Consider the following 72089-nt stretch of genomic DNA (forward strand, 5'->3'; position numbering starts at 1 on the left):
AGGGCTCTAACGATTTGTTGCCATAACTTTGGCTGGACATCAGCAGAATTCGATCCATTGTCTAGTCTAGTCTGGATTTGTGTAAAAATTCTATCCACTTGTCTGGTCTGGTGTTGAGTTGGAAAACTCCATCCACTTGTCTGGTCTGGAGTTGAGTGAAATCTCCATCTACTTGTCTAGTCTGGAGTTGATTTGGAAAACTCCATTCACTTGTTGAGTGAAATCTCCATCCATTTCTCTAGTCTGGTGTTGAGTTGAAAAACTCCATCCATTTGCCTAGCCTAGAGTTTTGTTGGAAAATCAAGTGCCCATTTCAGATCTTTTCTATTTATCTCTTTCCCCCATTGTTATCCATGGAAATAATAATCAGAAGAAATGTAAAATGGGTGACATTTACCTTCTTGTCCAAAATTCAATATTATTACATCCCCCCTCCACTCATGTTCGAAAGAGGAAATAGACTCTGACAAAAGTTTTAAGTATTTTTATTCAATGATCTTTACTGTAGGTTGAAAGATGCTTAAAATAGCTGCTCTGTTATGCAGTATAAAGGTATTCGGCACAGCGAGGATTAATGTGGAACTGGAAAACAGTACTGCCTACAGTGTGATGTAAAGGGTCACTTGACAAGGGACCTGGGTGAGTCTAAGAGTATGTCTTAAGAGACCTGTGCAGAAGTAAGCATGGAGTTTGCAGATTGTCTTGGCTATACCTTATAGATCTAAATTGTTATGTGTTCATAGAATCCCTACAGTGCAGAAGGAGGCCATTTTGCCCATCAAGTCTGCACTGACCACAATCCCACCCAGGTCCTATTCCCATAACCCCACATATTTACCCTATTAATCCCCTGACAATAGGGTCAATTTAGCATGGCCAATCAACCTAACCTGCACATCTTTAGACTGTGGGAGGAAACCAGAGCACCTGGAGGAAACCCACACAGACACGGGGAGAATGTGCAAACTCCACACAGAAAGTGACCCAAGGCCGGAATTGAACCCGGATCCCTGGCGCTGTGAGACAGCAGTGTTAACCACTGTGCCACTGTGTTACCAATAAACACTACTGTTCATCTTTACAGGCCTCTGAGCCTCTTAGTGAGGCGCACTGAAAAAAAACCCTTACAATATCTTAGCGTGTAAAATTCAAATCCTTGAGTTCAAACCACCCCCGTGCCCTCTGTAATCTTCTCCAGCCCTACACTCTCTGCACACCGCATTTCAGCAATTCTGACCACTTACACATTCCCAACTTTCAGCACTCGTCTATTGGCAGCCTTGTTGCCTGGATGTGAGCACTGGAACTCCTCTCTCCACTTCTCCTCCCGCTCCTCTTCTAAAAAGCCGGTTCAAAACAGTCTTGCCCTGTTCACTGTTCCTAATGTGTGTCTCGGTTTGTTTGACAATGTTCCTGTGAGGGTGCCTTTGAATGGTTTACTATGTTCATATAAATGCAAGCTGTTGATGCACCATAGACTATTACAACGCAGAAGCAAGCTAAGCATTCCTCCGTGAAGATCTGGCGATGGAAAGGGATAAAACTTGGCGGGAGAAAATGTGGTCAATTCTTTAATCGATGCATTTTATAATGTCAGAAATACGATACAGTAAGGGATACCTTAACACTTTAAAGCGGTAACTTCAGGCAAATATACAGCAATATAAAATATGAACCAATAAAGTCCTCATTGACATCTGGGCAGCTGTTGAATTTCAATCACCTTTTATGGCACCGGAATGTCACAAGCCACTTGTTTCCAGTCTCCCCTTCCTCTGAGCGAAGACGCGTTCATTTGGTTTTGTTTTGCGGTGGGAGGGGCTGAGTGAGACTCTCTGTAATTCCAAGGAAACAATCCCATAGTTTCCCCCCCCCCCAAAAAAAAATGATGGGCAAGAAAAGGGAAAAAAAAAATTGAATCTGTTTCAAGAGGGTTAAACCTTTGCAGCAACTCCACAGTATATCTACATAATTCTGTACAGGCAATGCATTCCATCTGCATGTAGTGACCAGTGAAATAGGAGTTTCATCATCGCAGTATTGTAACCTAATGGCAAAGATTAGAAAAAATTTAGCATCAAACAGCAAGGCACGTTGAACAGTTAGTTGATGGTGCCTGTGTTAAGTTTTTGTTTGATAATGGTTGTAAAATACCTTGGTATGTCTTATTATGTTAGAGACAATATAGAAATGCAAATTGTTGTTATTTCTACAAGTCAAGAATCTTTGTGCCAAAGGCAATATGCATGTATGCGTGTGGGTGTGTGTGCGTGTATTTTACATACATATGTGTGTGTTCTCTGATTTTAAAATAATTGATGTTATTTTTTCTTATTCTGAGCGATCAATTTAAGTTTTTTTTTCTGTTCGTAAATTGAAAGCTGACAGGATCACGGTGTGACCTCATGACCTAAATACCCCCGGAAAAGTGAGGTAAGTCAGTCCTTTTATCTTTGTAATTACAATCATAAAGAGCTTCTTTGAAGTCATTGGGTTTTACTTTAAAACTCAGTCGTGATTTGGGTTACTTCAGTATTCAGGTCCTGTCCTCTCCTATAGTGCGATCCCTTGCCAGGCCTGTCCACGCCTAGTCATACCGACTTGTTGACCATCTCAGAGGGGGTGCAGGCACAGACTGATTCCCTGGTGGACTTCCTGGCTTGGGTGAAGCTGTTCTGCTCCAGCCGGGAGCGCAGGGGTAGGCAGAACTCCCGGAAACAGCGCTTGAAGTTCTCATCCAGGAAGGCATAGAGCACTGGATTGAGACAGCTATTGGTGTAGCCCAGGGCAATGCAGAAATGCCAGCTGGCCGTCACCAAGGGGCTGGGGTGGATCTCCACCAGGGTCTTGACGATGACGAAGATGTGGATGGGTGTCCAGCAGATGATGAAGATGGCCACCACCACCAGGACCATTCGAGTGATCCTCCGCAGATTCCTATCCTTCTCTTTAGAGCCTGAAAGGAGCCGGACGCTTTTCAGGCGCAGAATCATCAGCCCGTAGCAGATGGTAATGACCAGGACTGGTATGACAAAGGCAAATATAAAGACGCAGATTTTTGTTACGTTATCCCAGTACCAGGCAGGGGCTGGAAACTGTATGGTGCACATCACATTACCTGGAAGGAAAGAAGGAGAAATGCATGTAAATAAAGGCTTCTTGTTTTTTAAAAAAATATTCATTTTCAGAATGTGGGCATTGCTGGTAAAATCAGTATTTTTTGCCTCTTCCTCTGCCCATGAGAAGATGGTGGTGGGAGTTCTGCCTGACAGCTGCTGTCCAGGTGACACAAGGTGCTCCCGCAGCATGGTTAGGGAGGGAATTTAACTCAACACTTACTTTCTTTAGAAATCATAGAATCATAGAAACCCTATAGTGCAGAAGGAGGCCATTCAGCCCATCAAGTCTGTACCGACAACAATCCCGCCCAGATCCTATCCCCGTAACCCCACATATTTACCCCGCTAATCCCTCTGACCTACGTATCCTGGGACACTAAGGATCAATTTGGCATGGCCAATGCACCTAACCCGTACATCTTTGTCAGAGTCCATTCCGGCATCCAAGTGGGGAAACGTTCACACAAATGAAGAGGCTAAACACGCATTTGTATAGCATCTTTCACATCCCCTGGGTGTCACATAGCATTTAACTGCAAATGAACAATAGGTTAGGCTGCTGAACAAATGGGCAGAGCAGTGGGTGTCACAGGATCCCAAATTGTGTATACAGGCAAACACCCCAACCACCCGATCAAAGGCCCCTACCAACATGGCAGTGGTTGAACTGCAAGTGTAAGAGTGTAAATAAATCACACATACTGTCCGGGGAAGTCACAGTTAAAATCCTCCAAATTGAGTTCAAACCAGCTCAAAACCCCTAGGTATGGAGACCATTGATACTAAGATACTATACGAGAATTGAGAAGGCGCTGTTTCAGGGGAAGAGGATGACCTTGGTAAGGAGTAATTTCATTTTCTGTCCCTCTGTAATTCTGAATCGTGCGTATGATCCAGCAGGGAGCCATTCAGCCCAAAATACCGCTGCTGGCTCTTTGAAAAAGTTACCCAGTGAGTCACACTCCTCTTGGCCTTTTCCCCCTAACCTTGTAAAATAATTCCCTTTCGAGCGCTCGTTCGATTCTCTTATGAAAGTTATTATTGAATTTGCTTTCAGCATCCTTTTCAGGCAATGCACTCCAGATCAGAACAAATTGCCGGGTGAAAAATACTGCTCCTCTACCCTGCTCCTGGTTCTGCTGCTGATTATCTTGGATCAATGTGGCTTCTGCCTGTGGAAACAACTTCTTCTTATTCATTTGCTTCAAATCCCCCATGATTCTGAATGTCTCAGTTAAATCTCCCCATGTCTCTGAGCTGAGGAGATCAGCCACTAACCGGGAATAATTGTTCTGCTTCAGTTCTCACTAATGTTCCTGCTGAGCTGTGTGCATGCGCAACCACATCGCAGTCTGGAAGACACCATTCAGACCTCCTGCTCCATGTTAAATACTGCCACACAATTTCAAAGCACCATGCACGGAATGCACCATGCAATGAATGTATTCAAGAGGTGGCTGGATATAGCACTTGGGGCAAATGGGATTCAAGGTTATGGGGAGAAAGCAGGATTAGGCTATTGAGTTGGATGATCAGCTATGATCGTGATGAATGGCGGAGCAGGCTCGAAGGACCAAATGGCCTCCTCCTGCTCCTATCTTCTATGTTTCTATTTAAAAGAAAACTGGCTCCGTACAATTATAAGATTTTACAGGCAGCATTTATCATTGCTTACCTTTTTTGTTGAGCTTGGTGACAGCCATGACCATGACGGGGACCCCGATGGCGGACGATAGCAGCCACACGCAGACATTGACGATCTTTGCATTGGTGGGCGTGCGGAAATCGAGCGCCTTAACAGGGTGGCAGACGGCAATGTAACGATCGACGCTCATCATGGTGAGGGTGAAGATGCTGGTGAACATATTGTAGTAGTCAATCGATAGGACAGTTTTGCACAGCAGCTCGCCAAAGGGCCATGTATCCATCAAATATTTGGCGCTCTGGAATGGCAATGTACTCGTGGCTAGTGCATCTGCCAGGGCAAGGTTGAAGATATAAATGTTTGTGGCTGTCTTCATTTTCGTGTACCTGGGTAAGGAAAAAGGAACAAGTAGAAGCATAGTGTTACTGCTGGGGTAATCAGTGAATGAAATAGTTGCTTCATCCCCCACAGTTGCTGACATTTATAGTGATGGATTTCCATGGGTGCAGGCAGAGTCTGGTACTGTGCCCAGGGAAACCATTCCTCATGAGCCAGGCTATTCAGCACTGGAAGGCATCACTGCCCAGTCTCTACCTTCCCCATCTAGACACCCATGAACAAACACTTGGCTGGTGCAGTCACTCGATGACAATCAAGAGATTAAACTGTGGCTGCTTATTGTCCTGCCTACTGACCCTTGCAATACCCCCAAGTTCTCATTTCTTGTCAGCAGTGCTGAGATCAGTCAACTCTTTATAGAACAGGGATTACAGTTGGTCTGCCCTACTCAGTGCAGTTATCACAAATTCAGGACGTCTCAAAGCACTTTGCAACTGTGTAATCGTCGTTGTAATGTAGAAAAAGTGGCAGCCAATTTGCTCACAGTAAGTCCCACAACAGCAATGCGATAATGATCAGGTAATGTTTCAGTGAAGTTGGTTGAGGGATAAGTTTAGCCCCAGCACACAAGGGGAACTCTCCTTCTCTTCTGTGAGCAGCGCCATGGGATCTTCCTCTGCCACCGGAGAGAGCAGAAAGGGTCTCACTTTAACATCTCATCCGGAAGATGAAATACTGGGAGTGTCAGCCAAGATCTTGTGCTCAGGTCTCTGAACAGGGACGCGAACCCACAATCTTCTGACTCAGCTGGTTATCAGTAGGGGAACTTTTGCTACTAGCAGGAAAGCTCTGAACCTGATCTCTAGTGTTTAAGTTAGATGTAATTGCATTTACTGGGAAATGTGTACTTGGTGACTGCATTGCTGCTGGATCACAGACAGATCTGCTTGACTGATTGGTCTATCCCATGTTAATTGCAGCTCAACACAGCCAGAGATTTTTCTGGTACTTTGAGTCACAGTTTCATAGCAGTTCAGAGACCAGGAAATGGGAACATTATTGAGCTGAATCTGCTCTTTGGTCTGAAGAGGTAATTGTGCTTTGCTGTTCTTGTACCCCTACTTAACGCACGTCAATGCCTTGACTGCGCCAGTGGAGGATCGATTGGAATTGAGTTACCACCAGTTGGCTATACATTTGCATGGTCTCTGTCTGAAAAGTTTCCAAAATCTTATCCTGTATGTATGCGTTTTTTAGTGTATTGGCTATATGTTTTGCTCCCATTCTGGTTTGTGATATTTTAATGCAACCATTCAGTCACTTTAGAATCATAGAATCCCTACAGTGCAGAAGGAGGCCATTTGGCCCATCGGGTCTGCACCGACCTCAACCCCACCCAGGCCCTATCCCATAACTCCATGGATTTACCCTAGCTAGTCCCCCTGACACTAAGGGACAATTTACCATGACTAATTCACCTAACCTGCACACCTTTGGACTGTGGGAGGAAACTGGAGCACCCGGAGGAAACCCACACAGACACAGGGAGAACATGCAAACTCCACACAGACGGTCACCCAAAGCCAGAGTCGAACCTGGGTCCCTGGAGCTGTGAAGCAGCAGGGCTAACCACTGTGCCACCAGGCTGCCTTTAGAATAGAACAGACAGCAACTGATAGGAGCACATTAAGCAGAGCATTTAAACAATTTCAGGAGAGTGTGTTCTGCCACCACTGGGTGGATCGGTAATTAGAGGCTATAATTAGAGAGATAATTAACACACGAACCAGAGAAAAGTGCATTTTATTTTCAATGCAACAAATCCCACAGGATCATTTACAATCACCCAGAAAGATTTACGTTTAACATGGTTTAATATTTGCATCTGAAAGCTGGCACCAATGACAGTGCAGCACTCCCTCAGTGCCACACTGTAGGGTCAGCCTAGATTAAGTCTCTGGTATGGGACTCTAACTCCCCCAACCTTCTGACTGAAAAGGCGAGAATGGTACCCACTGTTTGCTCTGTGCCATTGAGCAGGGTTTGTAAGTTTCATGCTGTGGAATCGGAACTTGTGATATGCCCTTGTAAAATCACTGATGCTTATTGAAACGATTAATCTCAGGATAAAACATAAGAAGAAGTATCACTTTGGCATGTATTAAAACAATCTGCAAAGCAGCTTTAAAAATCCCCCTTGCTTTGCTAGATTGCAGTAATAAAAATGTGTAGCCGACTGCAAAATCAAATAAAACAGTGAACTGATTATAAACTGCTTTGAATGGCTGGATGCCAGTGTTTATAGTGTAATAAGATGAGCTGCCACTGTGTCATAAATTGCCCTCTGCATTTTACAGTTACCATGGGGTGACTTGACAATCTGTTGTGAGATGGAAGCTGTATCTAATGTGAGCATTATTATAACAGACCATGGAATCATCATGTCCCTTGCTCCAACCCGAATACTCAAGGTATACTCTTCTGCCTACCTACCCTGATCTTGTTCCTATCAACACAATGGCTTTTAGATTTCCAGTTGCTTAGGGTGGGAGGTGGGGAGGCAGGGGGAAGGACCGATGCTATTGATTTTTTTGGGGTTTGAAGCCCCAACTCATAGTGAGAGGTCGAGAAGACTGATAAAGGCTTTAGGTGTTTTCGTTTGTCAACAATTGCACACTGAAGAATTTTGGAAGTAGTGGAAGGTTTCATTGGATGTTTACAAGTTGGACAGGCATGATACTGAGACTTTTTTCTCTGGAGCGTAGAAGGCTGAGGGGTGATCTTATAGAGGTCTATAAAATAATGAGGGGCATAGATCAGCTAGATAGTCAATATCGTTTCCCAAAGATAGGGGAGTCTAAAACGAGAGGGCAGAGGTTTAAGGCGAGAGGGAAGAGATACAAAAGGGTCCAGAGGGGCAATTTTTTCACATAGAAGGTGGTGAGTGTCTGGAACAAGCTGCCAGAGGTAGTAGTAAAGGCAGGTATAATTTAAAAAAACGTTTAGACAGTTACATGGGTAAGATAGGTATAGAGCGATATGGGCCAAATGCGGGCAATTGGGAGTAGCTTAGTGGTTAAAAATAAAGGGGCAGCATGGACAAGTTGGGCCGAAGGGCCTGTTTCCATGCTGTAAACCTCTATGACTCTATGATATGAATGCTCCTCCTAAGACCATAATGAGCTTTATGCTGGCTCTCCTTGATGGTGGGACAATTTTATGGGCTCCCGGAACCTACACGTCGAGGTGGGAGAGTCTTCCCCCGTCCCAACAGATCTGAGCATTCCCCTGGAGGTCAACCCAAAATTCAGGGTTGAGGCTCCAGTATCCACTGGCTGGGGTTATCTGGAGTGGGATTCAAACCCTGCACTTCCTGACTTTGAGGTGAAAATGGCTGCCACTGAGCATAAAGATATAAAAATAATGACAATGCTATCATGCCAGTCCGTTAATTAACTTGCGAATTCCTCTACCGCTTCTCGAGTGAAATCAACAACAAACAAACTGGAGGAGATGAAAGGGTTGCAAAGGAAAGGACGAGTTAAAATAGGAGATGGTGCAATGAAGTTTGATGTCAGCGCAGTTCTTTGGTGCATTATTCAATGCTGAGATGATGCAGAGGAAAGCATGGTGTACTCTCCTGTGGGTTGCATAAATCAATGACTCAATCCTTCTCCACTCCTGTGCACAAAAAGCGCTGGGAGCCAAGAACAAAGAGAACCTTCAATTATTTTTGTGAAAAGGTTGCAATAAATTCACCCACACATTGAAAATTTGACAAGTATTGGAATCTTACTTCCTTCCCCAGATTTCTTATTAGATCATTGCATTTTATTTCACTGGTTGGTCACTACCATTCTGTGCATAATTCAAATGATGTTAGTTTTCACCACGTCATTAACCACCGGCTAGCCATTATCCAGCATTTTCTTTATATTCTCTAGTGATGAAACAATGCTGGGTTATTTCCCCCAGCTCGCATCACTTGGATCCCCAAGCAGCTGTTTGTCTTAATTCTACTTGGACATATATTCGCAAGACATCTGGACCAGAGTTTCTGCTGAAATTCTTCTTCCTTGCCGTTGGCAGAGATTCACTGCCCACCTGTAGCATCTGAAGCTCTGCTTCTTATTAAATGCACTCTGGGTTTGATGCCTCCCCGTTGTGTTGATTGAATATATATTAACAGCAAACAGCTTGGAAACAGACAAAACTTTTGTGCTCGAGGGTTGTGGTGCAGACTTAATGGCAGAAATTTATCTGCAGGTTTCATTACTATCTAACTGAATAATATTAACAGCGCTTAATGTCTATGAGGCAGAACACAGTTGTCATTCCCATTACATATTATGGTAATTTCAACAGTGCAAACAGCACTGCCTGAAGGCACATTGTCACTCTTGAAAGACTTCCATTTTTATAACATCTTTCATCCTTTCCGGATGTATCACAGCTTGGTATGACTCCTGCTCTGACCAAGACCACAAGAAACTACAAAGGGTTGTGAACGTAGCCCAATCTATCATGCAAACCAACCTTCCATCCATTGATCCATCTGTACTTCCTGCTGCCTCGGAAAAGCAGCCAGCATAATCAAGCACTCCGTGCACTCCCGGCTTACTCTCTTCTACCTTCTTCCATCGGGAAAAAGATTCAGAAGTCTGAGATCACTTACCAACCGACCCAAGAATAGCTTCTTCCCTGCTGCCATCAGACGTTTGAATAGACCTACCATATATTAAGTTGATCTTTCTCTACACCCTAACTGTAACTGCAATACTATATTCTGCACCCTCTCCTTTCCTTCTCCCCTATGCACTCTACGAGTGGTATCTTTTGTCTGTATAGCATGCAAGAAACAATACTTTTCACTGTATCCCAATACGTGACAATAATAAAGCAAATCAAAATAAAGTGGAATTGGATAGGTCATACTTTGAGGCAGACACAGAACAACATTACATGGCAAACTTTCACGGAACCCACAAGGAAAGAGAAAGCAAGGTAGACCAAGAAACACATGGAGGTGGGATACAGAAAAGGAGATGAGAGCCCAGGATTATACATGGCAATGACTGGAGAGGTTAGCCCAAAACAGGATTGGATGGAGAGAATTTGTCCATGGCCTATATTCCGTCAAGGAGTGAAAAGGCTAAGAAGAAGAAGACAACCTCACATCCAAACCACTTTACAAGCAGTGAAGGACTTTTGCAACATGGTCACTGTTGTAATGCAAGAAACGCCACAAAGAATTTGTGCACAGCCAGCACCATCAAAAAGCAACAGATTAAATCACCAGATGATCTGCTTTCTTTGGTAATGTTGTTTAAGGGATAAATATTAGTCAAGACATTAAGAACTCCCCTGCTCTTCTTCGAAATAGTGCTGTGGAATTTCTTTTTAATATCCACCTGAGAGGGCAGAAGAGGACCTCACTCTGACATCTGAAAAACGGCACCTCCATCATGATAGCACTCCCTCGGTACTGCACTGAAGAGTGCCAGCCTGGATTCCTGTGCTCACGTCTTTGGACTGCCATTTGAATTGTCTTGGAACGCACAACCTTTTGATGCAGTGAAGTGAATGCTACTCACTGAGTCACAGTTGGTGTGAGTTGGTAGATGTGGCTTTTTCCCCAACTGCTTGGAGATGTAAACCATTACAGTACAAGTGACATTACACCTGGCATGAAGCCTGCTAGGAAATAGTGACCAATGCCTATTTGGGATTTTGCAAGATAGGATTCCATAGCTCAGTACCAGTGCATGATTGACATAAAACACTGAACGACATGACTAGGTCAACACTGACCTTTTATTCCCGGACCCAGAAATTAAAACCAGATTGGCAAGTTGAAAATCTTTTCTATCTGTGAGGGTCCTCCGTTAATAAAGGTGTAAGTCATGATGTGGAGATGCCGGTGTCGGACTGGGGTAAACACAGTAAGAAGTCTCACAACACCAGGTTAAAGTCCAACAGGTTTATTTGGTAGCAAAATCCACTAGCTTTCGGAGCTCTGCCCCTTCGTCAGGTGAGTGGGCCCACTCACCTGACGAAGGAGCAGCGTTCCGAAAGCTAGTGGATTTTGCTACCAAATAAACCTGTTGGACTTTAACCTGGTGTTGTGAGACTTCTTAGTGAATAATGGTGTAATCCAGTTCCTAGTAAACATCAGGCCACAGCACAAGTAGTGTTTCCAGTTGGCATTCTTACTCAAAAGCCCACAAAAGGGGTTAGTGAAGGAAATGTATAAATATCTAATTTGTGCTTTGAAGTCTTTATTGGGGAACAATGTAGAAAATTTTACATTACATTTGACAATGCTATTCTTGGCCTGAAGACTCTTGACTCCAGAAACAGGTGCCATAAAATGAAATATTCAAATTCCACCAGGTGTACGTCTACCGTTTTGATGAAAATAAAATACTTAAGGAACGGAAGAATATAGGGACAGGGGTAGACCATTCAACCCCTCAAACCTGTTTTGCATTTCAATCAGATCATTGTTTTTCTGTACCGGAATTCAATTTACTCACCTTTGATCCAAACATATAGATACTCTTACCCAAAAATAGTTATTTAGATTTCTACCTGAATACAATGTTACTGTAGAGGGCGAACAAAACTATTTTTGAGATCAGGTTACAGACTTCTCTATAACTCAATAAATATCACAGGCAGGTGGCAAACTATGTAGTCATCAGAGAGAAAATGCTGCTTGAATTTGTGAGCTGCCACAGCCAGGAGTGGGAGGGAGGTGAAACTCTAGTTGAAGGGATGCATCCTGCAGCCAAGTAAGGATTTCAGGCGATACATTCTAGCATGACCAGGGGGACGAAAAATAATCAGAACAGGCTTCATTGCTGGTGGTGGATTTAAGGAGTTCTCGGAAAGCCCCAGGAAGTAACTTAAATTTACTACCCAGTATTGGAAGCTGCGAGTAACTTGAATTGTTTGCTAAAAGTGCTGCAATTCTATGAAGGGGGCTATGGGTGATAAGTATATAAGTGGAATGTAACTTTCTGTAGATTAAAATATAAGTTGCCTACAAAAATAAAATTGCATTTCATCAAAAGTGCTTTTAGTCTTTTGTTACAATAAAAATTTTAAAATGTGATGTCTTGACACGTCATTCTTTCAGCTGTCAATTGAAAATTCAAATTTCTTTTGAAAGGTTGTCAATCACGACAAAGATTGTAACAATATTGATAGCCCACTGACACTGAGGAAGTTCTAAAGGGAGTAAGGTAGCAGCAACACCATGCTGATGTGACTGCACCCAGCAAGGGTTGGGAGGTGATTGGGAGTGGGGAGGGGAAGCGGAGAAACTTGTGGATGTAAATTGCTCATCTCTTAAAAAATCATCTGGCCAGCCGTTCTGATTTCCCTGTAGCAAAAGCAAAAGACTGCGATTGCTGAAAACCTGGAGTAAATATGCTGGAAATGCTCAGCAGGTCTGGCAGCATCTGTGAATAAAGGAGCCAGGCCATTGACCTGAAAGTAACACTTGATGACAGGTCATCAGCTTGAAGCGTTAACTCTGATTCTTCCTCCACAGGTGCTGCCTGACCTGCTGAGCCTTTCCAGTGTTTTCTGTTAATATTCCTTGTTCTGTCTTTAAACGTCTGTTGTGATTTTACCACAGATTGTTTCAAACCTTCCAAAACATTAGAATGATAAAGATATATCATATCCAAAACTTCAATTCTAATATGCTTTTGTGTCTTCATTCCTAGCTTTTCAATAAATGGCTTTTTGAAATGAATAGCTTTTGTTGAAAATTGCCTTTGATTTAAATATGAAAGATGAAATTTAGAAACGTTTAGTCACAAATGCACTCAAACACCTGGATTAAAGTGAAACAATTTGTTTCTGACAGTGTTGGATCCCCTGAGAGTTTCTAAGTGCGTACGGTTACAGCCTTATGGACTGCAGACATGAGATAATGTCTAATTGAAATTCAAAACACCAATATAAAGATCACTGGGTTATATCAATATTTTGTGAAATGAATGGTTTGTAAAGGGCTCTTTAATTTGGTTTGTCAAATGTCATGACAGCAGATAAAATACAGGCAGATCAGTGGGAACATCCTCTGAGAATGCAGTATTGGACAATTGCCACCCAGCACTCACTGCTGACTACATACAATCCCATTCAACTCATTAATATCCTCAATGTCAGTGCTAAAATCATGATTGAGGATGTAAAGTCATTTAGAATATCAATTTGTTCAACGGTAGACTAGTTATTCCTCTCCTTTGTCCTGAATCAATTATTAATTTGATTTGAGAGCCGATACGATGCAGTAGATGACTGTGAGTGCATTGAGATTTTCACTCATCCTGGTGCTCAATCAAACATATATATTTAAAATGTACCGGTACCTCATTGGCTGTAAAACACTTTGGGATGTCTTGAAATCATGAAAGGTGCTATATAAGTGTAAATGTTTTTGTTCCTTGCCTCTCTTTCCTTGTTACAATTAAGCAAATCCCAGTTTTGCCTCCATTCCTATTGTGCAGAGTTATTTGTGACAGACTGTTGCTGTGTGCCTCAACGCTCATCGCCACTGGCAAAAGAAACAGAGCTCGATCGCTCCTGGTCAGCTGTCTTGGTTATCTGGTGAGTGAGTACGTTGTCCAATTTAAAACGGAGTTCTCTGGGCCAGAAAGATTTGAAGGACTGATTCCTAGCTGGCCATGCATTAGCTCTCACCTTTTGCAGCAAGCTGTGCCACTTACAAGAGCCATCAACATTTTTTGGGCAAAGTTGGACAGTGGGCTCATGCTCCAGATTGCAATCCATTGACTACAACTACGAAAGGTCTGAGTGTAGAGAGAGGTCTGCTTAGGAGAAGATCAGCCTCAGTTTTGATGATGGTGGAAGTTTGCCAACACATGGAGCTAAGATATTTCACTTGGCCATTTGAACAAGGTACTCGATAGTGACTGACGCCCATGGAATCAGAGAAGTGAGAATCATTTTCAGGAGAGGGAGGAAGTTGGGAAAAAAGAATTGGATTGAAAACATTTTTTGTACATTGTATTCTATCTCAGAAAGCAATTGGTTGTTCCTATTTGGCTAACATTGTTGTTGAGAAATTTAAGTATTAGGAAATAGAAGTCATTTTATCTCCCCTTATATTAACAGCGAATATATAGGATAGTGGTCAGACTCCTTGTTGTATGATTGATGTCAGCCTAGGTTTTTAAGCAATATCCATGTATGTTTAACATTATTTTGCTGTGACTCCTTCTATACTTCACACCCTTATTACTGTACCTACAAATCTCATAGTTATTTATGTCATTCTATATTTCTTCATAAGGAAACAAACTCAGGAACAAAACATACAGTCATTCTGTGCCAGCTTGCCCCAAATGAGAGCACCCTTGCTTCTCATTCACATGGCTAAGTTACATGCCAGAACATGAGGACACACTTGAGACATTCCAATGCATTGTCAGAGATGTCTTCTTTCAAATGAGATGTTAAACCGAGCCTGCTTGTTCAGGCAGACACAAAAGCTTCCATGACTCTATGCAAAGAGTAATGAGTTTCCTCGGTTGACCTGGACAACAATTCTCCCTTGGGCATAACCACCAAAAATCAGATGAACTGGTTATTGATCTAATGTGTTGCTTATGTTGCTTGCTGTGCACAGGTTACCTGTTGTAACCACAGCAGCTACACTTCATAGGCAGTCCCAGAGGCAAAAGGACCAATTTGATCTTGTTCACATTCAACTATCACTGGGTCTGGCAATAATGGAATTATTGTCTAATCAAAGTAATCCATTTCTATCAATTAGGCTATAGCAGACATGAGGAAAACCCCAGTGGGAAAGAGCTTTAAGAACCATAGGTCCATTAATACCTGTTCCCCCCAGAACAAAAGAAGTGACTTCCAACGTAACTGGTTCAGTTACACCTTGGTATGTGCAGAGGAAAATGTGTTATAGAAAATATTGTTCAATTTGTTTTAAATGTTTGTATTTATTACAAGGAGTAACACACAGGGACATTGGAACCATGTCTCACTAGTTCAGTTGTGGTTTATAGAAATGCACACACTGTGAAACACTCTGAAAGGCCAAATCGTGGTTCTGTTTATAATAAGATGGTGTTCACCAAACCATAGTGAATGTTGTTTAGAAATGGTTTGCATTTACATAGCACCTTCCACAACATCAGGACATGCCAAAGTGTTTGCTAGCCAATGAAATACATTTGCAGCTTAGCCACTTGTAATGTGCATAACAAAGTAGCCAACTTGTGCACAGCAAGTCCCCACAAACAGTAACGGCTTTGTAATGATCAGATAATAGTTTTGTTGTCATGTCGGTGGGGTAAATAATGACCTGGGAGAACCCCCCTGCTCTTCTCTGAAATAATATCATGGGTCTTCCCTGAGATTGACGGTCCTGTTTTAATGCCACAGCCACATCAATGGGCGGCACGGTGGCACAATAGTTCGCACTGCTGCCTCATAGCACCAAGGATCTGGATTTGATTCCTGACTTGGGTCACTGTCTGTGTGGAGTCTGCACGTTCTCCCTGTGTCTGCGTGGGTTTCCTCCGGGTGTTCTGGTTTCCTCCACAGTCTGAAAGACGTGTTGGCTAGGTGCATTAACCATGCTAAATTCTCCCTCAGTGCACCCGGACAGGTGCTGGAGTGTGGCGACTAGGGGATTTTCACAGTAACTTAATTGCAGTGTTAATGTAAACCTACTTGTGACGCTAATAAACTTTAAACAAAAGATAACAATGTAGCACTCCTTCAGTGCTGTGCATCAAATTGTCAGACTGGATTATGTGCTTGAATCTCTGGAATGGGACTTGCACCCATGATCCACTCATATTGGGGTCAGTTGGCTCATTTGGCTGGATGGCTGGTTTGTGTTACAAAGCAATGCCATCAATTCCCGTACTGGCTGAGGTTATTCATGAAAGCCTGCTTTCTCAATCTTATTCCTCACCTAAGGTATGGTGACCCTCAGGTTAAATCACCACCAGTCAACTCTCCCCCTCAAAGAGGACAGCAACCTACGGTCATCTGGGACTATGGCAACTTTACTACTCAGTAGAAGTGAGCATGCCTCCAACTGAGCCATGGATGATACCTGGACATTAAAGGGAATGGAAGCTTGTGCGGTAGCACAGTGGTTATCACTTCTGCCTCACAGCGCTAGGGACCCAGATTCAATTCCTGGCTTGGATGACTGTGTGGAGTTTGCACGTTCTCCCCGTGTCTGCGTGGGTTTCCTCCCGGTGCTCTTATTTCCTCCCACACTCCAAAGATGTGCAGGTTAGGTGGATTGGCCATGCTAAATTACCCCTTAGTGTCCCAAGATGTGTCAGATGGATTAACCATGGTAAATGTGTGGGGTATGGGATAGGGTGGGGGAGAGAGTCTGGGTAAGATACAGTCAGAGAGTTGGTGCAGACTCTATGGGCCGAATGGCCGCCTTCTGCTCTGTAGGGATTCTATGATTCTATGATTACTAATCGTCGCACCTGTTAGCACCAGTCATCCCAGGTTCATTGCCAGAAATGTTCTCAAATGAAGATGCCCTGAGGTGAACACTTGGGAGTTGAACAAAGGCTGGGTATAACACAACAAATCCAAGCAAATCCTGAAAGGGAATGACAAATGGTTCAGGAGACCTTTCAGCAGGACTGGGTAACACCTGAAAGTTTAACTCGGGAGTTTCAGATTGCAGGCTGTTGCAGGCTTCATTCAGGTAATTTCTTTGAGATTTCCTTGTCTCTCTGCCTATCAGAATTCGACATCCGAAGGGAATGGGCGATCTGTTGTTGATATGTTATGAAAGTTGCAGTTAAGTCCTAATGTTTTTGGCTAACAGTCGCACTGGTTTAACACCTCGTTAAAGGAGGGATGCAATTTTAAACGGGATTTAAATATAGATTGATAATTCAGGGGCAGTGTAAAGAAACAAAATCCGTCTTTGCCCTGCAGTTCTTGATCTGAGCTGCAGGCGGTGCCGTTGCCATGATTGCTCACACTCCTGTCCATTTGCAAAATTAACCCACCTTTTATACACAGGGAAACTGCCAAATGACCCTTGCGTTTCTAGATCGACAGCCGGGCAACCTTCGAAGATATTGGAATTGTGATCTGGGCGTTCTGCTAGCTTTATCCCTAGCGTCAAAACTGGGACTCAGAAGCACTTCTCATATCTAACTCGTTAGCAAATGAACTGCCAGCGAGGGAGAAATACTTGCAGCAATTGTAAACTCTACATTATTCAAGTATATCTGCGCAGATAACTGACTGTCGTATGTATCAGTTACTAAACTGAGATTCCAGTTAAGTTGCATGATGCATTTAAATTATATTTAATCTCAAATCACAACGCAGCGACTTCAACTGATGCGAAGCACCGAAATGTTACTCTATAAAGATGTCCAGATGTTGAGTGGCGTCTAGCTGGCCTCTGTAGCTGTTTGTGTTTGCAGTTTTTATATTTGAAAATGTTCTGCGTGGTGTGTTAATGGTTGCCCAGAGCTGTGTGTTCTGTCCGACGGTCTGTACTGCCTTGTGTTTGGAGGTTGGGGGCGGGCACTTTCATGTATTTGTGAGTATGTTTGAGTCGCTGTCTTTGTGTGGCGTGTTTGTGGGAATGGATACGTTTGCGGATGTGTTTGTATGACTGTATTTAAGCGTGTGCTTGTGTGTTTGTGCGTATATTTAATGTGTGTTTTAGTAAGTTTGTGTGTCAGTGAGTAAGTTTGTGTGTGTGCTAATGGGTGAATGTGTGTGTTCGTGGATAAGTTTGTGTGTTAGTGGTGGCACCGTGGCACAGTGGTTAGCACTACCGCCTCACAGCCTCAGGGACCCGGCCTCGGTTCACTGTCTGTGTGGAGTTTACACATTCTCCCAATGTCTGTGTGGGTTTCCGGTTTTCTCCCACAGTCCAAAGATGTGCAGGTTGGGTGGATTGGCCATGCTAAATTGCCCCTCGTGTCAGGGGGATTAGCAGGGTTAATATGTGGGGATATGGGATAGGGTCAGGGTGGGATTGTGGTCGGTGCAGAGCCGTTGGGCCGAATGGCTTCCACCTGCACTGTAGGAATTCTATGATTCTAGTGGGTAAGCTTGTGCGCGTTAGTGGGTAATTTTGCGTGTGTGATGATGGGTATGTATACATGTCTAGGATGAATGTGTGAATGTTTGCTGGATGTGGATTTAGCTGTGTGTGTGTCTATATATATATATATATAACTGTATTTGGAGCCATGTGCGGATTGGTAAGTTTCTTGCTGCTATGTGTTTTACTGTCACTGAATGTCTTGTTCTGAACCTGTGTTTTATTCGACCTGCCGAAGAGCTAGCCCTCGACATTGCTGTATCGTCAGCAGGGCAAGGTTACAGTTACAGCCGGATAGAATAGATCCCCAAACATTCTCACTGAGTGGAGGGAATTGTGTTTCAGATATGTTTGCTGAATTGTGACAACTCCCAATCTGATCTCGAACTGAAAGCACCATCTCCAAAAGCAAAACCTCAAACCTATAATGTTCCCGCGGGGAAAAAAAAAACGGACTTAGCGAAGAAAATACTACTTCAATTGTTTGCTAATGTTAAGTGGAGCACTGACAGAGGCCGGCTTTATGTCAAAATCCTGCCAGCTGCTTTGACACTGGGAAATCCATCCCTTTTGACTGTGGAGATAGGTCGGTGCTGAGTGTGTGGGACAGCCCCACAGCCTGATTTCTGCTAAAAGAGGAACGATATATTGAAAAGGAAAACTACTTAAAAAAGAAACCCCATAGATCTTCTCACTTAAATTTGAATAAAACTCGTGCCTGTTCCATTGATTAGTTTCGGGAGCGGATTCCGGATCGCAGGAATCTGGGGGAGACGTGAGATTGGGACATGAGGTTGAAGGAATGGAGTTAGGTTGGCAACAAAAATCGAAGCCAAAACTTTTTAACGTGACAATTTCAGCCACTTCGTCGATTCCATGACCAGCATATTAAAAAAAAAGATTTGATTTCTTATTTTTTATTTCAGGCTTGTTGCTTTTGTTTTTTTTTAGACAAAAGGGAGTATCCAATGATTTTAAATGTTAAAAGGTTTGTCTTAGATTCCTACATACATCATTGCGTGTCCAGCGACAGCCGGCAAAGTGGGGGCAAGAGAAAATTGGGAGGATGGAAGAGACTGGGAAGTAAAAAGGGCGGGGGGGTGGGGGGCAACAATGGTTCATCACTCAAAGTATTACAGGGTAAACTTTCTCTTTGTTGGGTGGGTGGGGTAAGTTTTGCTGAAACAGACCTCGCTCAGTGTGGTCGCTCTATTTTAAATCCTCTCTCCCCATTCTCCACCTCCCCCCCCCCCCCCCCGGTTACTGCTCCGGGGGGAAACCAACAGGAGAATGAATCTCTGGAGCAAAAAGGGAATTGCTTCCTACCTGACAATGCCGTACATGACCAGGAAATTGCCAATCAACCCGACCACACACACCACCGAGTAGAGAGCTGTGATGGCGATGGCGATGACCGTGGACGTAGTGCTCTTGGCTGGTTCCAGCTCCGTGCTGATATTCAGGCTCCCGTTTTGGCCAAAAGTGGCGTTAAACGCCAGACCCCAGTACAGTTCAGCACCGTTGGCGTTGGACAGCTCCCTTTCAGCACTCGAGGTGGTGGATAGCTCCATTGCTCTTTCTCGCTTTCACTCTCTTTCTCTCCCCCTCCCCCGCCAACAGAAGGGGGGGGGTGAAACAAAGTCCAAATGCAACTTCAAGATTGGATTTCCTCTCCCCTCTCCTCCTCGCTCCCCCTACCAGCAGAGTCAGAGCGCCTCTTTAAACTTGCAGCTACTAATTCTACTGCCCCGGTTGGAATGCACTGCTCTCTGTGCTCCAGTGGACCCCAGATAACAGTGAAGGAATAAGGCGAGGCGTCTCTGCTCGCTGGGATGGAGATCAGGGACTTTACAGCTTCTCACTCGCCACTCGTGTGATTTCTTATAAAAAGTGACACCTCCACCGACGTCAAAGCCACGTGCTCGCCTTGACCTTGCTGTCAATCAAGGGTGCAAAAAAAATTAACCAACACTTTACAACCCACTAACTTGCAATCAGAATACAACACGTTCTCTCTCTCTCTCCAGATAGGTCCTATATAATGAGAAGATCGAAAAGGCAAAACACAATTTCAAATTTAAGACTGAGGTGCGAGGAGGGGAAACACAGCATTGATTTAACAGAACGAAGGATTAGGAGATTTCAGTGGATTCGTTTCTCATGCTGAGCCTCACCACTTTATAAATCATTTGGATGGGACTATAGGCACTATTTGGTATTAATTTTGGGGACAGTTAGGCACTGAATTTTAAGGATGGGTGAGATATTGATTTGTATAAATATTCCCTGCTTTCGGAAATGTATGTTACTTTTTAACACGTTTCCCAAATGTCCTTTCTTCCTCCCAGTCAGTTTTGTCTCACGTTTTAATCACAGAATCTGACAGCAAAGATGGATCTATTTGTACCTGTGCCGGATTTTGGAAAGAGCTGTCAAATTATTTCACCCCCAGGCCTCCCTACCTCAGCACCTCCAGTTCTATGTCCTGCCACTGTTGCCCCCTGTCTCTCTCTCTATCCGCCACTCCCTCCATCCTGTTTCTACATGGTCTCACAATCTGATTCCGCCTCCAAGATCTCTTTAAACAGCAAAACTGTGACGGTAACTAAACTCTTAATTTCTCTTTCCCTGTCTCGTTAACCACCCCCCAGCAAAAATAAATTGGTCTGCAAAACAAAATAATTACCACCACCAACACAATAAGAAAAATCAGGAACGAGATCAAGCAGCTCTACAGATGGGTAGAACAGAATCATATAATCCCCACAGTGCAGAAGGAGGCCATTCGGCCCATCGAGCCTACAGGGACAACAATCCCACTAGGCGTTATCCTCGAAACCCCATGTATTTATTCCACTAGTCCCCCTGACACTAAGGGGCACTTGAGCATGGCCAATGTACGTAACCTAATCTTTGGAGTGTGGGAGGAAACCGGAGCACCCGGAGGAAATCCACGCAGACACGGGGAGAACATGCACACTCCACACAGTGACCTGGAATTGAACCCGGGTCCCTGGTGCTGTGAGGCAGAAGTGCTAATCATTGTGCCACCCTGCCGCCCCTTTTTTTAACATCATACAGGGCAGCCAGTTTAGTTCCTGAAAGGTCTTGCCAATGCAATTCATTGGACTTCTTTGAGGGTGAGACAAAGGAACTTGATAAGAATATGACACTGGATATGATATGCTTGGATTTCATTATAGTCTTTGATCTACTTCCTCTGGAATAGCTGATACTGAAAATAAAGAATCGCAGAAGAATCACAAGTTACAGACGTGAGAATGCCCAGCCACTGGGGGAAATGGCACCGTGGCCTGGAAAGGGTTAACCAGAGTTTCTCTGCCAGGTTCAGTCGGTGTCTGAGGTGGAGAGCGTCTCTCGAGCTCTCCTCACTCACTCCACACTCAGTAATGTTCCCAAGGTCATTCACTGGGATCCGCCATAGACATAGGCAGAGGGACGGGACTGAGGGGTGTGTGTGTGAGGGCGGTTGTAATCCCATTGAAATTTAGTTAAACAACGATAAATGCAAATAATCCTGATCTCATGGAATATACCGTTTATTCTGCCTTCATTCTCAGTTTCAAGGAACGTCAGAACAGATGTTAATATCATCTAACTCACTCCGTAACTTTACTGTGTATAAGTTCATGTTCCATATGGATTGGGCGTTGTAGAAAAAAGCATCATTCCCTCTCACTCAGACACAGGAAACGGACACAACATACAGGCAAAGATACACCCGTTTACACACACACGCACACAAAGACAATGTTGACCTCACTCTCCGGAATGAAAGCAGTTTCTGCCTGGTCTCCTGTAGGGGGAGCCGGAGTTACATTGTGATTTATACACAAACTCTGGGGGGGGAAAAAACTTTTTCTTCTTAAAATTCCTTCCCATATGTTTTTAAAATAAAATGCTGGAAATTCACAGCAGGACCAGATAAGAGAAACAGGTCAATATAGTACAACTGATACATGGAGGCAGGGGGCTCTTCTACAAGAATAGTTTATGTTTCTCTTTCCAAGGGACTGTCTTGCCTTCATAAATTAAAGAATTTTCACCCCAAACTAGATGCTGAAAGAAGCCACTGTGTATTTGCAGCATTCGGTACATTTATTATTCGTTGTCTGGCTGCCAGGTCTCTGGAAATTAGATTGTTCATTTAAGATTAAAATAACAAACACAAAGCTTGTAGAGCAGTGCACACTCAGCAAAGTGTTTGATATTTTATTCAACTCACGAAACGGGGGATACTTGCAGCATGGTGATAGTCCTTCTCCTCAAACGATTGCTGTCTGTATGGTAAAGGCACTCTGATAATATAGAGATAGGGTGTGTAACGGTTTCCCCAGAAGGACTGATCATTTTAAAAAAGACATTTGAACTTCCAATAAAAAGCTGAAAAAGTTGACATGTCAAGGTTTTACATTTTAAGACTTTTGCTGTAACTAAATCACTATCGACTAAACACTATCTTTGTATGCAACTCATAATTCAAACCACAAAATAGGGCGGCATGGTGGCACAGTGGTTAGCACTGCTGCCTCACAGCGCCAGGGACCTGGATTCAATTCCCAGCTTCCCACTGTCTGTGTGGAGTTTGCACGTTCTCCCTGTGTCTGCCTGGGTTTCCTCCGGGTGCTCTGGTTTCCTCCCACAGTCCAAAGATGTATGGGTTAGGTGCATTGGCCATGCTAAATTGCCCCTTAGTGTCCTGGGATGTATAGATTAGTGGGTAAATATGTGGTATTACAGGGATAGGGCCTGCGTGGGATTGTTGTTGGTGCAGAACCGATGGGCTGAATGGCCTCTTTCTGCACTGTAGGGATTCTATGATTTCTATTTCTAGGATGTTCCCATTTCCTTTCTAGAATAACCCAAAATGCACTTTATAGATATATCTTACACTGTCTTTTAAATATCCATTCTTCTATCCCAGTATCAGTCCAAGGTGATTTTTAGCACTTGAGCGTTTATTTCTGTCCTTTTCCTTTCACAGTCTGTAAAATTTTAATTCCGGAACTGTCCATCACAGTGAGGAACTTTCCCTAGAGATTCTTCCTCTAGTGCAAACTAAGTGAATCTCCAGGCCTCGTTTTAACTCCCCATGAATTTGTTATGTTCAATCTGAGCACAAGCTCTTACCCATATTTTTGTGTGGTGAAGCACACAGTGCTTTGTTATGTATGGTTGCTCTCCCTCTCCTGGATCATGTCAGACTAATCTAGGTTAGAAGTTTCTGGCTCCGTCGTGGTGGTGCCAACTGCGGGATATACAGCAGCTCAGCCAAAAGTCCCTTTTGGCATGACCAGTGGCAGGCGGGGCCAGAAAGTTCTGCCCCTAGTCTCTGAGTTTTCAGGTATAACTAAAAGCCTTTCCCTTTCAAAGCCTATCTTTATGACAATGTGATTCACATGGGCCTTCTATCCAGGTAGAAATGCAGTTTGGCTATCCTTGAGACCCCCAGCTCTCTTTTATCTTGGAAATAAGTGGACAGTTTAAAGCACAACTGTTTACAACCTGACATAATCAACACTTTTCTGGGACTTTGGAGAATCACAGTCTATCCACTATTAGCACTCAGGCTGCTGCCATGGTCTCCAAGTGCCAAAATTTGCACCTTCTTCCCAGTAAAACAGTCTGGGGCTCCTTTAATCTCTAACAATCAAACCAGCCAGGTTTGCTGTCAGGCTATCTTCAGAACATTAATTTTACTTTAAGTTAAAGACACAGTTCCAAAACATAGCAAACTTGCAAACCTCATGATTGTAATATTTTACAAAACTAAGTAACTTGCTAGGCTAATTCAGAATGCAAGGAACAATCAACCATGCTAGTATGGGCCTGGAGTCACATATAGACCAGACTGGTTAAAGAGTGGAGGTCTCTTTCATCAAAGGACATTAGTGAATCAGTTAGGTTTTTAATGATAATCCGTCAGCTTCATATTCAATTTCACTGATGTCAGCTTTTAATTTCCAGAAATTTTTAACAAAATTAAAATTCTCAAACATCCCTGGTGGAATATTAATTCACATTCCTTGGATTATTAGAGCAAGGTTATTGGGGCAGTAACAATCAATACACGGCTGTATATAATTTAGTTTTGCTTTAATATGTGAACACGACATATAAAGTTATTGGAAAATGATTACAAAACTTGTTAGGAAACCTTAAAATATGCATTGTTCTTGTGCTTCTGAAGGTATTACTTAAGTTATTTTGAGAAAATTGTAACGTTCAAAATGTATCAGCAGCATTAGACACTACAAGATCTTATATAAAATTACTAAATAGTTAATAGGGAATTTCTTTGAAATTGGTATGATCACCACATAAGCAAGATAGCAACAGGATATTAATGTTGGTATGTATCTCAGATAGCAAGCTGAAACTGACATGAATAATTTGCATAATATGCCAGTCACGTGTCGTTAAAATAGCTAAAATTTTTTTGGAGTCTCAATTTAGTTGATATTGATTTTAACTCGACATATAATTATCCTTCTTATGATTAGTTCTGTGATGTCAAATATACTATATATGAGCAAAAATGGGGAATGGTTTCCACCGTTCCTAAGCTCCATTTAAAAATAACAACTTGAATTTGCATATTGCCCTTAATGTTTCAAGATGTTTCACAGATTAGATGCAATGAATCGGTACCAAGCCATGAAAAACGAAGTGAGGAAGCAATTGGAATTTTGGCTGAAAATATTGATTTGGGAAAGATTTTCAAAGGTGGACCACCCTTCCTTGAAAATCAATTTTCTGGCCTGTTAGCGCACCATTTTCTGAGTTTAACAGCCTGGTTAGGGTTCAGGTCTTAGCCAGGAACAACGGGAGAGGAAGAGGTTTTTACTGATTACTATGTGTTAGTGATAGCATAATCAAAATAGCACACATTTGCCCAGTTCAGAAGAGGAGTAAGGTTTCGCACTGGAGTGCTACTTTGGGCTGCAGTAGAGTGCTGAAGTTGAAGTTTGGTGACTGAGGGAGTTGGGTAGCAAAATACTTGTTTCCTTTTCCACCTATCCTCAGAAAGGTGAGTGGTGGCCTTGCAACGGGGATCATCTGGGCCACGAACCGTAGTTTTTGAAGGTGACGTCACAGTTCAGAAAGTGACATGGTCTCAATGGAAACAGCCCTGCAGGGTCTTTTCTTACATTTTCTAAAGTATAATATATTTGATTAAATAAAGGTGGAGACTTTTGATTATATTAGAAGTGTTTGAGATGAAGAAAGGTCTCGAGCTTAATTGAATTCTCTTAAAGGGAATAACTAGTTTTATCTAGCGAGAAGTCATGGTAAGAGACCTCAGACTCGTGGTGTGCTCCTCTTGTACTATGTGGGAAATAAAGGACACTTCTAGTGTCTCTAACGTCCACGTGTGCAGGAAGTGTGTCCAGCTGCGGCTACTGGCTAACTGCATTTCAGAGCTGGGCCTATGGGTGGACTCACTGTGGAGCAACCGCGCTGCTGAGAATGTCATGGATAGCACTTTTAGCGAGGTGGTCACAATGCAAGTGAGGATTACACAAGCAGAAATGGAATGTGTGACAGTCAGATAAAGTAAAAGGCGCAGGAAGGAAGTTCAGGAGTCCCCTGCGGTCATCCCCCTCTCAAACAGATACACTGCTTTGGATACTGTTGGTGAGGATGGCCACCCAGGGGAAAGCAGCAACAGCCAAGATCATGGCACCACGGGTGGCTCCCCTGCACAAAAAGGGAGAAAAATGAGCAACAAGGCTATAGTGATAGGGGATTCATTAGTAAGGAGTATAGACAGGCATTTCTGTGGCTACAGATATGAATCCAGGGTGTAATGTTTCCTCGCTGATGCCAGTGTCAGGGATGTCACAGAGCGGCTGCAGGACATTCTGCAGGGGGAGGGTGAACGGCCAGTGGCCATGGTACACATGGGTGCCAACGACATAGGTAAACAAAGGGATGAGATCCTGAAAGCTGTGTATAGGAAGTTACAAGATAAATTAAAATACAGGACCTCAAAGGTAGTAATCTCAGCATTACTCCCAGTGCCACATGCTAGCAAGAGCAGGAATAAGAGGATAGGTCAGTTGAATGTGTAGCTGGAGAAATGGTGAACCAGGGAGTGGTTTAGATTCTTGAGGCGTCGGGACTAGTTCTGGGGAAGGTAGGATGTGTATAAGCTAGTCAGGTTGCACCAGGGCAGAGCTGGGATCAATACCCTCGCGGGAGATTTTGCTAGTTCCATTGGGGAGGTTTTAAACTAGTATGGCAGGGACCAAAGGGTAGGCTTAGATGAATCAGATTCAGATCAGGAAATGGGAGGTAGAACATTAGTTAGTGATGTCATCAGCGACTCAGAAAGACAAAAGAAGCGAGAGTTAAAAAGCAAAGGAAATTGACTGGGTTGAGCTGTTTATACTGCAGTGCAAGGTGGATTACAAACAAGGCAGATGAACTAAGGGCATAGATAGACACATGGCAGCACAGTGTTGTTGCTATGATGGAAACCTGGCTAAAGGAGGGGCAAAATTGGCAGCTCAATATCTCTGAATATAGAGTTTTCAGGAAGGTTAGAGGGGGTGTCAAAAAAGGAGGGCGGAGTTAAAGAATCAATTACAGTTGTGAGAAGGGATGATATACTAAACGAGTTAACAAATTAGGCTTTATGGGTTGAGCTTAGGAATAAAAAAGGGGCAGTCACACTATTAGGAATATAACTACAGACTCCGAAATAGTGAGAGGGAGATAGAAGAATATATGTGTGGACAAATTCCTGTAGGAAAAGAGGACAATAATAATGGGAGACTTTAACTATACCAATATCAACTGGATTTCAAACAATGTAAGGGCATTGAGGGTGAAAAATTAATGTACTGTGTCCAGGAATTTTTAAAAAAACAACACATGACAAACCTAATGAGAGGAGATTCAATTCTGAATTTAGTCTTGGGAAATGAAGATGGGGAAGGGGGTGAAATGACGGTGGGCGGCTATATTGGGGATCGTGACCACAGTTCGATTAGATTTAGTATTATTATGGAAAGGAAATGAGATAAATCAGGAGTAAAAGTTTTAAACTGGGGGAAAGCAAATTTTACAAAACTGAGAAATGATTTGGCTGAGGTGGACTGGACAAGACTGCAAAAGGATAAATCAGTGGTAAAACAGTGGGAAGCACTAAAAGTGAAATCCTTGGGGTACAAAGCAGACATGTCCCCTCCAGAAGTAAGAATGGTATGGCCAAATCTAGACCCCCATGGTTATCTAGAAAAACAGAAAAAGAAAGCATATGATAGTCACAAAAAACTCAACACTGCAAATAGCCAAGATGAGTATAGAAAGCATAGGGATAAAATAAAAAAATAAGGAAATCAAAGAGAGGTATGAAAAATCATTAGCAAGCAAGATTAAGGAAAACCTAAAGATGATTTATCAGTATACAAAGAGTAAAAGGATAGTTCAGGAAAACATGGGATGTGAAGAAGGGAATTTGTGTGAAGACGCAGAGGATATCATAGAAACCATACTGCGCAGAAGGAGGCCTTTGGCCCACCTACAACAATCCCACCCAGGCCCTAACCACAAAACCCCATATATTTACCCTGCTAATCCCTCTAACCTATGAATCCGGGGACACTAAGGGGCAATTTAGCATGGCCAATGCACCTAACCTGCACATCTTTGGATATGGGAAGAGTTTTTAAATGAATTTTTGTCTCCATATTCGCAAAGGAAAGGGCTGATATAGCAATCCAAGAGGAGCAGTGTGAAATATTGGATAAAATAATCATAACAAGAGCGGAAGTGTTAGAATATTTGGAATCCTTAAAAGTGGATAAGTCTCCAGGGCCAGATGGATTGTTCTCTAAGATGTTGAAGGAGATAAGGGAGGAAATAGCAGATGCTCTGAGGATTATTTTCCAATCTTCATAAGATACAGATGAGGTGCCGGAGGACTGGAAGAATGCAAATGTCCCATTGTTTAAAACGGGTATGGTGGAAATGTCAAACAATTATAGGCCAGTTGGTCTTACTTTGGGGTGGGGAAATTGTTAGAATCAATCCTGAAAGATGAGATAAACTGTCAGTTAAAAAGTCATGGACGAGTCAGGGATAGTCAGCATGGCTTTGTTTAGTGAAATTTGATTGAATTATTTGAGGAAGTAACAAGGAGGACTGATGAGGGTAGTGCAGTGGATGTTGTCTACGTGGATTTTAGGAAAGGCATTTGATGCCCAAGTAGCAGACTGGTCAAAAAAATAAAAGCCCATGGGATATAGGGTGATGTGACAAATTGGATCCAAAGTTGGCTTGGTAAAAGGAAACAAAGGATAATGGTCGATGGCTACCCTTGTGAATGGAAAGTTGTTTTAAGTGGTATTCTGTAGGGCTTGGTGTTAGGACCCTTGGGCTTAAATGTGAGGGCACAATTGGGAAATTTGCAGACAACACAAAAATGTAGTGGATAGTGTAGAGGATAGCTGTAAGTTCCAAAATGACATCGATGGATTGGTGGAGTGGGTAGGAAAGTGGCAGGTCCAGTTCAACTCTGATAAGTGTGAGGTAATGCATTTAAGAAGGTCAAATAGTGAAAGGGAATTCAAATAAACAGGAATAATTTGAGAGGGGTAGATGAAGTGAGAGATCTTGGCGTGCAGGTGTACAGGTCCCTAAAGGTAGCAGTACAGGTAGATGTGGTTGTAAAGAAGGCACATGGAACGCTCTTTTTCAACGGCAGAGGTATGGAATACAAAAGTAGGGACATAATGGTGAAACTGTAAAAGACATTGGTGAGGCCACAACTGGAGCATTGTGTGCAGTTCTGGTCACCACATTACAAGAAGGACATAATTGCCCTGGAGAGAGTGCGGAGAAAATTGACTACAATGTTGCTGCATGCTGGAGAATTGTAGCTACCAGGAGAGATTGGAGAGGTTGAGATTGTTTTCCTTGGAACAGAGAAGGCTGAAGGGTGATTTGATTGATGTATACAAAATTGTGAGGGTTAGAGATAGAGATAGAGTAGACCGGAGGAATCTGTTTCCCTTGGCAGTGAGTTTAAAAATGAGGGATCATAGATTCAAGCAAAGTGGCAGAAGGATTAGAGGGGATATGAGAAAAAACTTTTTATGCAGAAGGTGGTGGGTGTCTGTAATTCGCTGCCCGAGTTGGTGGTGGAGGCAGAGACCCTAAACTAAAGATACCTGGATCTGCACTTTGAGTGCTGTAAGCTGCAGGGTTATGTGCAGGAAGATGGGATTAGAAAGGGCACCTGGGCGTTTTTGGGTTGGCATGAACAAGATGGGCCAAATCTGGCAGATGGAGTATAACGTTGGTAAGTGTGAGGTTATCCACTTTGGAAGGAATAATAGTAAAATGGACTATTATTTAAACGGTGAAAAATTACAACATGCTACTGTGCAGAGGGACCTGGGGGTCCTTGTGCATGAATCACAAAAACTCAGTTTGCAGGTGCAGCAGGTAATCAAGAAGGCAAATGGAATGTTGGCCTTTATCGCGAGAGGGATGGAGTATAAAAGCAGGGAGGTCATGCTGCAACTGTACAGGGTACTGGTGAGGCTGCACCTAGAGCACTGTGTACAATTTTGGTCCCCTTATTTAAGAAAGGATATATTAGCTTTGGAGGGGGTACAGAGAAGGTTCACCAGGTTGATTCCAGAGGTGAGGGGGTTAGCTTATGAAGAGAGATTGAGTAGACTGGGCCTGTACTCATTGGAGTTTAGAAGGTTGAGGGGAGATCTTATAGAGACATATAGGATAATGAAGGGGCTAGACAGGGTGGAAGCAGCAAAGTTATTTCCACGTACAATGGAAACAAGAACTAGGGGGCATAGCCTCAAAATACGGGGGAGCCAATTTAGAACAGAGTTGAGGAGGAGCTTCTTCTCCCAGAGGGTAGTGAATCTTTGGAATTCTCTGCCCAATGAAGCAGTAGAGGCTACCTCGTTAAATGTGTTTAAGTCACAGATAGATAGATTTTTAACCATTAAGGGAATTAAGGGTTATGGGGAGTGGGTGGGTAAGTGGAACTGAACCCACTATCAGATCAGCCATGATCTTATTGAATGGCGGAGTAGGCTTGAGGGGCTAGATGGCCTACTCCTGCTCCTATTACTTATGTTCTTATGTTCAAATGGCTCTCTTTTGTGTTGTAACTTTTCTATGGTTCTATCAGCTACTTCAGCTATCATCAGAAATATTCAACTCGTACATTTGAGGAGGAAACAGACTATGATATAACTGTAGCAATGGCAATCACAGTTCCTAAATTGCAACAGCAACTGTTGTTACTGTCCTGGTGGGAACAATAAAACATTTAAACAGAAATCCAAGCATTCAGTTAATTGACAGAACTATGCCTCATGATTTCACGTTTTTAAACAAAAACAAACTTTATTGTACAGTCAACCCACATTCATGGGGGGTTCCATTCCTGCGAATTCTCGCAAAGTATGAAATATGTGCATACATTGAGTTGACATGTGTACAGTGTGCGCTTCCTTTGTGAGAATGACTTGGGAAAAGTGAGAGTTCAACATTTTAAATCGCAGATGAGTGAGGTTTTGGGGCTGAGTACCACAATGACATTTCCAATCCATTGACTGTATATCAAAAAGAATTATGCAAAATAAGCACAATTAACTTAACACCAGTTTACAGCTACATAAATTGTGAACTCAATTTTGCTTTCCTGCCAAGAATTCTCTTATGTGTTACAACAATTGGAAGGTGCATTCACTTCTCAAGAAACAGACCCAAAGGCATTCCACAGCCCTCTGGAATTCACTTTAATTCTCCTCAGTAATCCATCCATCCTCCCAGGTAAGATTCTTTAGAGTTTTTTTCCATTTGCTTTTTCACTAAGTGACCCTTCATCTTTTCTGTACAGAATTCATGACTGTGGATGTCTCAGCTCCTTGTTTGGGTAGCCTGCAAATACCCAATTGTCTTCTCACAGCTTTGCAAGGTAACCCTGCTGACTGCTTTCTGCCTCAAGGCTCTGGTGGACCACCTTATTTTTTTCCACTAGTTGCAAGCCAGAGCAAATCTTTTCTTTCAGAAAGAGCCCGATCTGCATTCCATACTGTGGATAATGAAGTTTGTGCTTTGCCTGCTTGAAATGGAGGCCGAACTGACTATCATTTCTAACTGTATCTCTCAATTTGATGCAATGCAATCTACACCAAAGCAAAGCTTCAACTGTCAGTTCTCCATGTGGAACTGCTTGCTTTTGTAGGTAAACACACAGAGCTGAATTAAACAAAAGAACTTTCTAACCCCTCATCCCATCTCTGTGACAACGTGGCCTTCTTTGGGATGATCTCAAACAGAAATGTAAATGAATTATTTTACCTTCAACACAACTCTCTGATTCTGTAACCCACAGGCATAATTTATATTGCTATTGCTATCGCCTCTTTCTCCCTGTGAGGTAAATTTTCCCATCCTGCCCGCCACGGGAATCATAGCGGGCGAGGAGCGGACCATGGAAAGATCCGTTGACCTCGAGCGTGATTTTCCGGTTTCGGAGCAAGCGTGGCTGGAAAATCCTGCCCTTCTGTAACTTGGCCAGTTCCACAACCCTCTGAGATTGCTGCACTCCCCCCAATCTAGCCTCTTGGGGCATTGCAGGCTCCAAAGTCTGGAACCTCCGTCCTTTGAACCTCTCCATCTCTCTACCTCTGGTGTTTAAGGTGCATTATAAAACCTACCTCTTTGACCAAGCTTTTGGTCACCCGTCCTTAATAGATCCTTATTTGAATTGGTGGCAAATTTTGTTTTATAACGTTCATGTGAAATGCGTTCGGATGTTTTACTTTGTGAAAGGTGCTCTATGAATGAAAGTTGTCATAGTTTTTGGTTCTCTTTTAGATGCTGACAGATTTGTTTTGTATTTCCAACCTTCGCTGCTGTTTCTCTAGATTTCTATCATTCTCGATTTTTATTTACACCAATATATTCTGGCAATGAGTGGCAATCAGGTTATTTATACACAAAGACAACCATTAATAGAGGCACGGTGAGTTGATTTAGGATTCCATGCATCCTAAGACACCCACAATGACTTGATGAACAATCGCGATAAATAATCAATGAAGTAAAACAATGTGATAAAGGAAGAGTTGAAAATTATCAATGAATCTCACAACAATGGTGACTATTGTGAATCAATTCAGGATGAATGGCTGTAAAATACATTAGAGTACTTTAGAATCATGCAGCGCAGAAGGCGGCCATTCAGCTTATTGTACTGGCTCTTTCAAATTATCCCATTAGTGCCACTACCCTGTCCTTTCCTCATTGCCATAAAAATGTTTCTTTTCAGTATATTAGACAGATTGAGAGTGGACCATGCAGGTCCTGTTCTTTCATTGAATTATAGAATCCCTACAGTGACGAAGGAGACCATTCAGCCCATCGAGCCTGCACCAAAAACAATCCCACCCAAGCCCTGTCCTTGTAACCCCAAATATTTACCCTGCTATTCCTCCTGGCACTGATGGTCAATTTAACATGGCCAATCCACCTAACTCGCATATCATTGGCATGTGGGAGGAAATTGGAGAATCCAAAGGAACCCACACAGACATGGTGGAGAATGTGCAAACTCCACTCAGTCACCGGGGTCCAGAATTGAACCTGGGTCCCTGGCACTGTGAGGCAGCAGTGCTAACCACTGTGCCACCATGCCGCCCACTCCTCTAGAGCACTAAAAAATCACAGCCTGAACTTCTTTCCCTTGCTCTTCTGACTTGAAGCTGAATTATGTTCCATGGGAACCTGTTGGATGTCCCCCACCCACTTCAGATGTCTCACCTAAGTGTCCAATTCTTCTTCCGTTTGCCATTAAAATTAGCATTTGGCTATTCAACTTGGAGGGGAATCGCAGTGGAGCCCAACCCTGTCCTCATTCAAACTTAATAGACAGCAATGGGCATTCGGCAAGTGTTCATGAACTTGACTAGTTGGTCCACTTCCTTTCAGCTCCAGCACAGCGGTGCTGAATCCAGCAACATGAAGCCTCACTGCTGTCTCTCAGCACAGACCTCAGACTGAGACAGACCTTTCAGCCTGTATAGGTCAGTTCCAAATGAGGCAGTACACCCACTGAAGAAACCATTTGGAGAAATGTCAACGGTTAGGCAACGGAGTGGGTGTTGCGTGTCAGTTGTGAGATTGATCACAGCATGATCGAATGCTGAAGGTTTAAAGGAGAGACTTGAAGGAGGTCTTATCACCGAGGAGCTAGGGATTGTATAGAACCCCCGCGGGCTGTATGACTCACATTGAATATATGCATTGAATATTGCATATATCAAAATTGTATTGGGTCACTTCAGAGTGCAACTTGATCTATGTAGACAACTTATTGTACTTATTGTGATGAACATTCTGAGTGTCTGTAATGTTTGTTTTATTGTCCTGAAACAGATCAGAGTGCAACATGATGGCAAGGTGGCACAGTGGTTAGTCCTGCTGCCTCACAGCGCCAGGGATCTGGGTTCGATTCCCGGCTTGGGTCACTGTCGGTATGGAGTTTGCATGTTCTCCCTGTGTCTGCGTGGGTTTACTCTGGGTGCTCTGATTTCCTCCCACAATCCGAAAAATGTGTTGGTGAGGTGGATTGACCATGCTTAATTCTCCCTCAGTGTACCCAAACAGCTGGAGTGTGGTGACGAGGGGATTTTCACAGTAACTTCATTGTAGTGTCAATGTAAGCCTATTTCTGGCTAATAAATAAACTTTATTTTATGATCTACATAGAAAACTTGAATGTTATTGCACTTGTTGTGATGGCCATTTTGAAATTTCTGTAATGTTCTTTCAGATATTTTATGAATAAAATATATTTTTGCAAAGCTTATGCCAGCAGGGCAGCTGATACAAGTTGAGGAAATAACCTCCATTACACCAGGAGCTTGCATTTTTAGCACAGTTTTAACATTGTAAAACATTCCAAGGTGCTTCACAGGAGTGTTATCAGTCAACATTCGACTCCAAGCCTCGCAAACAGATAACTGGGTGCTCCGGTTTCCTCCCACAGTCAAAAGATGTGCAGGTTAGATGGGTTCGGCATGCTAAATTGCCCCTTAGTGTCCCAAACTGTGGAGGTTAGGGGGATTAGCGGGGTAATTATGTGGGGTTACAGGGATAGGGCAGAGGGTGGGCCTTGGTAAGATACTTTGACGAACGATCAATGCAGACTCGACGGGCCAAATGGCTTCCTTCTGCACTGTAGGGATTCCATGATTCAATGAATAGGATCAACAGATTGGTAAATAAGGTAGATTTTAAGGAGCATCTGAACGATTCATAAAAAGAGGACAAAGAGGTGGAGAGGTTAAGGGAGGGAATTGCAGAAATGAGGGCCTAGCAAGCTGATGGCATGCTTGCCAATGGTTAAGCAATGGAAATCAGGCTTACATGGCTCACTGCACAGTATCATTTAAATAGATAGATAATTGGTTTGTTGAAAAATCATCACAGTGACAAGTGTCAAATTGTGATGATGATACAAATAAAACAAGTAATCATAGTTGATAATATAGTGAGAGACAATTACTAAAATTAAAAATGTAAACTAATAAAAAAAATTACACAAGCATGATCATTTCAGCACAAACTAATTACAATACAGTGCAGAATGCAGGAATCCTTAATTTACAAAATAGAAATGGGAGGTATTCTGTCCTCTGCCATAGTCCATAGTTCAATGGGCAAGTTTTCCTGTTCCACCTGCCACGGGAATCGGAGCAGGCAAGGGAAAATCCGTTAACAGGTTGAGTTTATTAAATAGCATGTACATGTTTCAGAATTTAAGAGTGTTTTGAAGTAGGGGATTGGTTTTTTTTTTAACCTATTCATTTTATATCTTATTGGTGGAATGCTGTCTTTTTGCCTTAGTTCCATCACACATTTACTTTTGTTTTATTGTGGCAAGACATGGTGGCAATGGGAGATGGGATTCAAGGGTTTTCTAGCCAAGTCCAGGCAGCGATATTTCCACTTTGCAGCAAGGGAACATTTAATCAGTTGTTTCACTGTGTCAGAGCAGCTTTGGTAGGTGTTACCTAGGATCAGTTTCATGCTTGCTTTTGAATGCTTTCGAGCCCGTTCAACATGCAATCTTTCTAATTTAATAATATCCTTTCTATAATAGGGTGACCAGAACTGTACACAATATTCCAAGTGTGGTCTTACCAACGTCTTGTACAACTTCAACATGACGTCCCAATCCTGTATTCAATGTTCTGACCAACGAAACCAAGCATGCTGAATGTCTTCTTCACCACTCTGTCCACCTGTGACTCCACTTTCAAGGAGCTATGAACCTGTACCCCTAGATTTCTTTGTTCTATAACTCTCCCCAATGCCCTACCGTTAACTAAGTCCTGCCCTGGTTCGATCGACCAAAATGCAGCACCTTGCATTTATCTAAATTAAACTCCATCTGCCATTCAGATTGCAAAAAAGATTTACTAGGATGCTACCGGGACTTGATGGTTTGAATTATAAGGAGAGGCTGGATAGACTGGGACTTTTTTCTCTGGAGCGTAGGAGGCTGAGGGGTGATCTTATAGAGGTCTATAAAATAATGAAGGGCATGGATCAGCTGGATAGTCAATATCTTTTCCCAAAGGTGGGGAAGCCTAAAACTAGAGGGCATAGGTTTAAGGTGAGAGGGGAGAGATACAAAAGTGTCCAGAGGGGCAGTTTTTTCACACAGAGGGTGGTGAGTGTCTGGAACAAGCTGCCAGTAGTAGAGGCGGGTACAATTTTGTGCTTTAAAAAGCATTTGGACAGTTACATGGGTACGATGGGTATCGAGGGATATGGGCCAAATGCGGGCAATTGGGATTAGCTTAGGGGTTTAAAAAAAAAGGGCGGCATGGACAAGTTGGGCCGAAGGGCCTGTTTCCATGCTGTAAACCTCTATGAGTCTATCAGCCTACTGGTCCAATTGATCAAGGTTCTATTGCAATCCAAGATAACCTTCTTCAATGTCCACTATGCCACCAACCTTGGTGTCATCTGCAAACTTACAAACCATGCCTCCTAAATTCTCATCCAAATCATTAATATAAATGACAATATGAACCATAGAAACCCTCCAGTGCAGAAAGAGGCCATTTGGCCCATCGAGTCTGCACCAACCACAATCCCACCCAGGCCCTAGCCCCATATTCCTACATATTTACTTGCTAATCCCTCTAACCTACGCATCTCAGGACACTAAGGGGCAATTTTAGCATGGCCAATCAACCTAACCCGCACATCTTTGGACTGTGGGAGGAAACCGGAGCACCCGGAGAAAACCCATGCAGACACGAGGAGAATGTGCAAACTCCACACAGACAGTGACCCAAGCCAGGAATCAAACCCAGGTCCCTGGTGCTGTGAAGCAGCAGTGCTAACCACTGTGCTACTGTGCCGCCTCAACATACTTAATTGGTACTGAACACATTGTTGTCCACTGTTGAGAAAGTCTGAGATTCAGAGTACATGTCGCAGACCCACTCCTAACTGGAGGAGATTGTTGATTGTGTTACAATGATCTACATTGTCCAACACTTCGTTAACACCAGTTAGCACTGCTGTTGATCAATATTAATATAGCTGTTTGAGGAGATCCGCATGACAATGGACTGAGGATAATCTTTTCCCATCACCAAACTTGCTGGTGGTCTAAATGTTTCACCATATCACTCATTGCCCACTTCACAATGAAGCTTTCAGCTAATTTGACAGAATGAACATTGAGAGAGATGGGATGCACATTCTCAGTAGTAGCCGGGATTGGTTTTGGCATGGGGAAGTGATTGCTATTTTTACTGGTAGGGAACCTTGCCAACAAGACGTGATTTGTTGAGAATAGGTGTCAGCGGTACATTGAGTTTGATTGTGAATTATCTTGTCAAGAGCACAGGGAGGCTGTCAGCTCCTCCTGCTGGGGAAATGTTTATGGCTTTTAGTTTGTCGTAAACCTGCCATGGTTTCACGATTAGGCAAGGGTTTGAGGATGACACGTAAGCTGCCCATAGACAGAGAGAGAGAGAGAGATGGGGCATCATGAGGAATAGATGCGTGTTGATACAATTCCTCACCAGATTAACGCTGTCAGGGCTGGGTACCCAAGTCAATGAGGATCCCTCTATTCCATGGATTACCCTGCCTCAGAGACTGGATTTGCTCAGTGTAAAAGCTGCAAATACTTGAAATGTAACCTTGATACAGAGGAGAATTTCAAAGCAATAATTCCATATATGCATTTCTCACGTTTCTTGTTGCTATTTCGACAAACCCAAACAGCCATTCCTCTTCTCAGGGTGACCATCCCTCCCTCTTCTCCGGTCGTCTATGCCCTGCTGCCACTGCCAGCAAAAATGGACAATTTGGCACTCAGCCAAATCTCCATTCACTGCGGCGGGACTGGAGAATCCCAGCCACGGGCAAAGTCGGAGAACCCGGTTGTGTCTCCAGGATTGCATGGCACTGGTTTCAGGGGTGGCACAGTGGCTAGCACTGCTGCCTCACAACGCCAGGGACCCAGGTTCAATTCCGGCCTCAGGTCACTGTCTGTGTGGAGTTTGCAAGTTTCCCCCATGTCTGCGTGGGTTTCCTCCGGGTGCTCCTGTTTTCTCCCACAGCCCTAATATGTGCAGGTTAGGTTGATTGGCCATGATAAATTGCCCCATAGTGTCAGGGTGACTAGCAGGGTAAATATGTGGTGTTAGGGGGATAAAGCCTGTGTGGATTGTGGTTGGTGCAGACTAGATGGGCTGAATGGCCTCCTTCTGCACTGTAGGGATTCTATGCCTCAGGACTGCTGTTTGACAGTAATTCAGATCTTAACATGTTGTCCACGTGCAGTACCCCCAGTTTTCCCACTCTGTATCCCCACACCTCCCCCTTGCAGAGACCCTCGTGCCAACGCGTCCCTTAATTTCCTCTCCAAGATAGGGTCATCCTGATCCTCCCACTATCACAATCTGACAGGCTTGGATTCCAAGAATCAATGCTGCTGATAGTTAATTATTTTCTTCTTCAGTACAATGCTGCACAGGATATTTTGTAACCTTATTTCACCAAGGTTTCAATCCAATTCATGAGAGCTGGCAATTTGATCTCGTCTGCAGTGCACTGTAGTGATGCTGTATCAGGTCAATATTTTAACATTAGATCAGTCTTATTGCTCTGGGGATTGAGTCTCTCTGCTTCGCCAATCGAACTTCACACCACTCTATTGCTTCATCTTCAATCATGCGGCCGCCCTCAAAATCTCCATCATCACCTTAACTTTCCACGTGACGTTTTGGCCATCTCTTTAGTTTCTTGCTGCTGTTAGGCACTCTCTGGCTATGAGTGCTTTGACAAATGGTGGATCTCTGCTGCTGCAGTCTTCTTCCTCTTTGCAAACATCAAACTTGGAATCATCAGTGCCTCAAGGACCTAACCCATTGTCTTGGGTGAGCCTTCCAGCTTTCTGGGGCTTGGCCCTTCCCTGAACATTTTCAATAAGACAAAAAAAAGCTATTTTTACCCACAACGTCAGAGGCACTTGTGTTTGTTATTATGTCTTTCATCCGTGTTATTTTCCAGACTGCTTATGCGAGACCAAATGAATTGGTTTTATTTTTAAGATGCTTCTCATTTAATGACAGTGCAAGTAATTTAATAATGCTCCAGTCTCTTTATGCCCTTGTCTCCACGGCATATGACAGTGCTGCAATTATGCTGTTTTAATAAAGATGTTTTGACCACTTCATACTCTTTCAAGTTCTTGAAGCTGTCACCAGCTTCAACAACTCCTGAGGTTTCTCTTCCCTAGCTCCATCATCAGCTGTCACTGTGCAGCCCACAGCTGGGCAATGCAACATCTGCGATTATGAAAACATTTTTAACATTGAAGCTGTTCCATCATATACAGAGACACTGGGATTGTTCTTGTTAGAACAGATAAGGTTAAGGGGAGTTTTAATAGTGACATTCAACATTACAGAAAGGCATTGGAAAGTTAATAGAATGTCATGAGATGGCGGGGGAGTTCAAAAATCAACTGGGCTTAGATCTTGGGTAGGAAGGGCGTGGGGTGGCATCTCTATTAGAAACCCCCTTGGTTAATGTTCAGTGATCTCTGAACCTCCTTCCTCAGCCTCTACTTCAACACCCTGATTGTTCCTTTTGTGCCAACCCCATCCTTCCTTACTCTCTCCTTCCTGGGATCCTGAAAAGTTACCTTGGCAACTGCTCATGGTACTTAGGCACCCTCCTGAAGTTCCTTTCCAGTCCGCAACAGGGTCTTGTCAGACTGGCCGGCAGCTCTCTAAGGTGGGACTTCCTCCTCAGTGAAGGGCTGACCTGAACCCACTGACATTCATTCAAGCATGAAATGGCTGTGGGGCAGTTAGTGGGGATGTGTTCCCCGGCAACTCTTCAGAGAAGAGTGAAGAGGGATCCCATCTTCTGAAAGATTCAGGCCAGTGAATTAAAATCTGTAGTGCACTGCCTGAAAGGATGTTGGAAGCAGATTCAATAATAGCCTTCAAAAGGAAATTGAAACGTTAACATACTTGAAAGGAAAAATGTTCAGGTTGATGAGGAAAGAACAGGGAAGCGGGAATGAAAGCTCCTTCATATGGCTGGCCGAGGCATGAGGGGTTGAACGGTCTTCAGTACTGTAAGATTCTAAACAGATATATTTGTTGCACCCTTTCATATTTAAGAAGTTAGATTTGAATCCAGCTCAGGTTCTGAGAGTCTTTTTTGAAATGTTTTAAAGAGACTCAAACCCAGTTCCTAATGAATGCAGCAATGCAGAAAGCTCAGTCAATAAAACCCACATGTGGCAGATAGTAATATCACAGCAGTTACATCCTGAGGTTGGGCTAGTCTCAAGGTTGGGACAGAGCTCAGAAAGTTGCAATAAAAGAGAAGGCGGCTCGATGCACACTACATGTAGTCAACAAGTTAACTGTTGAAAGTATTGAGGCCATTTTTACCTGTTGGGACAGAGCAGGAGGAGGATTTTCTCCTATGAAGTGCAGCCACTTGTGCACAGCTTCAGATGACTGTTGGGGGCAACACACTTGCAAAAGATTCAGAGGAGGAGGAGGAGGGATAAAAATGGCCTCAATGCTTTCAGCAGTTAACTTGTTGACTACCTGTAGTGCATTGAGCCTTTTTCTCTTTCATTGCAACTTTCTGAGCTTTGTGTAACATTTAAAAGAGTGAAAAGGGGAGAATTTTCCCATCCCGCCCATTACAGGAATTGTAGAGGACCATGCAAAGGTCCATTGGCATCAGGTGGGATTCTCCGGCCACGCTCACCCCAAAAATGGAAAGTCCCGCCCAAAGAATTGCATGAGTGTAGCACCTTAGAAACCCGACCATGTGGAAGGAGGCCATTCAGCCCATTGAGTCCGTATGACCCTCTGAAAGAACACTCTACCTAGACCCACTCCCCACCCCACGCCTATAACCCTGCAAATTGATCATGGCCAATCCACCTAACCTGCACATCTTTGGAGTATGGGAGGAAACCGGAGCATCAGAGGAAACCCACGCAGACATGGGGAGAACATGCAAACTCCACACAGACCTGAGGCCGGAATTGAACCTGGGTCCCTGGCGTTGTGAGGCAGCAGTGCTAACCAGTGTGCCACTGTGCTGCCACAAACTCACAAGGCTAGTTATCTGCCTTCCCACTGGGTGGCCCTAATTGAGCTCAAACATGCTTGATTCGCTGATGAGATTGCGGGGTAGGAGTGAGCGGATCATACTCTTCTGGGTGTGCTTTCCTCACCTCACTGGAAACCATAAAATTCAGTCCATGGTCATTGATGTGGGAAAATTACCATTCGGAGTCAGACTTAAAGATTCAACACGCGGTTTTATCGGACAAAGCTTTGGGAGAAGCGCTGGGCTCTCCGCAGTGTGCAGTTGAGCATCTTTATACTTTTTCAAATAATAGACAAGTACGGACATTAGTCATTAGCATATCGTTATACATAGAGTAGACAAGGACGGACATCGGCAGTTAACACATCGTTACACTTAGAGTAGACAAGGACATTGGCAGTTAACACATTGGGCCCGATTTTACCAAAACTCCGCGCCCGTTTTTGGGCGTGGAATCGTGGTAAAGTCGGGCGTTGGGCCTTTAACGCGATCTGCACTCAAATCCGAGCAGATCGTGGCTTTACGGACACCCGATTCGGGCACGGGTCTGGTCCGTGCCTGAATCGGGCGGCCCGACGATTTAAATACATTAGCATGCATTTAAATCGACTTAATGAACCGCGCGCCCAACTCTACTGCCAATTCCCACTTTACTGCCTTCTGGTCCTTTCCGGATCCGTGCTGTAAGCGACCTGCAGAATAAAAATCCGAAGTGGATTTCTATTCTGCAGGAGAACATCCTCGACCATCCTCCTCGACCATCCTTCGCAGACCCCCCCTGGCTAACCACCCCGGCAGACCCTCCCCCCCCGGGATCAGACCCCCCTGGGAGGCAGGCCCCCCCCCCGGGATCAGACCCTCCTGGGAGGCAGGCCCCCCCCCAGCAGACACCCGCCTTGGGATCAGACCCCCCTGGGAGGCAGGCCCCCCTCGGCAGAGCACACCCCCAACCTACCTCGATCGCTGGCCTCCCTCCACCATCCTTCCGACCTGCAGTCCTTCGAGAGCCTGCAGCACCTTCCTGGCCTTCAGCTGGCATCCGCCGGAGGAGGGGGGCAGGATCAGATGGATCTCTGGTTGGGGGGGGAGGATGGGGGGGAGGATGTACTTGGGAGAATCTTGCAAACTGAAAATAATGTAGCATCTTCTTTGTGCTGCCTAATTATCTATGGGAAAGGTAATTAAACTACACTGTCCTAGTGAGCAATTAGTGACCTGTATAATACATTTGTGATCTGTAACTGGATTGCTGATGTCCCTGTAGCCATGAACCAGGTGCTCAAATGTTCAGAGTCATGTGATGAACTTGGAAGAATTGTCCCCGTGGTGGAACTTGGTTGGAAATAAGATTCAAGGAAGTTACTAAATCTGGGAAATCAACCATAGTGAAAAGAAGTTTGTATTGGCAACTCTTCTCTCACATTCTATGGCAGATGTGTCCCTATTTATGAATGTGATTTGCGTGGGCAACATTGGGTGCAGCTAATCTGCCTCTGGAGCAGCCTTGGATCCTTTCTTTCATCTTGTTTTCATCTGAACATTGCACAGAATTAGAGGAATTCCCTTTGGAAGATAATGTCAAAATTATTATCGCAGGTACTAAAAACCTGACAGTCAAAAATTTGGGAAAATATTTCAAAATATGGATGGGGGGGAACATCCCTTATTTATGACTGCAGAACAGGGTTGGAACAGTTAAAATTTGTGGCTCTGAAACTCAATCATGCCTTGAAATTGGAACTGAAAATCTGTTTATTTAATGTATGTATTTACAAGTGCTTGCAACCTGCTGTACTCTGAATCAATAGCACTTGTAAACTTCATATCAGTCAACAAATCAATTTCACTGCTTTTTTTCCAGTTTCTCGCACCATTATTGCGCTTTAGCTGATGCGTGAAGGAGACAGCGGTCTATTTATTTCTCTCAGTTTTTAAATACATACATTGAATAAATTATTTTTTCACTTTAGTTGAATTTCCGCATTCATTGTTCCATGTTTCCTTTGTTTTGGTGCCCGTTCCTTTCTCAATTAGATTTTTTTTTGATAATCTTTGTTCATGCATCTGACCAAATCCTTTTACATGGACTTAAAAAAAAACCCTGCATTGATATAGCACCATTCATGGCCTCAGGAGATCCTAAATGCTTCATGGCCAGTGGAGTACTTCTAAAGTGTAGTCACAGTTGTAAAGTAGGAAACATGACAACCAATTTTCTCTCAGCAAGCTCCCATAAACAGCAATGTGATAATGAGTCAGGAATCAGGCCATCAGAGAGGTGGGGGAAACAGAAAATATGTTGTCATGGAATCATGGAATCTTATAGCACGCAGGAGGTTATTTAGTCCATTCTGCCGTTCTAGCTCTTTTGAAAGTGATATCGAGTTTATTCTACTCCCCTGCTTTTTCCCCAATGCCCATGTAAAACTCTCCTGTTTAAGATGTGGAGATGCTTGTGTTGGACTTGGGTAGACAAGATGAGAGGTCACCAGGTTATAGGCACAGAATATATAGGCGGAGTGATGATAGCCCGACACTATAAGGTAATCAAGAGTGTCAAAGGATATGTACAGACAGTGTAGTGCAGTGTAGGCTGGCTGAATAACAATTCAGCCAGCCTACACTGCACTGCGCACCTCATTCCACTTCACCTGACAGAGGGGCGGCATTCCGAAAGCTTGTGATTTCAGATAAACCTGTTGGACTATAACCTGGTGTCATGTGAGCTCTCATCTTCTTTTGACAGATGAGGCCAGCCCAGATATTATGCTACCGGGCTAGCAATCCAGAGGGCAGAACTAATGATTTGAAGACACAAGTTCAAATCCTACCGTGGCAGTTAGTGAAATTTAAATTCAATTAACTAATAAAATCTGGAATTGCAAGTATTTAGCCAATTCCTTCTCAAAGATTACTATTGAATCTGCTTCCACCATCTTTTCAGGTAATGCATTCCAGATCACAGCAATTCATTGTAAATAAAAATTCTCCTCCTCTTCTTCAATTCTGTTGTCAATCATCTCGAACCTGTGACCTCTGGTTACTGATGTTTCTGCCGTGGAAACTGTTTCTTTCTATCTCCTCACCCAACATCTTTCATGACTTTGAACATCTCTTCCAAATCTCCCCTTGACCTTCTCTGCTCTAAGGAGAACAATTGCAGCATCTCCATTCTCACCCCATAACTGAAGTCCCCCATCCCTGCTGCAGTCAGTTGCACCCTCTCCAAGGCCTGTGCACTCGTCCTGTGGTAAGGTGCCCAGATTTGGACACAATACTTTGGCGGAGGCCTAACTTAACCTCTGACTGACAAAGGTTTAACATAACTTATTTGCTATATGTCTATTTCTAAAACCTGTGTTGGTGAAATTCTGACCAACTTGGCCAAGCCATAGTCAAAAATGTGCATATGTGATATCGAGATCTCTCTTTTCCTGCACTCACTGTAAAATCAAATCTGTAATTCTATCTGTTCCCACTTGTGGGGGAAATGCAAAAATATAAAATAATCACTAAGCCCAGTAAGAATTTGAGGAGAAATCTCTTCATTCAGAGGGAAGGTAGAACATGCTATCATATACAGTCATTGAGGTGGATAGCAAAGATGCATTTAAGCCACATGAGGAAGACATGTTGATTGAGTTAGAGGAATTAGAACCATAGAATCCCTACAGTGCAGAAGGAGGCCTTTCAGCCCATTGACAACAATTCCATCAAGACCCTCTTTACCCTACCAATCCCCCTGACACCAAGGGGAAATTTAGCATGTCCAATCAACTTAACCCGCACATCATACAATCATAGAATCTACAGTGCAGAAGGAGGCCATCTGACCCATCGAGCTTGCATTGACAACAATCTCACCCAGGTTCTATCCCCCGTAACCCCACATATTTACCCTCCTAGTCCCCCTGACACTAAAGGGCAATTTAGCATGGCCAATCAACCTGACCCGCACATCTTTGAAGAGTGGGGTAGGACACAGACAGTCACCCGAGGCCAGAACTGAACATGGGTCCCTGGCACTGTGAGGCAGCAGTGCTAACCACTGTGCTACCGTGCTACCCTTAAATCAGGATGAGGAGGAGGATTGTGTGGAGCATAAATACAAGAATAAAACAGAACAGGCTGAATGGCCGCTTTCTGTGCTGTAAATTCTGTGTCCTTTTTTCAATCTCCTTTTTCCTTCTGTCCATCTGTGCAATTTCCTTAATTTAAAATGATGTACCAGCATCATCTTGCAAAGGAAGGTGGTGCATGGCGGGACACAACCAGCAGAGAAAGAGTCATGGTCTTGAGGAGATGCAGCCATGGTGGCAATGAAACGCGTTCAGAAGCCAGAGTCTTGGTGGTTGTGACAAGAGGGAGCATGTGTGAAATTTAATGAAAACTTGAGTGGGAATGAGAGCTGATCTTACGACTGATTTCTGAGGATGGGATAATTAGTGATGCGGAGAGAGCAAAGTGCTGCTCGAGAAACAGTAAAATGCAATCTCAAATTATTCATCCATTTAATTATTGGATGAAAATTTGGATGAATTCCATTAAAAGATTGTAGTTTTCCCCGTCTATCTTTTCCCAATTGATATTTTATCCTGAACTGACAGAAATCTGCTCCATAAGTCATGAACTGAATTGAATAGAAGTCCTGGTTTCTGTTATGCAGCATTTATTTTGATTAAGGTTATTGTTCATCGAAAGCTGATATTTCAAGGTGAGAGGGGATCAAATTGAATCAAGCATGGAGTTTATTAGTAAAGCACCTCGGATTTTAAAGTGTTATCTAACGGTTATAAAATAACAATCACTTCAGAAGAAATCTTACTTTTCATGGCTTAAAAAATGCACTTAATTATTATTATACATTATTATATATTATTATACATTCATTCCACCAAAGTCCAACTGACATCACATTGCTTGCTCTAACTCTTGCTATTGTGCACTTCATCCATGTGACGCTTCTGATGAAGGGTCATCCAGACTCCAAATGTTGGCTCTATTCTCTCTCCACAGATGCTGTCAGACCTGCTGAAATTTTCCAGCATTTTCTGATTTTGTGACGCTTCTCTGGATTAGAACTTGGACAACAAGTTTCAGTAGGTTGTCAAACCATGGGAGGCATCACAACTGAGCCCACTTTTATCCATATCTGATCTCCACACACATGTTCCACACAGGGGCGTTCCCTCATTCATGAAAGGATTATTATTAGCAGGAAGATAGATATTTTTTTCTCTCTCTCCCTAGCCCACGGGTGCTGGGAGCATTGTCTCTATTGCTGCCTGGCTGAGATTAACTAACTCAACACAAATTGGAAGCTGAGCTTGGCATATTTGATTCCCATAGCTGAGAAAATGCAGTGTTAGTCATTATTAATTACTTGCAGTTTACTGGGGCATGCATTAAACTTTGAGGAATCTACAATGTGCATCACAATATCTGTCCCCTGGCCATCAGCTCCATGGCCTCTGACAGATCCTGAGGAGCCTGGCCACAGTTTTGGTGTTGGTTTTGACTCTGAGCTGAGCACCCAACCTCATATCCTCTCCACCAGCACGACATCCAACTTCCACCTCTGTTACATTGCCCAGCTCCCCATCTAACTCAGTTCATCTGCTGCTGGAGCCCTCATCCGTGCCTTTGTTAACTCTAGACTTAACAATTCCAATGCTGTCCTGGCCAACTCCCACACACCACAAACTGTGTTCATGCAAAACTGTGCTGTGTGCACCCGGCACCTGCACCAAATCCCATTTTACCATCACCCCTGTGCTTGTTGATCAATGTTGCCTCTTTATTTTGGCAATCCCTTTATTTTAAGATTCTTATCCTTGTTTTCAAATGACTCCATGGCCTCACCCCTCCCTATTTCTGTAACCACCACCATGCTCTCCAACCCTCTGGGATCTCTATGCTCCTCTATTTTGGTATAGAAGAAAATGAGCCATTGCTATAGAGGGGTATGGGCTAAACGCGGACAATTGGGACTAGCTTAATGGTAAAATCTGGGCAAGGCTCATAAAATCCCAACCGAGGCCAACGGAGAATTCCGTTCTGCGAGCCTCGCCCGCCCCAATTCTGGGGTGAGTGAGGCGGTAAAATTCCAGCCCATGACTCTATTTCTGACTTCTTGCACATCCACGATTTTCATACCTCCATCATTTGCTTCAGTTCTGGAATTCCCTTCCTAAAAAGCTCCATCTTCTACTTCACTCCCGTAAGATATTCCTTAAAACCTTTCCATCTGACCAAGTTTTTGGCCACCTGTACCACATTTCCTTCTGTGTCAGGTTTTCTTTGGTGATGTTCCTGCGAAGCTCCTTGAGATGTTTTCACTACATTAAAGATGGTTTATAAATACAAGTCGCTAGTTCCTCAATGTCAGCAACCACTGGAGTGAAGTTCCTGATACATCTTATTAAACCTTACTGGCTGAAGCTTCAAGGTATGGATGAGCCCACAGGTTTGAGTTTTTTCCTATAGCAGTCCACTCTAAAATAAAACCACTTGCCCCAGTGTCCCTTAAAAATGCCACACAGGTTATAATGTTTACATGGAATGTTGAATATTGTTCAAGAACGGTACAGCCTTTCATTTTCAGCTAATTTTCCACATCACTGCACTGAATCCCTCAGCTGAAGTGGGGTTGGAGACAGGAAATAATTGGATCAGAATGTAGAAAATTATTCAGTTCCTATTTTGAAGTCATAGAGTCAGAGAGGCCTTTGATAAAAGCCCTTTGGCCCATTGCGTCTGTGCTGATTAAACTATTCTAATCCAATTTTCCAGCACTTGGTCCACAGCCTTAGCATCACAAGTGCACATGTAAATAATTCTTAAATGTTATGAGGATCTCTGCCTCCACCATCCTTTCAGGCAGTGAGTTCCAGACTCCCACCATCCTTTGGGTGAAAAGGTTTTTCCTCACATCCCCTCTAAACTTCCTGCCCTTACTTTAAATCTATGCCCCTTAGTCATTGGTCCCTATACCAAGGGGACAAGTTTCTTCCTGTCTATTCTATATATCTCAAACATGTCCCCCTCAGTCTCCTCTGCTGCAAAGAAAACAACCCCAGTCTACCCAATCTCTCTTCATAACTCTCTTCATAAGACTTATCTAGATAACTACATGAACAGATTGGGAATAGAGGAATACAAAAGAATGGTCTAGTGGGCACATGAGCGGCGCAGGCTTGGAGGGCCGAAGGGCCTGTTCCTGTGCTGGATTGTTCTTTGTTCTTTAAAACTCAACAGCCCAGGCAACATCCTGGTAAATTTCTTCTGCACCCTTTCCAGTGCTATCACATCCCACCTATAATGTTGATTCCAGAACTGCACACAATACTCTAGCTGTGGCCTAACCAACATTTCATATAGTTCCAGCATAACCTCCCTGCTCTTAAGCTCTATGGATGGGATTTTTTGGCCGTGCTCACCTCAAGGCCAGAAATTCCCGCCCGAGGTCAACTGACCTTTCCATGGTCCGTCCCTCGCCCGCTCCGATTCCTGTGGCGGGCAGGACGGGAAAATTTCGCCCTATGTCTCGGCTAAAAAGGGCAAGTGTACCATATGACTTCTTAACCACTTTATCCACCTGTCCTGCTAACTTAAAGGACTGCTGTACGTGCACACCAAGTTCCAGCTGATCCTTGGTACTTCCCAGGGTCTTGCTGTTTATCATGTATTCCCTTGCCTTGTTTGTCCTGCCCAAGTGAATCACCTCCGACTTATCGGGATTGAATTCCATTTGCCACTGATCAGCTCATCTGACCAGCCTCCTGTAATCTAAAGCTATCCTCCTCACTATTTACACCCTACCAATTTTGTATCATCCACGAACTTACTGATCAAACCCTCCTGCATTCAAGTCTAAATCACTTATATAAACCACAAAGGACAAGGGCCCCAACACTATGTGAATCGTTGCCAATTTATGGATGCTGTTTGTCGCTGTTGTGACAAAAAGGGTCATTTAACGAAGAAATGCAAGGTGTAAAGAGAAAGTCAAAGACTGCGCTGGGAAATTCAAATTCACAAAACCTCAGTCAGCTACGCACAATGTGGAAAACTCAGAGCAGGAAGTGGAGTGATCTTACAATATGTTTAATGTGAGTGAAGGTGTGCTGAACCTATCTATGTTACAGTGGAGTTTGATGGAAAACAAATCAAAATGGAAGTGGACACGGGCATATCTGCATCTGTTATTAGTGAGGAGAGCTACAGGAAGACTTGATGCTCTAAGCAAGCACCAACATTTACTCAGGCACAGATCCAACTTCGGACATACACCGGAGAGGCTATATCATTACTCGGACATTAGAGGTGAACATTGCATACAACAGCCAAGAAGTAAGAGCATGGCTCCTGGTGGTAAAAGGGAAATGGTCTAGTTTACTCGGGTGTAACTGGTTCAGTAAAATTCAGTGGAGTTGGAGTGAGATTAAGCACAACTGACAGTGGATGCCATTCAAAAATATCCTGAGGGTTTCAAAGGTCAACTGGATGCATTGTGTGGCATTACAGTTGGATGAGGACTCAAAACAACACTCAAGGGTTGTTCAAATACAACCGTCTGGTTGTTGGGGTGTCCTTCAGTCTGGCGCTTTTCTGGACTTGGGGCGAGCACGGCCGGGAAAGCCCGTTCAGAGGCAGCAAAAGTTCCAGATCACATGGTAGAAGGAGATGCTGCTGTGAACATGCGACAGCAAGTGATTCCTGTGATACAAGGATTTCCAGTGGACTCTGCTGCAGGAGAGAACGAAGGAAATTAATTCACAGCCTACTGCTCTGCCCACAAGTCCAGTTCCACTGAAGCAAGCCTCACCTGTGTCCACTGAGTCACCAGTGATACAGTGCAGATCATAGCGAAGTTGCAAAGCTCCTGAAAGACAAATGTATAATTGAGATATTATGTTTCTTTCCTTAAGGGGAATTGGAATTAAGGGGGGAGAAGTGTTACAGTAAGCATTTCCTAGTTGAATGTATATACCAAGGACTTTAGCAGTAACCAACTGCGCAACTTAAGCATGCACGAGCGATGTCATTGGTTGCGTAGGCTTTCGTGGATTTAGTCTGACCATGAGGGGTCTATGCAAATAGTTACCTCTAGTTCTGGGTCCATGTTGTACTGAATTTCAGTATTATTGCAGGTAAAAAAGATTGAAGGTTACAATGTGTTTGACTACCTTTTTGTGGCCAAGTTACCACGATTTCAATTGTAATTGGAACTTTGCAATGGGAGATGTGTTCGATCTGCATCCTGCCTCCAGAAACTTCTTGTTTTTTTCTTTATGTTCAACTTAAAATACAGTGTTATAGACAGGAAATTCATGTAGAATAGATGTTTTAACATAGTAGACAAATAGGCACAATGTATTGGCTATTCCCAATATAAATTGGAAGTAAAAAATATAATAATGGAATCCCTACAGTGTCATTCAGCCCATTGAGTCTGCACCGACCCTCCAAAAGGGCACCCCACCTAGGCCCACTCCCCAAACCTGTCCCCTCACATTCATCAAGGCCAATCCACCTAACCTGCACATCTTTGGACTATGGGAGGAAACTGGAGCACCTGAAGGAAACCTCAGGCAGACACGGGGAGAAACTTGCAAACTCCACACAGACAGCGACCTAAGTTTGGAATTGAACCCGGGTCCCTGAAGCTGTGAGGCAGCCGTGCTAACCACAGTGCCACCGTACCACCCATAAAATAGTAAGGAAGAAAGAAAGAACTTGCAACTTATAAAACCCCTCTCATGTCAAAGAGTTTTTGAAGTTGAAGTTTAGTGACTGTTCTGTAAGTAATTCAGATTAAATGCAGTTCACAGCCCAGCTAACTACAGTAAATCTCTCATTTAAAAGCAGCAGGCCTTTGCAACTGGTGAGTGGAATAGGTCAATAACTGGCTAATCTGATTCTCAGTGCTCTCCTAACTAATCTCTCTGACATCTCTTGTGATGCTAACATATACTGACATTTCAGTTTTACATTTCCTTTTCTTTTGCCCATGGTTCTGAACACTCGTTTTAAATTCAGTTCACGTTTTGGCACTTAAAAAAAAAAGGTCCACCTTAAAATCTAACACTTTCAATTTCAGACTTTCTGTCTTACCTGTCTACAATAGAGTTCTAATGTACCAAGTATCACAAAGGTTTTCCTTGATGTCCTTGACAGCTCAAAGGTCATATATTTCCATTTAAGTTGTTTTCATTTGCAGTAATATTTTAAGACATTAGAACTTTTCTGGAACAACCTTCTCAGACCTCACTTCATTAAGTACCAGATTTAACTTTTGCGATTTTTAAATGATTGGTCATGGACATCACTGGCCGGGCCAACATTTACTACTCATCCCTAATTGCTCTTGAGAAGGTGGTGGTGAGCTGCTGCCTTGAACAGTCCATGTGTTGTAGGATCACCCACAGTTGTTAGGAAACGAGTTCTAGGATTTTGACCCAGCGACGGTGAAAGAAAGCGTTCAGTTGTCATCAGGTTGTGGAATGCCAGTTGTGTTGCCCTGACGCCTTTGCAGTTTTGGTCATTTAAATGTAAGAGATTTAGAATGGAAGAGAGGAGAAATTTCACATGCAGAGTTGTGAGGCTGTGGATTTCACTGCCAGAGATCATGAACGAGGCAATAATAGGTCGATGGAGGAAAATGGGTAAAGGGATAGGGGAACAGGGCAGATAAATGACACTAGAAATATTTGTTCATGTGAAGGATAAACAACACAGACCCGTTTCCCTGTCATAAGCTTGAAGAGGCGTTATGGTGGCACAATGGTTAGCACTGCTGCTTCACAGTGCCGAGGATCCGGGTTTGATTCTGGCCTTGGGTGACTGTGGGGATTTTGCATGTTCTCTTCATGTGTGGGTTTCCTCCGAGTGCTCAAGTTCCCTCCCATAGACCAAAGATGCGCAGGTTAGGTGGATTGGCTATGGTAAATGCGCAGGGTTACAGGTTAGGGGAGGGCTTGGATGTGATGCTCTTTTGGAGAGTCGGTGCAGATGTCATGGGCTGATTGGCCTTTTTCTGCACTGTGGGGATGCTATGGTTCTAAGAGCAGTTAAGGAGCCAGATAAGTTCAAAGATCCTTCAAAATGTTTGAACATTTTCTCAGTAATCCACTCTATTAAATTAAGTTAGTCTGACAATGTTGAATTTGAAGACTTTGAAATATCTCTCCCTGAATCAAGCTTTGCTCTACCCAAGCACTGAGAAGAAACACACACTTACATTTTGTGAAAGTGCCTTTCCCCACTTCAGGATATTCCAAGCACATTCATAGCAAATTAAGTACTTTTGAAGATGTTATAATGTAGAAACAGCCAATTTGTACACAGCAAGCTCCCATTAATAACAATGCAGTAATTACCAGATAATACCTTGCTGGTAATAAACCGTTTCCAGTACATCAGAAGGGTGGGTAACCAGAGAACACAGGTTGAAGCAAATTGTTTAAGGAAGCAGATGTGAGATGAGGAAACTTAATTTTATACAGTGAATAGTTATGATCTGCAATGTACTGTGTGAAAGGGTGCCAGAGGTAGATCCGATAATGACTTTCAGAAGTGAATTGGATACATCCTAGAGATGGAAAGATTTCCAGGGCTAGAGAGAAGGAATGTGCATTTTGCTCTTTGGCAATGCCACTGATCTCACACTGCAGTGAATGGGCATTTTGTCGTAATGCTGGATTCAATCCTGTTTCAGGAGAGTGATCTTGATGTTTTCTCCAACTTTCAGCACTCTTTAACATCCAATATCCTGGTCTCTGTAAATGTGCAGAGCTGGTATGATGACGTAGAGGAGTCATTGTTTCCATGGTGTGCAAGCCCCATAGATTATCCATGTTTGGAACATGAGGATTTGGCAAGTGTTGCAGGCAACTTGGGGAAAAGATACACTTTGTAGGCAGTGAATGATAATGATCTGGAGTGCACTGCCTGAAATGATGGTGGAAGCAGATCCAACAGCAACTTTCAAAAAGGAATTGGATAAATAATTGAAATGGAAAAAAAAAATGCAGGTCTATGGAGAAAGAGCAGGGGAGTGGAAATAACCAAATAGCTCTCTCAAAGGATTTCCAATGGCCTGATGGGCCAAATGGTCTCCTCCTCTGCTGAGTCATTTTACAATATTGCAAAAAGCCTAATTCTGGTTGAATGGTTTCAAAAGGATTATTAAAATGATATAACTTTCTGTTTGTAGGTAGCTTACATTCATCAGCAGTGGCCAATATCAAAATTATTCTCATCAGTGCTTCAGTCTGACAGCCTAGTATTATTGACTTGAAACAATATTTAAAAAGCACTTTGATTTAATGTTTAATTAGTTATATGATATTGAAGTTGTTTTGTTTCTGTGTTACCAAGTCATGCAAATATGAAAGTACTTGGAAAGCGATGCCATGCAGTCCTTAGCTCATCTCGAACCTGTGCTGATGATGAAGTTAATTAAATCCTTACTGTAATTATAAGTCTAACCAAGGTCTCATGGTGAAATGAGCAATACAGAGAGCCTTGCCTCTTGTTTAATAGGCACACTTTTGTGATTAGAGTGTCTGACTTTCTCAGTGGTTAAATCCTGCTGTATAATTCTTATTTACGAGTACTGCATTTCAGATGTTCAGTCACTCCAAATATCTGATGGATTCTCACTTTGATTGAAGAGTGTTCAGGAAAATGAAGACCAGTTGACAGTCTCGGTTGATGTTGTCTAATGTATGATATTAAGCCAAGTCTTGATTTCTATAATCAATTGTAAATATTGCTTTTTAAATCAATGTTTGAGGGATGGAAGGAAGCATTGACTTTGTACCACTATCTCTTGTCCTGAAGGCCCTTTGCGACTCTTCTCCTCAAATGTCCAAATCGCTTGATGACAGAGACGTCTCCATTTGGGCCGGTCCAAGGTTATTATTTCCCATGTATTGGGATCCAGCTTGCCAGTTCTGAGGTTGGCTTTCAGATTGTCTTTATATCTAAGTTTGGGATGACCTGTGGTGTGGGTTCCCCTCTAAGTTTGGGATGTCCTGTGGTGTGGGTTCCCATTCTCAGCTGGCTGTGGGATGCTGTCTTTGGTATGCGGGAATCCTCCATGTGAACGACATGACCACCCCAGTGAAGCTGAGCTCTGATGAGCATGCTCCTGATGCCAGCTATGCAGCACTTTGCAAGAACCCCGGTGTTGGGGATTCTGTCCTGCCACCTGATGCTGCAAATCGATGTCGGACAGCGAAGATGGAATGTTTCCAGTTGCTTTATTGTGATTCTGGTAGGTCTGGTTGTCCAAATCTCGCACCCATAAAGAAGTGATGTAAGACTCATTGTATGGCAGACTTTAATCCTTATTCTGAGACAAACTCCATGCTCTTTCCCAAGATTTAAGCTTGGGTAAAAGCAGCAAGCTCTGGGTGCCACATGGGCCACAAGGGCTGGCTAAGGACCACTGAAGAATTTCCACTTTAACTTTTCTTATGATCTGCCTCTCACTTCCTCTGCAACCTACTTTGCATTGTTATGTTGCTTATGCCACTGGTTTTAGGGTGGCTTGATTTACAAAAGTCAAAACCAGGACACACCTCCCCCTGGATGTAATCCCAGAACAGTGCAGGACTGACTGTGTTTGATTGATTTCCCAGGCCCGAGTTTCATCCATCAGTGCAGCAACATGGGGTTGGGATTGGCAGACTAAAAGCCGATGCTGGGCCTGGAGCAGCCTACTGTTTACCTCTGGAGGGAGAGAGGGCTGCCCCTATCTGGCCTGTGGGCATGCTCCTTCACCCCACCTCCCCCTTCCTCTCACCTTGGCGCCTCTCTGTTCTGGCAGCTGCTGCAACGCCAATTGCAAAATCCAACAATTTCTCTGTGCGACACCCCTGTGCCAGGGCAAATGCCACCCATGCCGCGGCAATGCCACTTGAACATTAGCATTCAGACTCCTGGATTTGCACTCTCTGCTCCTCCTCCAACCCCAGTGACCAAACACGTGGTGACTGTTGCCAGCAACTCAGAGAGGGCGATATTCAGTTACCGGGGCCACCCCACACACCACCACATCGCCTAGAAACCACCATTTCACAATGTCACGGGTGCTGCACCAATGTTAGAGACTGGATGTATTCAGGGTCCTGGGCACCTAAACCACCACAAAGCCACAGAGTCAGGAAATTCTCCACCCCTGAATGTGTATAAGTAGATCAACATTGAGGTGGTGAGGATTTTTTCACCTGATAATCAGAAGTCAGAGTAATGTCCATCTTGAAGTTGCCCTAAAAAAGGGAAACGCAGCAAACCAGGACAGGAAATTGCCAGGACACTGGGATATTTAATAAAAGTCCAGAATCGTCTCTGCAAAACTGGGACATCTGATCACTCTATGCTGGTTGAGGGTTAGCATTGCTGACTCTCCCACTATCCATATTCTGAGTATTAACAGGGACCAGATTCTTGACTGGACCAACCACATAAACACTACAAAATCCTGCATCTCTGTCCCTAACAGCACTGTGGGTGTATCTATACCTCATGGATTACATCAGTTCAATAATGCAGCTTGCCACCACCTCCAAGAGTAACAAATGCTGCCTTAGTCAACGATGCCCACACTCTGAACATTAAAAAAAATACAAGAGCAAGTCAGTTGCTGGGAATTCTGTGGCAGATAATTCACCTCCTGACTCTCCAAAGTCTGTCCACCATCTATAAGATACAAGTCAGGGGTGTGATGGGATATCTTTCCCAGACTAATGCAGCTCCAACAACACTCAAAAAGCTTGATACCATGCAGGTCAAAGTAACCTGTTTGATTGGCACCCCATCCTCAAATATTTACTCCCTTCACCAGTGACCCCAGCCGCAACATTGTGTACCGTCAGCAAGATGCACTGCAGCAATTCGCCAAGTCTCCTTCGACACTATTTTCCAACCAGCGACCTCTACCATCTAGAAAATCAAATAAAGGTTGCTCCTGGGAACAGCACCACCTGGATGTCCCTCTCCAAGCAGCACGCTGTTCTGACTTGGTTATTTCACTGTCGCTGGATCAAAATCCTATAACTACCACCCTAAATAAGAAATTAGATATCGCTCTTGTGGCTAAAGGGATCAAGGGATATGGGAGGGAGGGGCGGGGGGGGGGGGGGGTCAAGATACTGAATTTGATGATCAGCCATGATCAAAATGAATGGCAGAGCAGGTTCAAAGGGCCGAATGGCCTACTCCTGCTTCTAGTTGCTATGTTTCTATATTTAAGCATTGTAAGTGTAACTATACTATATAGACAATACTATATAGTTCAAGAGAGCAGCTCACCCCCACTCCGCAGTTCCAGATAGGCAACAAATGCTGGCCTTGTCACTAACATGCCACTTGCCATGACCCAATGAAAGAAATCTTTGACTATCAGTCAAACAATCTGTCTTTCCATCTCCACTATTTTTCTAACTAATAAAGAGAGGGCCAGATTTTGGCTACTGAGGTGGGTAGCTCGTCAGAAAATTTCCTAATTTGCTGGTCTCCCACTTTGGTAAAAGGTGCCTTGAACTGCATAATTTTCTCTTTGGAGGGGAGGAGGAGAGGGTGGATTGATATAGATGTGGGCATATCGACACTGGAAGCAGAAGATAGTTGGCCACAGGAGTGGTGAGTGCTGAGGTGGGTTACTTAGGAGGCTGGCCTCAGTTGTTTCAAAAGTTGCTCGGCCCACCAGGCCTCACACCACAACCCCCCCCCCTTCCCCCCCACCAATGGATCCAGCCCACATGTCCTCTTATATGTTTCATGGTAACTCGTGCCCCACCCCCACTCACCTTGCATGGCTCCTCATACCTTCCATGCCAACTGAATACCAACTCATGACATCCACCCAGCCCCAATGGTCCTTCGCTCCCTCTATGCCACCTCTATTTTCACTCAATATCTACCATGGGAGGACTCAGAAACCATGTGAAGATGAATAAAATTTATAACAATCTAATATAACTCTCACTCCTACACACTTAATAGTAAATACTCCCACTCATAAAATGCATTCAAAGCTTTCAAATCTTCTCAAGTGGTTGATCGCTTACAAAAAAAAACTTCTATTCAGACCCTGCATCAAAGACAGATAATTCTTTAATCGCCTCTTTGAGCTGTCAATCAAACATAATCTGTTACTGAGATAATTGTAGTTTTTGAACTTCAGTCAAGCATTCATAATGACATAATGACAGCCCTTGGGTAAATAAGAACCAAGAACGCAATTTGAAACTGAGGACCGTCAATCAAAGAATAGAATCATAGAATTATAGAATCCTACAGTGCAGGAGGAGACCATTCGGCTCATCGAGTCTGCAGTTTTTAAACTTGCATTGAGAGCTGCAGAAAATTTAAAGAGTGGGCTTTTTAAAAACCTTCAAATGCTGACAGTTAAACAGATCTCAAATGCATTGAGGCCACTCCAGCAATTCATGACTTCCGCAGGCAGGTTAAGGTCCTTGCAACAACCATATCAGGGTCTGTTTGAAGTGAGAATAAGTTCAAATGGCCTCTCTGAGTTTGGGTTTCTCGCCCCGTGCCCCCTTGCTGAGAAAAAACTGGAGCTTTCAGAAATGAGGGGAAGAATTCTGCATCCAAGTCTGGTCCACCATTTTTATCGGTCCATGGAGTCTTCCAGACTCTGTGAAAATCTGGCACCAAGTGGGTGGGATGGTGGCACAGCGCCTAGCATTCCTGCCTCACAGCGCCAGAGACCTGGGTTCGATTCCAACCTTGGGTGACTGTCTATGTGGAGTTGGCACGTTCTCCCCCGTGTCTGTGTGGGTTTCCTCCGGGTGCTCTGGTTTCCTCCCACAGACCAAAGATGTGCAGGTTAGGTTGATTGGTCATGCTAAATTGCCCTTTAGTGTCAGGGGGATTAGCAGGTGGGGTGTGGGGATAGGGTCTGGGTGGAATTGTTGTTGGTACAGGTTTGATGGGCCGAATGGCTTCCTTCTGCGCTGTCGGGATTCTGATTCTAAAATGAAATAAACCAATTTTTTTCCCTGAACACTGACAGTGATGTGCGGAAAATTAGTGTTTAATTGCAGGACACCCCCACTGCTTGCTTGGTGTTGAATATGTCTTGAGTTCAGTCCTGCTCCCATAGCAACACCGCTATAACAATGCAAATGAGAAGAATCATTTTGTTGAATCCAGCACTGATGACCAGCTCGTTTTATTAGACTTTACACAGGTATAAAACTGGATAATTGGTTGTGCAATTATGTATATTTGATGTAAAAGCCAGTCACCTGCCAATGAGGACATGATGGACTCTGTGGTATCTGCTTACTGAAAGACAGAATGATAAAAGTTATATTATCCTCCTATATAAAGCACTAGGTGGGACGTTGTGCCTTTTGCGTACATGAATCCTCACCTATATTATTCAGTGGCATGCAGCTCCTTCTTTAATCATCACTTAAAGACACAACAAGTAAGCAATGACATACCTCTGAGTGATTCACAGCATTGCAGGCTCCCTGTTGTGACAGTTCTGTATCAGTTAAACTCATTTATGCTTTCAATCCTACAATGCCAGTTTCCTTTGGGGGATAATAATTTGGAGGGATATTTTGCTTTTAATTTACAATTATGCTTCAGGGAACAAATTAAAAGAACCACAGGAAGCTGTTGTACATCTGTGCCGGATGAGCTGCAGTGTAGGAGTGTAGGCTTGGTACCCCCGGACTATATTGAAGTAATTACAGTGTTTGTTCTCAAGCACCAATTGAATTTGTTGCTTGGAGCGTACCGAAAAGAAAGTCCTTCCTTGAACGGGATTTCCAGAACAAAAGAGAGAAAAGGAAGAGCTTGCATTTGGATAGCACCTTTCATGGTCTCAGGATATTCTTGAAGCACTTTACAATCAATGAGATATTTTTGAAGTGTGGTCGCTGGTTATATAGGAAATATGGCAAACACGTTTCACACAGCAAGATCCCATAAACAGCATTATGAGAATGTATTAAGCATTGGCTGAGCTATAAATATTAGCCACCTTACTCCTTGACTGTTCTTCAAAATAACGCAGTTCGATCCTTTAAGTCCACCCAAGAGGACAGATACAGCCTTGGTTTAACATCATCCCATTAGACCACAATAAGACCATAAGAAATAGGAACAGGAGTAGGCCGTTCAGCCCCTCGAACCTGGTCCACCATTCAATAGGACCATGGCTGATCTGACATACCTCATGTCCGCTTTCCTGTTCTTTCTCTCTGATCCTTGATTCCCTTACTGATTAAAAATCTATCTATCTCAGCCTTAAATATACACAAGGACTCTGCCCCCACTTCTCTCTGCGGCAAGGAGTTCCAAAGACTCTCAACTCTCTGAGAGGAGAAATTTCTCTTCACCTCAGTCTTAAATTAGCGCCCCTTTATTCTGAAACTATTCACTCTGGTCCTAGATTCTTTCATGAGGGGAAACATCCTCTCAGCATTTACCCTGTCAAGCCCCTTAAGAATCCCGATATGTTTCAATGAGATCACCTCATGTTCTTTCACATTCCAATGAGTAGAATCTGTTTAACCTTTCCTCATAAAATAATCCCTCCACAGTGGGGCTCATCCTAGTGAACCTTCTTTGAACTGTCTCCAGTGAAATAATATCTTTACTTAAATAAGGGGAACAAAACTGCTCACAGTACTCCAGATGTGGTCTCACCAGTTTCTTGTACAGTTGTGGCAGGACTTATACTTTTATACTCCAATACTCTTAAAATAAGCGCCAACATTTCATTAGCCTTCCTGATTATCTGCTTCACCTGCGTGTTAGCTTTCTGTATTTTGTGCAGATGTAGTCCCTGTGTGTTGCAGCTTTCTGCAGTTTTCCCCATTTAAATAATACTTGGTACTTTTGTTCTCCCTTCCAAAATGAAAAACATCACATTTTCCCACATTACATACCATTTGCCAACTTTTTTGCCCACTTACTTAACTTATCAATATCTCTTTGTAAACTGTTTGTATCCCTCTGGCACCACCAATATTCGTATTTGTACAAAATACAAATATTTTGTATTTGTCATCAAAAATAGATGACACCTATTTTTGTGTCATCTGCAAATTTGGCTACAGTACATTCACTTCCTTTCTCCAAATCATTAATATAAATTGTAAACCGTTGCGGTCCCAGCACTGATCCCTGTGGAACTCCACTATCAATCTGTTAATAAATTTGAAACTTGAGAAATCGTGTCCAGCCTTCATTCTTCAGATGAAATTTTGTATTGTTGCCATGCTTTGACAAGAGAGCATAATGTTAAAATTAGAGTTGGGTTATTGATACGCGATTAATTCACTCGGGAGGCTGGATCGTACCCGGGAAATAAAGGCTTTTATTAGTAACAGGAATGGAGCATACTGCTTAACAATACAATCCCAGACTAAAGGGTCACTAGGCAGTGCAGTGACCTTTATACTCCTATAGGTAGGCGGAGCCAACCGGAGTGTACCACAGAACAATACCAACAGGTGGAACACCCCAACCCTAACCCCAACAGTAACAAGAGTAACATATGTACAAGTACCCATAGTGATAACCATCTATGGTTCAGTACCCATAGTGGTAACCATCTATGGTTCATCACAGTTATTTGGGAGTGAAATCAGGGAAGCAACTTTGACAAAAAAGTTTGTAGAAATATGAAAAACTCTCTTTCCGAGGAGGCTGAAATTTTCAAGATGGGGTGATGACATTTTTGATCGGTGAGGGTATGAAGAGATTCGGAGCCAAGGTGCCTGAGTTGCATTGGGTACAGATAAACCATGATCTAATTGATGGCTTGAGGAGCTGAAGGGGTGTGTGTGTGCAAGGGTAGTTGTTGTGGACAGGATCAGGGGATAATGATCCAATCACTTTAAGTGCAGTATGTTTAGTGGTCAGGATTCAACTTCAAACTACTTATAAATTATTCAAAGCATCATTGAATGGCTCCAGCACTGAAGGAAGACGTTTAGCCCTTGTGTCCATGTTAATTCTTGTAAAGTTAAAGTTTATTTATTAGTCACAAGTAGGCTTACATTCACACTGCAAGTAAGAGGAACTTAGTTAGTCCCACTCTCTCCCCCTATTTCTCCTAATTTCTAAATACCCTATCACCATCGCATCATAGTTTAAGTCTGATCTAAATATCATTGTGACATTGGAGGGTGTCATTGTGACAGTGCTGTGCCATGTCTGCCAAATCAAGATATTGACATCTCCAATTCTGACCTTTGCTCCTTTCATGCTCTCACTTTAGGATTGCCAGGGAAATAGTCCAGTGGCAGCTGTGTGTAGCAACACCTGGAAATTCATTGAAACGTATAGAAATACTGAAAGGTCGGAATACAGTCAATGTGGACAAGATGTTTCCATTAGTAGGAGAGACAAGAATCTGAGGGCACAGGCTCAGAGTAAAAGGATGACCCTTTAGAACTGAGATAAGGAGGAATTTCTTCAGCCAGAAGGTGGTGAATCTGTGGACTTCATTGCCAGAGAAGGCTGCGGAGGCCAGTTCATTGAGTGTATTTAAGACAGAGATAGATAGGTTCTTGATTGGTAAGGGGATCAAAGGTTATGGGGAAAAGGCGAGAGTTTGGGGTTGAGAAAGATATCAGCCATGATTGGTGGAGCAGACTCGATGGGCCGAATGGCCTAATGCTGCTCCTGTATCTTATGGTCTTATGGTCTAAACTGGCTTTCCGGGAGAGTCTGGATTCCAAGCAGGACTAAGGCAGGAAAATCAATACCAACCCAGCACATAAAAGTTCAACATGGAGAGATGAGGGCCATTGTTTGTTTTCCTGTGGCTAGTTGATAAAATGTTACCCAGGGCGGTACAGAATTAACGAGACCCAAAATATCGTGGGCTCAGCCCTCAATCCAACCCACTTAGCCAACCTGAGATAGTGTGCCACTGACAATCTGCAAGCGGTCTCAGAAAAGGAAGGAAAGATGAACATAGATTTCCACTCCTGAGTGATACCGAGTGACCTACGTTCGCTTCAGGTTTAGATATTTGAGTGCCTTATCCTGAATAAAAACAACTTGCGTTTATAAAAAGAAAATGAAAGAATTGCATTTCTATAACAGCCTTCATGACCTCTGACCTTTCTAGTGCACATTAGCGGCACGGTGGCACAGTGGTTAGCACTGCTACCTCACAGCGCTAGGGACCTGGCTTCGATTCCCAGCTTGGGTCACTGTCTGTGTGGAGCTTGCACATTCTCCCCGTGTCTGTGCGGGTTTCCTCCGGGTGCTCCGTTTCTTCTCACAGTCCAAAAGACGTGTTGGTTAGGTGAATTGGCTAGGTTAAATTCTTCCTCAGTGTACCCAAACAAGCGCCGGAGTGTGGCGACTAGGGTATTTTCACAGTAACTTCATTGAAATGTTAATGTAAGCCTACTTGTGACTAATAAATAAACTTTATTGCAATCAATGAGGTACTTTTGAAGTGTAGTGACCACTGTAATGCAGAAAGCGTGCAGCTAATTTATGCACAGCAAGCTCCCACAAACAGCAATGCAATAACTGCCCTATTTCCTGGAGCCTTCTACATCAACCTGGGAAAACAGAGGAGGACTTGGTTTAATGTCACATCTGAAATATAGCACCTCTGACAGAACTGCATTCACTCAGTCCCACAGTAGTCGAGTGTCCATCTTGATTTTTGTGTTCAACCCTCTGAAGTGAAACTAATCGCACCTTTACCATCAGAAAATGTCGCAACTGGAACTTCAGAGGAACTTTGTCAAACAGTATTTGACACCAAACTAGACAGAATAGATATTAGGAAAGCTGTCCAAACCTTGGTTGAAGTGGTAGGTTTCAAGGAGAGTCTTTGAGGAGAATAATGAGGTAGAGAAAGAGAGAAGATTAGGGGGAGTCTCAAGGTCTAAGAAAATGAAGGCACAGCTGCCAATGATGGAGTGATATGAAAATTGGGGTTTGACAAGAGACCTCAGTCGGAGGAGCAGAGGATCCGGAAGGTTGTTGGACTGGAGGAAGTTGGGTAGGGAGGACAAGATTATGGGAGGATTTGAAAAAAAGGATGAAAATTGAGGTGCTGCTGGACTCAACAGCAATGTAGGTGAATAAGCACAGGGGTGATGTGTGAATGAGACTTGGGGTGAGCTAGGACACAGGCAGCAGGGCTTTGGTTGAACTCAGATTTATGTGGAGTGCAAGGTGGAAGTCGGACCAAGCGAACGTCACAGATGAGGGTTTCAGCAAGAGATGAGCTTGGGAAGGGATAATTAAAGATGATATTACAGACGTGGAAGTCAGCATTCTTGGTGATGGAGAGGATATGGGGATGGAAGCTCAGCTCAGAGTAAAATAGGAAGAAACACCTCATTCTTTTGGATCACAATTACATCCAGAGGTTGGGAGAGCACTTGGTAAAATCTTCAAACAAGATATCAATGAGTTCTATGATATCTTCTGATATTTGTGGATGCTGAATTTTGAAAATGCATACAAATGAGAGAGAGTTACTATCTGAAATGGATCTTCCTTGTATCTCACATCTGAAACGTATGAAACTAAATTGAATGATCGTCACTGAGTAGTAACAGATAGACCTGAGTCCCTGAGGGAGACGTGGAATTGGGAAAAGTTAAATAGCTCACCCTCCCACACAAGACAGATACAAATTGCTCCAATCTTCAGAATTTATTACAGCTACATCAATAGTAGCTAATTAATAACCAGTGCTTTAACAAACAACAACTGCTTGCCTTTACATTGGAACTTTGGTATAGAAAAACATCCTGAAGCATTTCAGACAGGCAAAAACAAAGATCAAGCAAGGGTGGGGTACCTCCTAGAGGGATTGCTATAGAGGGATTACTCGAGAGGGAGTGCAATGAAGGTTCACTGATCCCTGGGATGGTGGGTTATCCTCTGAGGAGAGATTGAGGAGACTGGGTCTGTATTCTCGAGAGATCAGAAGAATAAGACGTGATCTTATTGAAGCAGGCAAAATTCTTACAGCAGCGTGCATGCAGGAAGAATGTTTCCCCTGGCTGGAGATCTAGATGTGGAGATGCCGGCGTTGGACTGGGGTGAACACAGTAAGAGTTTTAACAACACCAGGTTAAAGTCCAACAGGTTTATTTGGTAGCAAATACCATTAGCTTTCGGAGCGCTGCTCCTTCATCAGATGGAGTGGAAATCTGCTCTCAAACAGGGCACAGAGACGCAAAATCAAGTTACAGAATACTGATTAGAATGCAAATCTCTACAGCCAACCAGGTCTTAAAGATACAGACAATGTGAGTGGAGGAGGGAGCATTAAGCACAGGTTAAAGAGATGTGTGTTGTCTCCAGACAGGACTGAGGCAAGCTGTGGGGGTTACTGATAGTGTGACATAAAGCCAACATCTCGGTTTAGGACGTACTCATGTGTGCGGAACTTGGCTATCAGTTTCTGCTCAGCGACTTTGCGCTGTCGTGTGTCGTGAAGGCTGCCTTGGAGAACACTTACCTGAAGATCAGAAGCCGAATGCCCGTGACCGCTGAAGTGCTCCCCCACAGGAAGAGAACAGTCTTGCCTGGTGATTGTCGAGCGGTGTTCATTCATCCGTTGTCGTAGCGTCTGCATGGTTTCCCCAATGTACCATGCCTCGGGACATCCTTTCTTGCAGCGTATCAGGTAGACAACGTTGGCCGAGTTGCAAGAGTATGTACCGTGTACCTGGTGGATGGTGTTCTCACGTGAGATGATGGCATCTGTGTCGATGATCCGGCACATCTTGCAGAGATTGCTGTGGCAGGGTTGTGTGGTGTCTTGGTCACTGTTCTCCTGAAGGCTGGGTAGTTTGCTGCGGACAATGGTCTGTTTGAGGTTGTGCGGTTGTTTGAAGGCAAGAAGTGGGGGTGTGGGGATGGCCGTGGCGAGATGTTGGTCTTCATCAATGACATGTTGAAGGCTCCGGAGGAGATGCCGTAGCTTCTCCGCTCCGGGGAAGTACTGGACAACGAAGGGTACTCTGTCCACGGTGTCCCGTGTTTGTCTTCTGAGGAGGTCGGTGCGGTTTTTCGCTGTGGCGCGTTGGAACTGTTGACCAATGAGTCTAGCGCCATATCCTGTTCTTATGAGGGCATCTTTCAGCGTCTGGAGGTGTCTGTTGCGATCCTCCTCATCCGAGCAGATCCTGTGTATACGGAGGGCTTGTCCGTAGGAGATGGCTTCTTTAACGTGTTTAGGGTGGAAGCTGGAGAAGTGGAGCATCGTGAGGTTATCCGTGGGCTTGCGGTACAGTGAGGTGCTGAGGTGACCGTCCTTAATGGAGATGCGCGTGTCCAAGAATGCAACCGATTCCGGAGAGTAGTCTATGGTGAGCCTGATGGTGGGATGGAACTTGTTGATGTCATCATAGAGTTGTTTCAGTGATTGTTCACCATGACTCCAAAGGAAGAAAATGTCATCGATGTATCTAGTGTATAGCATCGGTTGAAGGTCCCGTGCGGTGAAGAAGTCTTGTTCGAACCTGTGCATGAAGATGTTGGCATATTGAGGTGCGAATTTGGTCCCCATGGCTGTTCCGTGTGTCTGGATGAAGAACTGGTTGTTGAAGGTGAAGATATTGTGGTCCAGGATGAAGCGGATGAGTTGTAAAATTGCATCTGGAAACTGGCAGTTGTTGGCGCTGAGCACTGAGGCCGTTGCAGCAATGCCATCATCGTGGGGGATGCTGGTGTAGAGTGCCGAGACATCCATTGTGACGAGGAGCGCTCCTGGTTCAACTGCTCCATGTGTGCCGAGTTTCTGTAGGAAGTCCGTCGTGTCGCGACAAAAGCTGGGGGTTCTTTGTACAATGGGTTTCAGGATGCCCTCGACGTAGCCGGAGAGGTTCTCGCACAGGGTCCCATTGCCCGATACGATGGGACGGCCGGGTGTGTTTGCCTTGTGTATCTTCGGGAGGCAGTAGAGATCTCCAACGCGGGGAGTACGTGGGATGAGAGCACGGAGGGTGTTCTGAAGGTCCGGATCAAAGGTCTTGATCAGAGTGTTGAGTTGACGGGTGTGTTCTTTGGTCGGATCTGCAGGTAACTGTCTGTAGTGTTCCTCGTTGTTGAGTTGTCGGTACACTTCTTTGCAGTAATCCGTTCTTTTCAGTATGACGATGGCCCCTCCTTTGTCTGCTGGTTTGATGACAATGTTGCGGTTGGTCTTGAGAGCGTGGATGGCGTTGCATTGTGCTTGGGTGATGTTCGGGGCTGTCTTGTGAGTGCGGCTGATGAATTTGGTGTTGACGCACCTCCTGACGGCTTGGGCATACATGTCAAGTCAAGGGCAGCGGCCTTCCGGAGGAGTCCAATTCGACTCTTTCCTCTTCGGATGCACTGCGGATCTCTCTGTCGGCTGTTCCGGTTCATTGGCTGTCTCATTGTGTTCGTTGTTGGCCTCTTGGGGTTTGTGGAAGAACTCCCGCAGCCTCATTCGCCTGATGAATTCCTCTGTGTCTGCTGCGAGACTGATGGGGTCTATTTTGGTGGTGGGGCAAAAATTAAGCCCTCGGCTGAGAACTTCGATTTCAGCTTCGATTTCATCTATGCTACTTTTTGACAGAGCTACCCAATTAGTCTCTCCTTAGCTCTTTCCCCACAGAACCATAGAATCCCTACAGTGCAGAAGCAGGCCATTCGGCCCATTGAATATGCATCGACTCTCCGACAAAGCATGCTACTCAGACCCTATTCCCGTAACCCCACATATTTGATCCCCCTAACCTATACATCTTAGGACACTAAGGGGCAATTCAACATGGCCAATCAACCTAACCTGCACATCTTTGGATGATGGGAGGAAACTGGAGCACCTGGAGGAAACCCATGCAGACACGGGGAGAATGTGCAAATTCCACACAGCTTTCTAAGTTATTTCCCTTCAAGTATTTATCCAGTTCTCTTCTGAAAGATACTACTGAATCCGACTCTACCTACTTTTCAGGCATTGCATTCCAGATCATCATAACTTGCTGTATAAAATTTCCTCTTCTTCTCTCTGATTCTTTTGCCAATCTATGTTTTCTGATTACTGGCTGCTTAGCCACTGGGAAGTTTCTCCTTATTTGCTCTATCAATGATTTTGAACAGCTGTATCAAATCTTCTTTTAACTTGTTTGCTTCAAGGAGAATATCACTGGTTTTTCAATCTCACACATTATTGAAGTCCCTCATCCCTGGTCCCATTCTAGTAAATCTCCTGTCCAAGATTTTAACATCCTTTGTAAAGTGTGATAGCTAGAATTGAATGCAATACTCCAAATGACGTCCACTCATGATTTATAAAGGTTTAGCATAACTTCCTTACTCTACTTCTCCAACTTAAATTTATTTATTAGTGTCACAATAAATCTTACATTAACACTGCAATGAACTTACTGTGAAAATCCCCTAGTTGCCACACTCTGGCGCCTCTTCGGGTACAGTGAGGGAGAATTTAGCATGGCCAATGCACCTAACCAGCAAGTCTTTTAGACTGTGGGAGGAAACTGGAGCACCTGGAGGAAACCCATGTGGACACGGGGAGCACATGCAGACTCCACACAGACAGTGACCCAAGTCAGGAATCGAACCCAGGTCCCTGGCTCTGTGAGGCAGCAGTGCTAACCACTGTGCCACCATGCCTTCCTATTAATAGAGCCAAGGTTCCCATATGTAATTTTTTAACAACTTCCTCAAATTGTCCTGCCATCTTCAAGGATTTGTGTACATACATCCCCAGGACTCAGATTCCTGGACTGCCTTTAAAATTGTACCATTTAGTTTATACTGCCTCTCCTCATTCTTCCTGCCAAAACACATCACTTCACAATTCTCAGAGTTAAATTTCATCTGTCATTTGTATGCCCATTTTATCAATTGACGTCCTCCCGAAATCTGTTACTATTCTCCTTATTGTTTACAGCATTCTGAGATTTTTTTATCACCTGCAAACTATGGCCTATTTATCCAAACCCAGGTCATAGAGTTTTACAACACAATGAAAGATCCTTCGGCCCATTCAGCCATCAAGCACCTATTTATTCGGATCCCATTTTTCCAGTACTTGGTCCTTAGGCTTGTACGCTATGGTATTTCAAGTGCTCATCTAAATGCTTCTTAAATGTTCTGAGGGTTCTTGCCTCCACCACCCTTTCAGGAAGTGATTTCCAGATTCTCACTGGGTGAAAATGTTTTTCCTCAAATCCCCTTTAAATCTCCTGCCCATTACCTTAAATCTATGCCCCCTGGTTATTGACCTCTCTGCTAATGGGAAAAGTTTCTTCCCATCTAATATTTATTATATGTTAATATTTATCAAATATATCCAATTTCTAGCTAGACCCATGACCTTCTCATTCAGAAGCATTGAGCCAAGTTGAAACGATGGGTAATTGCTCAGTTATGTCAGGCTAGGATTCTACACATTTAAAGAATCTTCAGTGTGTTCACCCAGAGGATGATCCTAAGATTGATTGAGCTTTCTCTGATCCTTTGGGGTTGGGTTCCCTGGTCATTGGAGCTGAATCTTGACTGAAACAGCCCCTAAAGCTGCTGAACTGTTTAGAACAAGAACTGTTTATATATTTCAAGCCATAGGTGGGGAACTCATTCAATCACCTTCAATTGATTCAAATTCCTTCTTGTTGGGGTCCATCCCTGAGCTGCCAAAGGCTATGAAAGGACGTCAGGGGAAGATTTTTCTTGAAGGTACCAACCATGGTTTATGGATGACCTAATAGAAGTGCTTAACATTATGAAAGGGCTGGGTGAAAAGAAAAGGTTTCGACTAATTAAGAAGAACAAAACCTAGAGCCAGAAATATGAGGGTAACCATTAATAAATTTGGTAAGGAACTTGGGAATAACTTATTTACCCAGAAAATGGTTTGAATGTAGAACTCCTATGACAGGGCGTTGTTGAGGCAAATATCATATGTATATTTAAGTGTAAGTTAGATAGGTATAGGAGGGAGAAAAGGGCAGAAATATATGTCAACAGGTTTAGATGAGGTAGAATGGGAAGAGGCTCTTAGGCAACATAAGAGTGGCAAAGACCAGTTGGGGTGAAAAGATTGTTTCTGTGCGGTATGTTCTATGTAATTGGATTGTTCTTATACATTATCCAATCCCAGCCTGGTTCTTGCCCCTGGTTCCCTGCTCGCGATGCCTGGATGATTGGATTAATTGCTTGCAAAGTGGGCCTCAGTCAGAATGTGATGTGTTTCTAAAGTAAGTTCTCTTGATAGTCCAGTGACTGAAGCAGCACTGAGCCATAGTGGGGGTCAGGGGAGCTATTAAAATCAGTAGGTTTGAGTCGGGCAGGCGATTAAGTATCAAAGGTACGTATGCCAATCCACCTCCAAGCTGCCCTCTTCCGATTTTAATGGAGGCAGAATGAGGGAATCTGGCAGTCAATCCACTCCCGGGAGGCAGTTTTATTCACCACTCCTCATTTAACTAGGGACAGCCGGATGCCCTGAGTCTTGGAAAACACTGCAGCCACAGGAAGGAGCGAATTGCTGGACCCAGAAGTTAGGTGCCTCCCCACTTACTGGATCCAGGGTACCTCCCTCCTCCATCAGTCATCCATATTCCCCCCCAATCCCCACCCCTTCTGATCTCCCTCAGACCTCCCACCAAGGACTCTGACTTCACCCCCTTCCCCATCCCCACCCATGAGGCCTCCAACCCCCACATTGATCTTTAACCCCTGACCTGTGATTTCCTCCAACCTGCAAATCAGGATTTCAACACTAGCCAACCAGGATTGCTAACTCTCCCCTTCCTTAGGTTTGGATTCACCCCCAACAGCAGCCCCCCCCAACCAGCCTGGACAGCACGGTGGCACAGTGGTTAGCACTGCTGCCTCACAGCGCCAGGGACCAAGGTTCGATTCCCAGCTTGGGTCACTCTATCTGTGTGGAAAGTTTGCACATTCTCCCCATGTATGCGTGGGTTTCCTCTGGGTGATCTGGTTTCCATCCACACTCCAAAGATGTGCAGATTAGGTTGAATGGCTATGCTAAATTGCCCCTAAGTGCCAGGGGGACTAGCAGGGTAAATATATGGAGTTACAGGAATGGGGTCTGGGTGGGATTGTTGTTTCTGCAGGCTCGATGGGCCAAATGGCCTCTTTCTGCACTGTAGGGATTCAGCCTAGGATTAAACAAACACCCCTTCCTGGAATAGCCCGTCCTCCCTGGTCAGGGATCAGATCTTTCCCTAGATCGGACACCGCTTTGGGACAGAGCTTCGATGTCCCAGCCTCTTTTCCAGCATTCCCCTCCTGCCTGGAAACCATCAGCAATTCCCCTGCCCCACGCCATTTGTACAGACTAAAAAGTTATTGTCCCTCCATATAGAGTGGAAAAGTTCAAGTTTCATTCTAGTTCTGAGACTGCTTCAGATGTGACACCAGTTGGGGCATCAAGTTGACACTGATGTTAATGCAGTACAGAAACTATTGCCCAGGCCATCCTTTCCACACAGTGGGGCTACGCTGCAAAACATGCATAAATGTATTATAAAAGCAAAATACTGCAGATGCAGGAAATCTGAAATAAAAACATAAAATGCTGGAAAAACTTAACAGAGCAACCAATGTATTACTTGAAACTTTGCTGTCATTTGTGTATAATTATTGTAAAGTTGTGCAATTTATTGTTACTTCCCTCCAACATCAGTGGTGCAGGAGATCCTGGAAATGGTCAGTGGTGGAGTGGCGGGGGGCGGGAGGGGGGGGGGGCAATGGCCCCTGAGGATTGAGATCTGGTAAAGGGTCTAGTGCAACCTGGGTTAAAATCTAACTTTGGAAGTAAGATGGAAGTCGAGTGAATGTTTTTCACCTGAAAGGGTAAATTTAACTTTATTTATTGGGCACAAGTAACACTGCAATTAAGTTACTGTGAAATTCCCCTAGTCACCACAGTCCGGTGCCTGTTCAGGTCAATGCATCTAACCAGCACGTCTTTCAGAATGTGGGAGGAAACCCATGCAGACACAGGGAGAACGTGCAAACTCCACACAGACAGTGACCCAAGTCAGGAATCAAACCCAGGCCCTTGGCACTGTGAAGCAGCAGTGCTAACCACTGTGCTACCGTGCCTAACTTATAAAAACGGTAGACGGGAAATATTTCTTAAACTGACGGTACAAATGGTCTTAAAATGCAATTTGATATGTTTCTGGAGAGAGATGTTGGGCAGAATTCTCCAGCCGCGCTGGTCTAAGAGCTGGAAATTCCCGCCCGACTGTCAATGGGGTTTCACATTGTCTGCGACCCGCCCGCTAAAATTCCAGTGGTGGGCGGGATGGGGGAATTCCGGCTGTTGACTGTGGGAAATGGGGAGAAGGTTGGACGGGAGGGTAGACCTGTGGAAAACACTCAAGTGAACCTAATGACTTATCCTTCACCAGCAATTCTGCATTTACAAAGAGCACTTACTAACTTAAATATAAACACAAATTCAATCTCTTTAATGCAATTTTGCCATGTGATACCTTTTCAGGTGCGTGATCTTACATCAGAATTGAAATGTTAACTCTATTTTTCTCTCCGCCACTGGTGCCTGCCTTGCTGAGTGTTTCCAGCATTTTCAGTCCATCGGCTGGATTTTATGAGTGCCACGTCCCAGCGGATGGCAAGCCTGTCTACAATCCCAACAGTTACCCGGCAGCAATTTAGTTTAAGTTTAAGTTTATTTATTAGTCACAAGTAGGTTTACATTAATACTGCAATGAAGTTAGTGTGAAAATCCCCTGGTTGCCACCCTCCGGCGCCTATTTGGGAGCTGGGAACAGCATTCGTTGCTTTAAGGTGAAACTTCTGCCCCAGTAGAATCATAGAGTCCCTACAGTGCAGAAGAGGCCATTCAGCCCATCAAGTCTGCACTGACTCTCTGATAGAGTATCTTACCCAGGCCCTCTTCTCCCGTTCTATCCCTGTAACCCCACACATTCATCCTGGCTAATTCATCTAATCTACACACCTTGCAACACTAAGGGGCAATTTAGCACGGCCAATCCACCTAACCTACACATCTTTGGACTATGGGAGGAATATGGAGCACCCGGAGAAAACCCACACAGACATGGGGAGAACGTGCAAACTCCACTCAGACAATCACCCAAGGCTGGAATTGAATCTGGATCCCTGGAGCTGT

The 72089-nt window shown here is 43.7% G+C and overlaps 1 protein-coding gene across 1 annotated transcript; it reads right to left on the minus strand.

The window, feature by feature from the left end:
• Positions 1 to 2591: 2591 nt before the first annotated feature.
• oprd1b (opioid receptor, delta 1b) lies at positions 2592 to 19749 on the minus strand. Its single transcript, XM_078237191.1, has 3 exons — positions 19544 to 19749; positions 4795 to 5150; positions 2592 to 3118 (listed from the first exon to the last, which is right to left on the minus strand). Exons 1-3 carry the CDS (start codon positions 19558 to 19560, stop codon positions 2592 to 2594), a joined length of 900 nt encoding a protein of 299 aa, XP_078093317.1. The 5' UTR covers positions 19561 to 19749.
• Positions 19750 to 72089: the final 52340 nt, after the last annotated feature.

This window comes from Mustelus asterias, chromosome 21 (genome assembly GCF_964213995.1).
Source record: "Mustelus asterias chromosome 21, sMusAst1.hap1.1, whole genome shotgun sequence".
Taxonomy (NCBI): Eukaryota; Metazoa; Chordata; class Chondrichthyes; order Carcharhiniformes; family Triakidae; genus Mustelus; species Mustelus asterias.

Bases quoted from the DNA above. Each gene is read 5' to 3' on its own strand.
- oprd1b (XM_078237191.1), bottom strand. The intron at 3,119-4,794 runs GTAAGCAATGAT...CTTTCCTTCCAG, and splicing joins CACCAAGCTCAACAAAAAAG to GTAATGTGATGTGCACCATA.